Below are 72,089 nucleotides of genomic sequence, written 5' to 3'. Positions count from 1 at the left end.
CTAAGCCATGGAGCTTCAAACTTTCTTGCAATTTAATATACTTGTTTACCCGGCGTCTGATTCGCACAGGCGTTTCGGCGTTCTTTCATCAATGATCTGGAGAGGTCAGTATTACGCACTCGACAGGCTTTAGAAAATTCTAGTGTGGCAAAAGACTCTTTCAGGCCGCTTTCCATACATAATAGTTCGGCCTTGAACCGTCCTAAGAATTGGCGAATGGTTTCATCTTCCCTGAATGATAGCTGGAACAGTGAGTCAAGATCCACTTTCTTTCGTCTGTTATGCACGTATTGACTGGCAAACAGATCAGTAAGCTGTTCAAAGGTTTTGATAGAATCAGACTCAAGTGAGAAGAATCAATCAAGTGCGCCATCCTTGAGACTGGCTGGAAATAATCGACAGTGAAGGTGATCAAACTCGGGTGAACTGTAGAGCACCAGACTTTGAATGTAGCGAGCCACATGCTGACCGGGACACGTGCTGCCATCGTACATTGGGAAACGTGGCTGGATAAAATCTTGAGGAGAGGGTTTATTGAGGACCTCGGCACTGAACGGAGACGCGCGGTATGTCTTTAGCATTTTTTGAACAATCTGGGTCGTATCCTTTCTTACTACACTCTGACTGATCCTTTGCGATAATTTGTTAATCTGTTGATTAACTTCGTTGATGCCGTTCTCAGTGACGTTACCGACTGGTTGTTGTTGGTAAGCATCTACTTGTGCTCGTAAAGCAGCATTTTCTTGCCTGAGCAAGGAAATGCTCTCGTTTGTTAATCCCAGTTGGTTTTCAAGGTTTTGAACTTGAGCTTCGAGGCTTGCCATGCTTCGTGGGCTTGAGAATCGTTGGTTTTTGAATTGTGTGAGAGTGGTTTCTCAAGTAATCGACACCACAGACGGCGCTAATGTAAAGGTGGGTTTTGGTTTTTCTTTACATGCAATGGAAGAGAGGATGATGGGTTTGGGTTTTGGAGAGACCGAGTTCGCTAATGAGCGAGCTACCTACGTATCTTCTCTTGATTTTAAGGGGAGAGAAGAATCAGGTCTCACGTAGTTTAAGTAGGTGGTATTTATAGGCCTAAGGGAGTGTTGATCCTTGAGACACGTGTACCCTCTTGTACATATGTAGGGTGGAGATTATGAATGCGTGTTGGGTTAGTTTTAGTAGGAATTGTGTGTTGATTGGGAGTTGGTGCGGTAGTCCATATTTCCCGGTGATGGGATGTAAAAGTAAGATTTTGGTGATGATTACATCTGGTGGTGTGTGTTTTTATCTGAGGCGTTCTGTCTCCAGTCTTTTATTCGTCTTGAGATATCCTTGAACGAGCTTAAGCGTACCACCTACATGAAGGGAGCTGCTCACAGATCGGTCTTGGAGGTCGATGTCCTGAGTCCGCTTATGCTTCGCACGTGTGCAATATTCCTTAATGAGGATATTACTCCCCTACACTTGTGGCACATGCTAATTTCAACTTGACTTGCCTTCATTTGGCCTTGGAATTTTCTTGTATTCGTACTCGTTTATATTAACATTCTCCTGCAAGGCCTGTGGGGAACCAGGAGCAGTTTGTTAAGCACTTATTCTTCCATTTTGAATTTTTTGGGGAGGGGAGGAAGTAATACCTTGAGCTCCTCCTCCAACAAAATTTTCTTGTGCTTGTAAGCATTCACAGGCCATGTCCTTGATGATTGCTTTTGTAGTTTCTATTATCTCCCACTCTGTTCATCCTTCACTTTTGCCACATCTTTACTTGCACTACATAATTCCGGATATCAAAATATAGAGAAAGATGTGCAAGTGAGGAACCAAGAACCATGAAGGGACCATTGATAGTGAGAGTGGGATCCCAATCCCCAAATTATGAGATTTTCTCACCACGTTCAAGTTAAAATGACACACTATATAAATTAACTGAGATGGGGTGTTGAGGTTTTGCTCCTTGTATATAATGTGATATTATGGTTTGGCCTTCCTCTAACTTGTTTTGGGTTTGTCCCTTCTAAAAACAAGAACTCGTCAGTCGTCACGTATTTTTATAATGACTCGCATGCATCTCTGAAGGGCCAAAACCTAAAATAGTAACTTAGAGGAAGGATTAAAAACTGTGTTCAAAATAGCCTTTTTTAAGGGAAAAAGTTCCAAAACCAAACAACTCAAATGCAATAGCACTTCATAGTCGAAGAACTAGCTTGTATATATAAAATTTAAGGGTTGTCCACATATCTAACACACATTTGTTATAATACTAACTGTTTTATTTTTGGGTTATTTAGGGATTGGTCCTACTTATTTAGGGGTATTTAGGGATAGATCCTAAAATTATCGATTATTAGGCTTTAGTCCTACTTTTATCGATTGACCTTGAGTCAACTCAGTTGACTGTGGTCAACCCATTTTATAATAATATAATTTTTGTCTTTTATAAAAATGGCCAAACTACCCTTTCTTTCTTCTCAAACTTTTCTTCTTCTTCTTAATTGACCCATTAATTAATCAATGATTCTTGAACCCACCAGCAAACAAAGCAGCCAAAAGATTTTGAAAAGTGATTATCAAAGCTTTGCACTCTCGCGTTCGAGAAAGACGTTGATTGGAGTAGAGTGTATCCAAAACGAGAATCTAGTGCAAGCACAATAATGGAAATGGAATTCAAGGCATCAAAATGCTTATTTTTCTTTTGCCGGGCAGCTTGTTCTCTCCAGTTGTCAAGTGTTTTGGAGTGGTGCCTTCTACATTCGATGTCTATTTGTGATGCCATTGACAGCATGTTCAAAGAAGTTTCTATGGAGTGGTACATCATTTGTCGTCCCAAGATGCATAGCATAAGTTGGAAAAGACATATGTTGCCCGGTCTCAGAGGGAGGTCTTAATATCCGCGAATCGAGAATGGGACGGCATGGGCAGGTTAAAGCAATTATGGTTCATTGCCGGGACATTCTTCTCCTTGGACAAGATGGATCAAGAGTCGCTATCCGAAAGACAATTCGATATGGACTGCAGAAGTGAAACCGATGCATTTCGAAGCTTTGGAAAAGGATAAAAAAATCCAGAGATATTGCAGCTAAGCACATTCTCCACTTAATTGGGGATGGAAACCACACCAAACTATGGTCGGACCCGTGGCATCCGCTTGGTATCCTTCTCAATCATTTTGGAAATAGACCGAGAGAAAATATCAGCCCCAATGCATACGTTAGCTCTCTTATTTCAGGTCCCAATTGGTCTCCCCCTGTCGTTACTTCTAGAGATCTTATGGAGATTTTGACTCAAGAAGTCAATGAGAAAAGAATTTGATTCTCCAAGAGGTCAAGGACAAGTCCAAGAATGGAAGAAAGAAAGGGCCCTTCAAGCGTGACAAACAAATGTGTAAATGATATGGCCCAAAATGCCGATCAATGATTGCTTTCAAGCCGAGGCGAGGGACAACAACCCGGTGCCGGGGATGATGGTTTTGGGTGTTGAAGTTGGGTTGTTGTTTTTGTTCTCTTTTGGATTGTATTGCTAAAATTTGATTCGACTCATCATTATACCGCAAGTAGTCTTCTATGTCTTTGTTGTTGTCGCACTTCGATTTGGATTGGATTGGATTGATGTTTTCATTTTCATTTCACTCTTTGAATTTGATGTTTGAAGGTTTATCATTGATTAATTAATGGGTCAATTGAGAAAAGAAGAAAGAAAGGGTAGTTTGGCCATTTTCATAAAAAAAAACAAAAATTATATTATTATAAAATGGGTTGACTACGGTCAACTAAGTTGACTCAAGGTCAATCGATAAAAGTAGGACTAAAGCCCAATAATCAATAATTTTAGGACCTATTCCTAAATACCCCAAAATAAGTAGGACCAATCCCTAAATAACCCTTTATTTTTTTGTGTGTGCAAGTGTTTGTGTAAGCCCTTACTTATACATTGGTCTACAAAGTACAAGTGTATAAGAATTACACAGATAGGTTCTTCCAATGTTTTAAACTCATATTATAAGTGTGGTGTACTCTTTAGCCAATCTCTACACTATATGATAGTCGGGTCTTTAGGAAGCACCCTTATCAACCGAATAGTGTATTTTTAATCTCTCTATTTTAAGATTTTAGAACCACCTCCTTTAATTATTCTAATCAATTCCCTCCTTTTTAAACAATTTACAAAAAACTCCCTCACTTTAGGGAAATTAGAATTAGTTTCATATTATTTAAAATAATTTAGAAAACCTCCTTCAACCCTTCCAAATGTTTTTATATTATTTTTTAGATTAAAACTAGAATTCAAAAAATCATATTATCCAAGAGATGTTAGAGTGACAGGGTTTAAAGACTTTAAAAACACCGATGCCTATACGGTTTTTACTTATATATATATATATATATATATATATATATATATATATATATTATTTCGATGGTAGCGACTCACGATCGTAACTTCGGATGATCATCTTATACATAACTCAATATGGATACTCCTCAACGGCCAACAGACTCAATAAAGACAATGGATATATATATATATATATATATATATATATATAATTTTATATATATATATATATATATATATATATATATCTTATTCGATGGTCCCGAGATTAAAGATCATCTTATACATAGTCTCATGGCAAATTTTGTAAAGGGGAGCTAATGGTTTTAAAGACAATCTATTCATGATTGTTAAGACTAATGGTTTTAAAGATTATGATTTTTAAGTTAGGGAGTAAACATCACATGTAAACAATTTTTCATTACTCTATATTGTCTCTCGATTTTTAAGTTTTTTTTAACTTTCTTTTCGTTAGGATTTTTTTCTTTAAATAGTCTTTAGTCATTCCTGTAAATTAGTATTTCAGTTTTGGCCCTTCAAAACGGCCGAACACAAAATAAATAAAAAATATTAATTAGAGGAGGACCAAATCCCATTAAAAGACAGTAAATAGTAAATTTTTGTTTTCCCATCATTTGTAGAAAATAGATATTGATAAGTAAAAGTTTAGATTAGTATGACTAACCTTCCTTGCAAGAGATGGGCAAGGCCAACTGCTCCGAACACAATAAGCTAAATAAAAGGGAGTCCATATCTAAGAAACGGATATTTCCTGCCCCAGCTTCCAAACTGCCGAATCTTGAAAGTAGTAACTGCAACTAAATTCAGTTTCTCATAATGATGATTCATTCCCTTACAAAATAACCTGCATTGGGACAATTAAGTTGAATCTCATTCACAAAAACAAATTAATCTCCTTTTCTCTTTTTTTGTCTTTTTTTGTAAAGATCAGTAATCGAACCTTTAAGAGATAAGTATGAATGAGAAATGTCTTTTGTAATTTCTAAGAGAGAGAGAGAAATGCCTCGTTGGGCCCTTACCGATCTGGGCTTCAAGCCTTTCAAAGGTGACGTGGACCTGGCCTTCGATTTCAAACCTGACCTTTCGTAAATCGGTGTGGTGTGTACTCAAATCACTACTGTTTTTCATTTCATTCGGTTCTTGAAAGATTCACTATTTACACACATTTTTTACTAATATACTCAATGTTATCAAAGTCGTACGATTCTCGACTTGAATCGTACGACTCGAGTCGAGTCGTAATAAAAAGATCATAATCGTACCAGTAAATCGTTAATGACAGGAATCGTTACAAAATCGGGATTCGAATCGCAAAATCATAGGAATCGGAAATAATAACGATTCCTTCGATTAAAAAAAACAGCAACAGGTACAGATCAAGAACAGAAGAAAAAAGAAAAGAAAAAATAGAAAGAAATCAGAGAACTTACAGGTAAGTTTTCATACATTTTTTCTTATTCTACTACTTTTTCTTCTTCTTCTTCTACTTCTAATTCTTTTTCTTCTTCTTCTATTCTCCTTTCTTTTCTTTTCTTTTTTTCGATCTGAACTCTCCTCCTCAATCTTTTTTCTTTTGTTGAGGAAGTCACGAAGGATTTCTTTTGTTTCTTTAAGTTATATGGACCTGGTTAGGTCCAACCCAACCTAATAAGACCTGGGTCAGGTCCATATAATTTTAGCCCATAGTCTATTTTGAAAATTAGACCAATTTCAATGAAATTTCAGTTTTTTTCAGAAATTTCGACCATTATGTCTCCATTTTTTCAGAAATTTCAAAATTTCAAAAATTAGAGTATATTTATATATGTAAAAAATTTACAACCCCTATATATAGTATGGCTTGAATCTTACGATTTATGACTCGATACGATTTACGATTCGGTAAAAATGGAAAACGATTCCCGTTTCGATTCAGGAGTTGACAACATTGAGTATACTGCATTGCAGTGGGGGCGTGAGCGTAGTCAGTGGAGTCATACTGGTACAGTTGCTAAAGTGTGTGGAGTCAATAGAGGAGCAGTGCATTTCGTAATCATGTTTATGGAACATATGAACGTTCCCTTCAACTTCTAAAGGGACAAGCAGTGAAGTATAAGAGAGAAGTGGAAGTGGAAGTGGAACATACGTGCATAAGAATTGAAGCACCAATCTGAGGACTATTTCCAAGCTAGAATAGTGGAAGTTTCAATTTTGCAGCAAGTTCATCTGCCATAAGAATTAAATCATAACCAAGCACATAACAGAAACCAATAATAGGAAGTAACCAACACTCTAGACTTAATTGAAAAAATGTGGTAAAAACATATGTACATATAAGAGAACTAAACTACCTTGAAGATCATGGATAAAACATCTTGATGAAGTGTATTCGCAAACAAAATAAATAGAAATAAAGTTACAAAGATGAATACTACATACTGAGATTAAAACCAAAAATTAACATTTCAACGATCAGATTTTCAAAGAAGAACATCAAATGCTTGAAGAAGACAAGTATAACAAACAATTCTCCTCTTGCAATCGGCCTCTAAGACCAACACATTTGCCAATCTTGTGAAGTCTCTCCAAAACAATGTGAAAATAACAAAATTACACTGGAGATCAGCACCATCCATAGCTGTAGTGTTAACACAAGGAGATTATACCGGGGCCATTGACTCTATTGTTGTCATGAAAACACAACCTTTCATTACCTAATGCTCAAACCAAAGTTCCCTTGATATACTCTATAAGCATCTAAATAGTGGCTAACTTGCGAAAATAGTGTTTAGATCATCCTTTAAATCCCTTAATCGAGACACACTTTTCCACAAGCAATTTAATGGCTAATCTGTGAAGAACATCAGAACACGTCAGGGGCATACAGAAAATAGCAATCCAATATATTGACAGACAAACAAGCTATGTCAACTTGAGTCATCATGGGCATTTCATATTAACTCAAAAGTGAAATGCCAGTTCATTTTTGTTCAAGATTAATTTTAGCTACTAATTTGCTCTAAAGCAAGTTGACCAAAATGAAAGCTCAATTACACCGTGAATGAATTGGTCCCCATCCATGACCAACTTGCTCTAAAACAAGTTTACCAAAATGAAATCTGAATTACACCGTAATAGAATTAGTCCCCATCCATGACATTAGGAATTAACTAACAATGCATTAATGATGCTCAAGAATGGATTTGAAAGATTGCTACGCAAAATATGTGAGTCTATTCTAGATAAATCAAAATTCACATCAAATTAAAACACCCCCAAAGCTTAAAAAAAAAAAAAAGGTAAACTTACTTAGTCTATTTTGCCCTTAAAAGCCGAAATTGCTCTCAGAGACAAAATAATCGGCCACTCCTCTTATGATTTCTGCACATGACCATAACAACACCACTTGTTCTTTCACTACACAAACTTCATCATCATGAAAAAAAATCAAACACCCCAAGTTCTAAAACTATAAAAAAAAACATCAAGTATCACTAAAATAATTATACCCCATCAATGGATACTTCAATTCAAAGAACTCCAACTTATTAAATTAACTGAGTAATCAGTACACTGAATTGAAGAGTTTGTAAGAGGAATAAAATTTACACAAAATCTGCCTTCTTCTTCTTTGTGTTTTCTAGGTCTGTGTTGATGAATTTGGAGTGGGTTAGAGAGATGAGAGTGAGAGATTAGTCCATGATGAGAATGAGAGAGAGGAGTTGAGGGAGAAGTTGAGAGACAAATGAGGTATCGGCAGGATAGGCAGGAGAGATTTTGGAGGCGAAGAGAGGGAAAAACGAGAAAAGAGGGGAGGATGATATGAAGCAAGTGGTTTTTTGGGAGACTTTTGAAAACCAAGAAATTGGGCCGAATTCAAACCCATTTTCCTCGTCTAAACAACTCACGGACCCAATTTTTCTATTTTAATAACCCTCAAGCTCAAGGGCATATTGAGTTGGCCCAGTCCATTATAATTTTATTAAATACCCCTTTTACCCTTTTGTGTGTTAATATATAAATAGAAAATGTTTTCAAAATTAGAAATAAACAACGCGCTCTGGTTTCAATCGATTACTTTTTTGTCTCAATTGAAAATCGAGTGGGTTCCTCAACTGAAGGTTTTAATCCATAGTTTCTTCTTCTTGCCGTCTAAAAAGGTTCTTTTTCAAACTTTGTATTTATAACCTATATGTTTATAGTATTTTGAAATCTTCATTTGATTTTGTTTTGAAATCATCTATTGTTTATAACAATGATATTATGTGTTGTAATGATGTCTAAAAACGTTAGTTTTTATATCATGTTTTGTTTGTTTATATTTTAGATCAGATCTGTGATTTTGAGATATAATTTGTTTATAGCAATGATATAGTTTTTATATCATGTTTGTTTTGAAAATGCTATTTTATGTAATTTTCTTAATTGAACTTTAGGTTTTGATTTTAATTTTTGCTATGAACAATTATTGTTCATACGTATTTGTTGTTTGAACAATCATTGTTCATACACAAACAGCTATGAACAAAATGTTCATAGTAGTTGTAAATACATTTGATGATGAATCTTTTCTTAATTAAACTTTAGGTTTTGATTTTGCTTTTTGCTATGAACAATTATTGTTCATACGTATTTATTGTATGAATAATCATTATTCATACACAAACAGCTATGAACAATCAATATTCATAGTAGTTGTAAATACATTCGACGATGCATTTTTTTATTATGATTTTGTAGTTTATAGTGTGATTGGAGTTTTTTGTTACAATGATGGTAGTCTTTCCATTTGTATTAGGTTGGATTCTTCTATTAATGGTGTTGTACAAGAGTTACATGGGAAATGGCCTGATTTGGGATTAAAATGCTATAATTTGTGTTTCAACCGTAACGAGAAAGATAACCTGATTGAATCGATGGGGAGTTGCATTCTTTGGTGTGTTATTGTTTTGCAAAGAAGATTGCAATTGTTGAGATCAGAGTGGTTGTTTGTGTCACTTCGTTGATCCCTCTAGTGATTTTATTTCTGCAAGTTCTTCAAGTTCATCAAGTTCTTCAGTTGGTGGTAGTGGTGGTGTGGTTGTTGTTCATAAACCTTACAAGTCTGATTTTTGGGCAAGAAACGTTGATAGTGGTGTTAGGCAGCGATTTGCTTTAGGTGCGCCTGAGTTTCGCTATAAATTGATAGAGTATTCGATTGTCAGTGGTTACAAATATTAATTAATAAAGAATGACGAGTTTAGAGTGACCGCGATTTGTGAGAATAAGAAGGAGGAAAACTGTGAATGGTGTATACACTCTTGCGATACCTATGGAAGTTTTGAAATTAAGAAGATTAATCTCACAGACACTTGTGGTTTTGCATTTAAAGACTACAACCATCCTCCTCTCACTTCTTATCTTGTAATGACTCATATTTTGGATTTTGCTAGAGATAAACCATCTTTGTCATTGGGAGATATTACTTCTTTTTATAGTTATGAGTATGGGCTAAAGATTTCTAAACATATGAGTTATGCGAGTAAGAAGTTGGCATTGACAGAGTTGTATGGTGATGTTGCTTTATCCTATAATGACCTTTTGTGGTATACAAAGGAGTTGAAGCGAAGAGATCATGGAAATTGTGTTAATCTTCAGGTGAATGAAGAGAGTGGGAAGTTTGAAAGGGTGTTTGTTGCTTCTGAATCGAGTATTAATGGTTTTAAATACTGTCGAGCAATGGTGTATTTAGATGGAACTTTCTTGAGATCAGAGTATAAAGAGTGCTTGTTGGTTGCTACTGCCAAAAATAAAGATCAAGGTGCTCCTTTATTTTTACTTTCATGTTTTATTGTTGAACATGTATTAGTGTTCATACTCCAATAGGTATGAACAATCATTGTTCATGTTTGTTGTGGGTATGAACACTCATTGTTTATATCTGTTTTGGGTATGAACATGTATTGTTCATAACTTTTCAGTTATCTCATATTTGGTTATTTTTTGTGGTTTTGTAGGATTATTCCCTCTTGTTAACTTGGTGTTGTTGATATTGAAAATGAATCCAATTGGTTTTGGTTTCTCAATATGTTTAAGAAGGCTTTTGGGTATGAGAGAAGGTATACCTTTTTGAGTGATAGACATCATGGTTTGCTTGTGAACATTCCTCTTGTATTTCCTACTTCATATCATAGTTTCTGCTTGTGGCACATAGAGAACAACCTAGCTTCGAACAGCTTTGTTAAAGACATGTGGTGTTTCAAAAAATTTGGTGTGTTTATTGAAGAAATGTGCTTATGCTTCCACACATGAGGAGTTTCAGGAGCACATGGCTGAATTGTTAAATATATATGGAGATGCAGTATCTAATTTTCTATCTAGGGCACCTTATGATAATTGGGCTAATGCATACTTCTGTGGCGCCCGATATGGTGAGATGTGCTTTTCTTTGGCAGAGTGTTTCAATAGCTGGATAGACAAAGAGCGCCATCTTCCCATCACAGCAATGTTAGATGAAATTCGCATGAAGATGATGAAAATGGCATCGGACCAGAGGATGGAGTGCAAGAATTGGAAAACTATTCTTTATCCTAAAATGGAAGTTAAATTGGCTGAGAGGATCGAGGAGGCTCGTTCTGTGACTGTGGCAAGGTCAGATGAGCACGTGTTTCGTGTTTCAAGTTGTTACGGAGAAGTATGATTATCGGGTTGACTTACTTAGTAGATATTGCACTTGTAACAATTGGGGCATAGACGGGTTTCCTTGCCGGCATGCAATTGCAAGTATTTATTGCAAAAGGGATTCAATGTATTCATACATTGAAATTGCATTTCTCGCCACTTCGTTCAGCAACACGTACTCTCATGGCATCACTGCAATTAGCCGCAATGAGATCTGTTCGGATGTTTCTGATGAAGTAGAAATTCTTCCACCAGATGTGAAGAGGGCTCCGGGTAGACCACGAGTTAAGAGGATTGAGAGCATGGGTGTTATACGTTATACTGTCCACAAATGCAGAAAATGCCACAAAACCGACCGGCACAACCGAAAGACTTGTCGTGGGAAACCTTTTGACACTGCTGATGTGGAATCTAGAACAATGGATGAGTTGGCTAGTGCAAGAGATGAGTTGCCTAGTAGTAGTGGTGATATGGTATTAAAGTCTTGGCAATTTTTTGATGTGGGAAGCACTAGTGAGTAGGGGTGGGAATTTGGCCCTAACGACCCTAACCCGGCCCTGACCGACCAGACCCTAAGCCCTATAAAGCCCTTACAACTAAAGCCCTCACAGAGTTTAGGGCAGGGCCGACCCTGCCCTAATGCCTTCTAAGGCAAGGTCAGGGCTAAGGTTCTGAAATATAAGCCCGGCCCTAACTAAGCCCTAACCAAGCCCTAGTTATAATTTCACTATAAAATACACAACTAAAACTATCCAACTCCTTCTTACATATTTTCAATTAAAATAACACTGTCCTTTGTAATTTATCACTTATCGTATGGGTACTTCTAATAACTTGTCTTATATCATAAAAACTTGTAAACCTAATTGTTTCTATCTCACAACTCACGTACACCTCACAACTCCCTGTCTAACCTAGTCGCCAAGAACAATAATGAGCACTGGGCACTAGCCTGATGAAAAATAGGTTGACGTCAGTAAAAACTCATTCCATACTCTTATTTGTCTTTGTGTTCTTCAATGTTAAATGTAATTTTGGTGAGATTTGAGTACAAGAAATAACGGATTTATGTCAGTGAAAGCTCATTCCAAAATGTGTCTTGTGCATTTTAACTGTAATTTTGAAATATAAATATGAGTCTCTATGTACTTCAGTTTATTAGATTGTGGATATGCATTTTAAATTGTTGGACTTATCAAGAATTATTACTAGATTGGTTGTTATTCAAATTTCAAAGTGGTGGGACTTTGAGTTTGCAAATCTTTGAATTTTTTTGTAATATAAATGAGTTTTAAAACTGATGCAGTAAAAAGAAGAAAATATATAGGCCCGGCCCTAAACTGTTAAAGAGGGCTTAGGGTAGGGTCAGGGCTTGAAATTTAGACTTATGACCCGGCCCTATGGGGACTTTAGGGCCGGGCTGACCCGGCCCTAATAACTGAAAAGCTTTAAATATTTAGGGCCGGGCTAGCTCGACCCGGCCCATTGCCCACCCCTACTAGTGAGGCTGTTTGATGTTTTTGTATTAAATATTTTTTGATTGAATGATAGTTATTAATACAGTTTTGGAATCCATTTTTAAAGTCTCTTATGATTTCATTCATTTATTTAATTTTGATTGAATGATACCTATTTAGGGTATGAACAACCAATGTTCATACATGAATAACTATGAACAACCAATGTTCATACCTATTTAGGGTATGAACAATCAATGTTCATACATGAATAGGTATGAACAATCAATGTTCATACCTATTTAAGGTATGAACAATACATGAATAGGTATGAACAATCAATGTTCATTTATGGTATGAACAATTAATGTTGATATATCAATTCAAATTTCAATGTTCATTCATGGATATAACAATTGGTGGGTATGAACAATCAATGTTCATACATGGATAGGTATGAAGAATTAATGTTCATACCTATTTATGAATAATGAACTTTGATTTTTTTATACATGGTGGTAATGAACAATCAATGTTTATACCATTGTTTGGGAATGAAACAGTGAGAAACACAGTGATTGTTTGGGTATGAACAATAAGTGTTCATACCTATTTCATTGTTCATACCCACCAAATTTAGGGTATTACGTGTCACGTCCTAAATAAACGGTTTCGTGTCCACTTCAAATACGATTCCTTTTAAAACTAACTTCTCATTTTGCACACATTTCCAAAAAACAGCGAAAGCAAAAAGAAAACTACCACAAAAACAGTAAAACCCTAGATTCCTTTTTAAACCAAAATTGTCTCCAAAATCAAAATCAAAATATATCAAATGGACGAAAATTTGTGCAATACTGAAAATTGCAAGAACCCTAGGCATGAGAACGACATTTACTGTGAAGAACACAAATAAGAAATATCAAATGTTGTATAAAGTATTGTAAATGATATTGTTGAAGAGCAAGGTGGCCGGAGGAGGATAAAACAAAAGGAGTTGTTGAGAGTGAAGATGACGAGAAAACAGATACCGATGATGATGATGGAAATGCAGAAAAAGAAGAACAAGGAAAAGAAGAAGAATAAGAACAAGAAGAACAAGGGGAAGAATATGCAGAAGATGCAGAAGAATAAGAAGATTTAGAGGTTTTTTTTTTTAAATTATTGATTTTATTTTTTGCAAGAAAGTGGTATGAACAATGAGTGTTCATACATCTATTTTTGCATGTTAGGATTTGAATATGTTAGGACCGCGTAGAATAGGAAATAGGCATGAACTTATATTGTTCATACTCATATTAGACTATGACATATTCATGTAGTATGGCATGATAGTAAATATGTATGAATACTGATTTTTCATAACTTTGCTTTGCATGTTAGGATTTGAATGCTAGAAATCAAGAAGCATAACAACAAGAAGATGGAGGAGAAAATGATTTGGAGGTTCCATTAAAGGTACATTTACATTAGTGATTACTAATAACTCTGTATGAACAATAATTGTTCATAGTACACTAGGTATGAACATTAATTGTTCATAATCCACTTGGTATGAACATTGGTTGTTCACTATGAACACACTATGAACAATTATTGTTCATAGTCCCAGGGTATGAACATTGATTTCATACCTTTACAATAACAAAACTATGTATAATTTGTATGTCTGACCTTCAATTATTTGGGTCCTTAATCGAGGAAGGAAGAAAAGCAATATGGAGAAGAAGAAGAAGAAGAAAGTCGATAAGTCCCATGTGAGTAGAAGGTTATGTTTAAGATATGACACACCAAACAAAAAATTATGTTTGAGATCTGCATCCAAAAAAAGGAAACCGGAGTCAAGCAAAGACTACCGCCAATCTAAAAACTTAAGACAAAGAATACTAGTAAAAGGGAAGTTGGTGGAAGAGAAAACTAGTAAAGGAAAGGTTGTGGTGAAGAATACAAGGGAAGGGGGAGCTGGTGGAAAGAAAACTAGTAAAGGGAAGGTTATGGTCAAGAATACTAGGAAAAGGAAGGTGGTGGAAGAGAAGGAAGATGAGGAAGATGAGAAAGAGAATGTTAAAGGTAGCAAGAAGAGCTTTGTGTGTAGCTGCGAAAGTACCTTCTCACACATGATAAGTTTGGTACAAAAACTCAAAGAAGTTGGAATTCCAAAAAACATGTCGATGAAATGAAGAAGACACCATTCGGTTTATGTTTTATCGCTATACAACAATGGGATTGTTGAAGGAAACAAATTCAAGCCAAACAAAGAAATATTCTATCTCTTGGACAATTTCAAATCAAATACCGAGGAGGCATTTGAGATTGGTAAAAGAATGGTAAAGCTCATTGTAGAGGAGGTTAGTCTCATGTTTGGGCTGCCTATCCGAGATACTTTGGTACAGGTTAAATAGGACTGTTGGAGATGATGAAAAGAAACCCAAACTTCATTAAAAAGTACTTTGGTGATGCCAACACCGGTATTCAAGTCTCATGTTGAAGATGGCATAATGAGGACTTTGGCAACCAGCGATGAGCAATCTGCGGTGAAGATTTTGCAAGGTCGATGTCGCTTTTCATGTTGGTTACATGTTTCTTCAGCAATGCCAATTACAGAGCATCATGGCCATTAATCAAGGCTGTTGACAGCTTGGATACACTTAGAAGTTTGTCTTGGCCAACTGCCATACACAAGGAGTTAATTGATGCTGTCATTGAATACAAAGAAGAAGAAAAAACAGACGATCAATGGATGCACTATAATGTTTTTGATATATTTCTTTAACTCAATATCATTAATTTATGGTTGTTTGTCTATTTTTATAACAATTTGTGGGTATGAACAATAAATGTTCATAGCTATTGGTGGGTATTGACAAGCTTCTTTTTGTGTGTAGATGAGATGTGGATGATGTAGATAGATGATGGTCATTGAACAAAATAGAAGCGTATCAAAAACCTAATTATCCCTCAATAAGTAAAGGATGAGTAGGGTATCATTCCACTTTTAAGTGTATGTTTATATGAAGGATAGGAATGGAAAGGGGGTTTGAGGGATTAAAAACTATTATTATAGATATTGTAGATTCTAATGCTAAACTAAACTAAACTAAACTAAACTAAACTAAACTATTAAGAATTTATAAGAGAGGGAATTCAAGAGATTAGAATCCACCAATACTTTTGATTCAATGACCTTTTGCTTCATGGTTGTTCTCACAAGTAGACTACAATTAGGCAATTGAGCGAGTGTCGATGCCTTCTTGGACGAAACATCGTTAACGAGTAACTCTACTTAAGGTTGTTCCTATGTTCATGTTACTAGTATCTTCTTTCCTTTTATGTGAGCTTGGGCAGCTATTCAATGAATAACCACCTAAGGCAAACACAAGGAATACTTTCCTTACTCTAAAACACTACACAACAAGAAGAAAAGTAGAGAATAATAGTATAACATTCAGTTACAATAAATAAAACCCTATTCTAGCATTATATTCAATTGTAATAAATAAAAGCATGTCACTAGCAAATATTCAATTGCAATAAATAAAACCCTAAACTAGCATGATATTCGATTGCAATAAATAAAAACCTTAATCTATACTTCCATCCCCTGGTGTGGGCAATGGAACTAATAACTAAAAACATAAAGAACTAACCTGATTGAAGAACAACATGAACCAGAAGAATCATGAAACCCTAAGCACTAGCTTCATCTTCTCCCTTGAAGGAGAAGATTAGCCTTCCATAAAGAAGGAAGAACGAGAAGAAGAAGAGTTGAAGAACATAAGACTAGAAAGACTAATTTATTAAGACTCAGCTAGTTAAAACCGATCTTTTATTATTAATCTCTCTCTGCCTCAAGTTCTGGAGACAAGAGTATAAGTGAATTGGCCAATTACATGAGGCACTTAGGTTCTCTATTTATAGAGGTTACAATGAGCTCTAGAAGCATTCCAAACCGTCATTTGTTTCCTAATACAAATAGACTTCTTTTAGAGTCCAACTTCGTCTCCAAAACTGAGAAGGAATTGGCTACAGTGTCGATTCATGTGTCTGGACACACTATTCATACGTCTCAGACGCAAGCAATGCGTCTAGACGCTCGATCCATCGTCCGAGGACGTTAGCGATTTTGTCTCTTCTCGCTTCTATCCTTCTATCCTCTTTTTGTGGGCTTTGGTCTAAGCAACTAATCCTTTGGCCTTGGGCTTCCAAATAGGCTTTAAAATAGGTCCAAGTCGCATATTTAATAGCTCCAATTCCTTAGCCTTCTCCATGATTGTCCACGGGCTTCCCATGTGATCCTTAATGCTCCAAATTGCTCCGTTTTACCCCTTTTTCTCTAATATTCTACAAAACTCTCTCTTTGACCTGTAGAATCATAAAACATCACTTACAAACACTATTAGTCCACTAAGATGGCTAAACAAGAGGCATAATTGAGGGTTAAATAGCATTTTTTGAGCACTTATCGGTATGAACAATGAATGTTCATACATGGATACCTATTGGTGGGTATGAACAACCAATGTTCATAGCTAATCACTACACCAAAATGGCCATTTTGTAACAAGGCAAATTTTCCATGTGTAACACTTATATCCGTTACTAGCCTTCTAACGGATAAAAGCGTTAGGCATTACGGTATCCGTTACTGTACATCTATTTTCCCTTTTATTTATTTATTTTCTAAGGATTTTTTTATTTTCTAATTTTGGGTAACAATTGTATCCGTTAGAAAAGCCCGTAAGTGGAAATAAAATACACTTAAAAGAAATTAAATAAATCCTAAAATCCGGAAGGGTACATTTCTCTTCTCTCAAGCTCGTCTCCCTTCACTCTCCTCCTCTCAAGCATTGAAGTCTAGGGTTCCAAATCTAATTGTCAAAAAGGAAGGCTGACCCGGTTAAATTTGAAATTTCTCTCTTTCTTCTATGGTTTAGGGATGACGAATCGGACAAACCAAATCAAGGAGGATAGCTTGAAGGAGGAAGACAAATCAGGTATTGCCCCTTTTTCAGTTTGATTTCTCTCTCCTCTAATTTGTTTGCGCACAAAATTTTAATTATTTTTCTTTTTGGGTTTTTCAATTTGGGGCAGGTAAGTTAAACACAGAACTATTTCTAGTGTGCATCTCTCTTCCTGCGAATCTCAAAAGAAAAAGAAAAAAAATGGAAGCTTTCGTTGATTTCTTCGTTGATGAGAAGGTCGTTAGTGTAGAAAACATCTTCCTTGATTTCCTAAAGAAGTAAGTAACTTTCCATTTAAAGAGATTCAAAAATGATGGCTCTTATGTTGAGAAGATCGACAAGTATGTGGAGTTCCCACTAGAACTTGATTTGCAACCCTTTAGTGGAAACCAAGAGAACGATAATGTGAGTTCTGGAACTTTCTCACTTGGAAAATAAGAAATCAATTAAGACCTCAACAATATTTTATATCTAATTTCATACTTGGAACTTGGAACTTGGAACACACAATCTACATTTAGAAATGTGACCTACCTATATGCAAAGCTTTGAGTTAATATTGTATATTTTAAATAGTTTTATAAAGCCGGTCGATCCTTTGGACATAGATTTTTGTTACATTAGTGATGGCCTTCCTCCATTTTGGATTTGCAGTATTTACTCTGGTACTGTTGCGGGTGCTCGAGAGGCTTTCTTCAATGGTGTTCCTTCTTTGTCCATATCATATGATTGGTATGCCAAGATATTTTATTATTGAAGTACCTGCGCATGTTATGGAACTTGAGTAGTGTTTCAATCTGTCTATGTTAGTTTGCTTGTACTTACAAGCACCCTGATAAGAGCCCAAAACTGTAGTTTTAACCCCTTAATAATCATCTTGTTAGACCAATTATGTGAATAATAAGTAAGAGTTAATCTCGATTACGTGTTTTATGCATTTCGAGGGCTTCAAAGTCCATTATCTTGAGAAATGTGCCACTTTAGCGAGATAAAGGAGCAAAAGTCGTGAGAACTTCGAATGCCATATCTTTGGACTCAGACCTCGGATTGAGGCCTACCTTATGTCAAAACGACCGGCTCGGAAAGAGCTTTGCAATGGTCCAAGCCTTGACCCAATCAGAGGAGCAGAAGTGGACGAAAAGTCTATGGAAGCTAACTGCAGCTGAAGAGGCCTTTTTGGTTGAAAGAATGGGTTTGGGCACGATTCTCGGCCCAACTCATGGCTCCAAGCCCATGCACGAATTTTGGATCTGGATGTATAAAAACAAAAGCTTAGCTCTTTGTTAATGGTAGCTAGTTAGACCTAAATTAAGATATAGAATTATAGATCTAGTTTTATTAATTAAATTAAGTTTTAGTTCCATTTAAATTCTTGTTTTAGATTAAATCTCTGAATCATTGTTCTTGATAGATTAGATAAATAAAGTAGTATTTTTTATCAAGTTCGAATTTGTCATTTCCATTTTTAGATCTAAATTCAATTCTTGTCATTGTTTTATTCCAGCCATTAAATTAGATTCATTATTGCTAAATTAAGTAATTCTCAAATTCTCACATTATGTTTAGTTTAGATTCAATGGTAAATGTTAGATTGATGACTCAAGGCTAAACCTCCATTAGAGGGGTTGATGAAGCCTTGATGAAACCTTAGTTGTTTAGTATAGAAACGTTGTAGCATCTATTCCACTCTAGAAGGTCGCGTTTCGCCATGAGAATGGGTGGGCGACCTCACATGCTAGTTAGTACTTGGTAGAAATGCCATGAACACTAGGGATTAGACTCGGAATTCTTGCCGTAAGAACGTGAGAATTGAGATACAACATTCACAGCTAGGTTGTTAAGTTGGATTCGAGGTGGATTCAATTCCCTCTAATCTCTTTATCTAGAGTCAAACAATAGTATTTCCATAGCATTTGTAGTTAATTTCTAGTAATCATCTTAATTAAGTATAAGTAGTATAATATTTAGTAAAGCTCTCATTGACTTAAGAGCGACTAGTTAGACTAAGAAAACAATCCATGCTAGGGAACTAGGAGTGAAGCGAACCGTACTCCATTTAGTGCAATTCGCATTGAGAGTAGAAGCTTTGATAATAGACTTCGTAAAAAAGAATAGTTCTAGTTTACTTACGTTTTGGATTAAGTAGTTCATTTAAATGGAGGTAAACTACTCATTTTACATATTATTATCAAATGCGCTGCCATCTTAGTTGCACTTTAGCATTGTTTTCATAATATAATTAGTTATTTTTAAGTCCCATTTCACCCACCCACCCTTGTTTGATTCATTCATCTTTGTGGTTGCCGTTTCAGTTTTGGAAAAATTCAGCGAGAAACGCGCCTTTGGCCCAAAGAAGACCGCGACCAGCTATCTTCTTGGACTTTCGTTTATACACTTTGGCCCGGCAACAAAGAAGAGCGACCAGCTATCTTATTGGAGGTCGACTTTACCTTGGCCGGCGCGGTATAGAGATAAGCGGCCAGCGCCTCCTCTCGAAATTCGGGATTTCCCGGTTGATTTAAACTTGGAATTGTCAAGTTTTTTGGTGTTCTAATATCTTATTACCTGCGAACAGCGCATACACAAGGCGCTATTCATAAAGCGAAGCAAGGACGCTATCGGTATTCCTTTCTTCCATACCTCGCATTTTTCGGTTAGAGGTTTTATACTAGTATATCAGAATTGTTTGGAGTGTTGCATGTTAGTTAAGCTCAACTTAGTCTTGCATGAGATTAAAGTGCGGTGAAACAAAACAACAAACATAATCACACCACAACAAACAAGTCTATCTAGTACACCACCCACGACACCTCTAACTACTATCACACAAACCATACGACATAATGGGTGAAGAAAGAGACTCCTCTCTCCGACTTCTACAAAGCTTTTGGCGATAGCCCTAAGTCTTGCATCGTTCTAGCGAGACCCGATGGGGGATTTTGAATTCCCCAAACATATTTAATCTGTTACCCGTTTTTCCATGGTCTAGACCATGAAAAACCTTACCAACACATCGTGGGATTGAACAAGTCCTTACAACATTCCATCATCCTACGGTTGGTGCGGAGCAGATTAAACTAAGTGGTATTTCCTTTCACCCTAGCCGATAAAGGCGGCGTCTTGGTTAAGCTGCCCTTGGCCTAATTCGTGGACTTCGTGGGCTAAACTTGTTCAAATTTGTTTATGGAACATTTTACCCACCCCTAAAGACGGATGAAATGCTTTCCAAGATTCATTTCTTCCGGCGGAACCCTCATGAATCATTTTTCGAGGCATGGAATCGTTCACCGATCTCCTTATAGAGTGTCCACACCATAACCTAGCAAAGACCGTTAGTTAGTGCCTTTTCAAAGGACTTCAACATCACCATAAAGAAGTCCTTGACATAATGATGGGGGGTAGTTTCCTAAGTAAAGGAGCCACGGAGGCTTACAAATTTTTAGAGGACCAAACTAAAGCGAAATAATAATTGGGGGTAGTGATGATATCCCCATTTCGCTAGTTCTTCTTCAACGGTAAAGGCCGCGGTATATTTGAGAATAAAACCGATCCGAACTTAAAATTCTTGGAATCTCTAACTAAAAAGTAGAGGCTATTTACGTTCAACAAAAGCCTATCCCCGTCATGAATGTAAATTCCAACCCATGTACTTTCTGTTTTGAGTCAGAGCACCACGACAATTATTGTCCTCTAGCTTATGAACAACAACCACCGTAACGGGATAATGTTTACTCTATTAATAACTATCCTATTCCTAACGCCCTTGGAGGCGACATCCCAACTTCGGTTGGAGAAATAATCAACAAGTAACACCTCCGTGGTACAATAATCAAAGCGTTAGGCAAGCAAACAATTATAACCAAGCTTCACTTAGACAAGGACAAGGACAAAGTCAAAGGGAATTATAATAATTATAACACCCAAGCTTAACCTAGGCAAGGTCAAGCACAAGGTCAAAATAATTATAATAATTATAATACCAATAGAGGTATCGTTTGGTTAATAATAATAACTATCACAACCCACCCATAAATAATCAGCGAGAGATAGTTCGGTCGCACCCCGTGACTACTACACCTACACAACCGGATCGTGTCGGCCTTTATCTGAGGTTACCCAACAACTTTTCCAATCAATGACTAAATCAAAGCGAGCGAGATCTTACAATCAATAAATCGGGGCATACAACGGTTAGCCCAAGAGAAAGCCCAACCAAAAGGCGTGTTTCAGGTCAAGCTATACCAAACCCAAAACAACAAACACGACCTTTGAGGTAAGCGGTAATTCTAAATGCGGACACTACAATCGTAGGTGACCTAAATGCCATCACCACTCTCCGTTTGGAAGAGTGGTTGATAACAAAGTAATTGCTCTATAGTTACCCCATTACTCCCTACACGGATATCGAACTAGATACGAAATAGGCGAGGAGCCTACCCGCGGTAGAGGTACCGGTTAAACCACAACCAAAGAAACCAAAAGCCAAGGTTACGACAAGTAGAGCCATATGCGCGAAATATAGAAGCGAAACCACCGTTCCTCAAAAATTAGCCATGCTAACTAGGGATACAAACTTTGAGGAAATTAGGAGCGTTTTCAAGAATCTAACGATAAACCTCCCTTTTCACCGAAGCTATTAAAAAGCTTCCTAACCACGCTAAGTTTCTTAAAGAGTTGTGCACTACTTACTAGGCGTAAAGGCGAACATACCCAAAGGCGCCTTTTTAAGCGAGCGGTTCCCAACTTTATCGAAAATAATGGAATTGTTAAGTACAAGGACCCAGTCGATCCTCTTGTAAAATGCACCTTAGGAGATTCACACCACGACGACCGCTTTATTAGACACGGGCGAAGTGTTAACTTACTCCCGTATTACTTGTATAAACAAATAGGTCTACAGAAATGCAACCTACAAAATAGCGTTGCAATTAGCGGACAGGTCAATTAAGTATCATAAAGGTGTAGTGGAAAAGCGTGCTTGTTAAGGTTCAGGATTTCTACTATCCTGCTGATTTTGTTATCCTCGATACAGAAGTCGCTAATGACTCCGTACCGATCATCTTAGGACGCCCCTTCTTGGCAACTGCCAATGCACTTATAAATTGTCGCGATGGAAAGATGTCCTTATCTTTTGGCCATCTTTTACCGAGGTAAATGTTTTAAAATGATGAAAGCAGTTACGGATTAAATCTATAGATGGGGAGGTTAGCATGATCGAGAGTTTAGCTCAAGATTATTTTAACAACACGTTTCCTGAAAACAATATGTACAAATTCCTTTCTTTTGGAACTTCTGATTTTGTAAATGACTCCTACTTAGAGGAAGTCAACACCATCCTAGAGTCCACACCAATTGTAGACCGATTCGGTTGCTCCATACATCGATTATGAAGACTTGCTACTGGCCGGTATTCATTATGCAAAATGAGGACCCGGACGAAATATCTATTGATTTTCCACCCACCCGGTGCTTAAACCTCTTCCGGAATTAAAATATATACAACTTGATCCGGATGGTAGTCATCCGGTAATTATATCTTCTTTGTTATCTAAAGGCGAAGAGACATCTTTAATAAGGGTGATTAGGGAACATCGGTGCGATTGGTTGGTCCTTAGTTGACATTAAGGGCATCGACCTAATAATGCGCACTCATCGTATCCATTTGGAGGATAACGCGAAGACTTCTGAACCGAACCTCGCTTTTAAAACCCTGCCATGAAAGAGGTGGTTAGGGAAGAAGTCTTGCGATTACTTTCGATATGGTATTATATACCCAATCTCCGATAGCGAATGGGTAAGTCCCATTCATGTAGTTCCTAAGAAATCGGGAGTTACCATGGTGCGTAGCGGGAAGGGTGACTATGTTGTCACTCAAGGTCCTATGAAATGGAGAATGCGTATTGATTACAGGCGTTTAAATGCTATGACGAAAGGATCACTTTCCCTTACCATTTATAGATCGGATGCTAGAGCGTCTAGTCTGGTCATGCCTTTTATTGTTTTCTGGATGGCTACTCGGCTATTTTCAGATTATTATTGATATTGATGACCAAGAAAAGACAACTTTCACATGTCCCCGGAACATATGCCTATAAGCGAATGCCTTTTGGCTTTTGTAATGCCCCCGGTACCTTCGGTGGTGTATGCTTCATATATTTAGTGACATGGTGGCTTTATGGAAGTTTTCATGGATGATTTTTCTATCTATGGAGACTCCTTCCGCAATTTGTTTGTCTAACTTTGTCTCTAAGGTTTTGACGCGGTGTGAAGAAAAGAGCCTCGTTTTAAATTGGGAAAAGTGTCATTTCATGGTCAAAAAGGGCATAGTACTAGGTCATATATTGTATCTAGTGATGGCATCGAAGTAGATAAAGCCAAACTAGATAAGATAGCGACCCTACCTAAACCCCGGACTGTCCAGGTGAGATTAGAACCTTTCTAGGCCATGCGAGGGGTTTTATAGCGTTTCATCAAGGATTTTTCGAAAATAGCTAGGCCTTTAACTAACCTCCTTTTGAAAGATGCCATCTTTGATTTTAATTTTAAGCGTAAAAATGCTTTTGAAACCTTAAAAGCCAGCCTAACCACTTGCACCTATTATCTGACCTCTGATTGGTCTAAACCATTCGAACTCATGTGTGATGCTAGTGACTATGCGGTTGGTCTTTGTCTTAGGACAGAAACTAGATAATAAGTCCCTTTTGTTATTTATTATGCTAGTAAAACTTTAAAAGCGATGCTCAACGGAATTATACAACTACTGAAAAAGAATTCTTAATTTGTCATTTATGCTTTAGATAAATTTCGTCCTTATTTGGTTGGTTCTAAAACTTTGGTTTTACGGACCATGCATACTTCATAGGTACCTTCTTGCAAAGAAGGATGCTAAGCGAGATTAATCCGATGGATTCTTCTCCCGCAAGAGTTCACATTAGAAATAAAAGGACAAAGAGGGTCGAAAACGTAGTTGCCGACCACTTATCTAGACTTACAAATGGCGATAGTAGTGATTCCGAGTCCATACGACTCTTTTCCCCGATGAACATCTGTATGCTATTTTTTCATCACCATGGTATCGCGGACATCGTAAATTATTTAGCGGCTGATGTTATGCCTCATAATTGGTCAAGAAATGAGCGTAAGAAATTCTTGGCGAGTGAAAGTTATACTATTGGGATGAGCCCTACCTTTTTAAGTATTGTGCGGATCAGATTATTCGTCGTTGCATTCCCGGTGGGAATATAATGAAGTCCTATCGTTCTGCCATGACAAAAGTGTGGTGGCCACTTTAAGAATGAAAACAGCCGCTAAAGTTCTTCAATCAATGGATTTTATTGGCCTACCCTTTTTAAGGATGCCCAAGTGCATTGCAAGGCGTGTATTAGATTGCCAACAACTTAGGCCGAATCCGAAGCGTAATATGATGCCTTTAAATCCAATCTTGATAGTAGAAATTTTTCGATGTTTGGGGTATTGATTTCATGGGCCCTTTCCCTCGTTTCCCACGGTTATATTTATATCTGGTTGCCGTGGACTACGTGTCTAAATGGATAGAGGCCCTAGCTTGTCGTAGCAATGACCATAAGACCGTTGTATTTTTATTAAAGAATATATTTTCAGTCGGTTTGGCATTCCTAAAGCCATCATTAGTGATGGTGGAACACATTTTTGCAACATGAGTTGTGGCATCCCTAGTTAAAAAGTATGGAGTTACACATAAAATAGCAACTCCTTATCATCCACAAACTAAGCGGACAAGTAGAAGTTTCTAATAGGAAATCAAAAGATTTTAGAAACAACGATGAAATACGATAGGAAAAGACCGGTGAAGCGTCTATCGGATGCCTTATGGGCATATAGAACTGCTTTCAAAACTCCTATAGGTATGTCTCCCTTTAGACTTGTATTTGGGAAACCATGTCATTTGCGGATTGAATTAGAGCACCGTTGCTCGTGGGCTATAAAAAGCCTTAATTTTAATATTGAAAAGGCCAAATGAAGTTACAATTAAATGAGCTTGAAGAAATCGCTAAAATGATTCTTACGATCTCATGAGAAGGATTATAAAGCCAACATGAAAGCGTGTTCATGATAAGCATATCTTCGCATGAAAGAGTTTGTGGTCGGACAAAAGGTTTTGCTTTACAACTCGATCTACATATTTTCCGGGGAAACTAAAACCCGTTAGTGCGGTCCTTTTAAGTTATCGAAGTCACCCTTACGGGGCAATTACCTTGGTAAAATCGATGACAAGCGGTACCTTTCAAGTTAATGGTCAGCGGTTAAAACATTTTCCGCGAACTTTGTCCCCCGATGTGGAGGAAGTCCTTTTACGAGGACCACTGTCTATGAGGATCGACCTTGTCATTTTGGTGTACTTACTTTCATTTCCATATCTTGATAAGTACACCATTCAGGGTAACGGGCCCTCTCCTTATGGAGTGTGTGGTCATGAAATCGCGGATCCTAAGTCCACAGTTCACATAATTCACGTTTTCCACTTTACATGTTTTTTCGATTTTTGAGTCATGTTCCTCTATGGAGTGAATTATGTATTTATTGTTTTTCGTGTTTCTTATAGTAAACAAATAAAAATAAATTAAAATTCATAAAATCATAGACATAGCAATCCAACAAGTCTTGGGAATCGACTTTAAGCGACCAGACGTTGTAAACAAATTTTGTGGTTAAAAATTTGTTTGAAGGGAAATCATCTTTCCATCCGGATTGCTCGAACTTTTCTAGTTGTGTTTGTGTAGGTCCATTAGTATAGTTCATTTGGGTTGGCGTTATCAAATTTAGTGTTCATTCGTCGCATAACTTACGTCATGCACGCACTCTACGAGGCGTTTTCCACTCTCTTATTCGTCACCCCGGTTGGAATCGAGTGTTTTATGGATCATTGGATTGGAAATTCTCTCCGATCATTTCCATATCTCATTTGCAAGAATCGGACCGATAACGGCGGGAAATCTAGTTTGAAATTGCGCTTAAAATCGACAAAAGTCGAAAAATACGAATGGGCTTGGGCCTGGGCCTTTATACACCGGCGGCCAGCGCTAATCAATCATAGCGAGCGACCAGCGCTCAAACTCTGTAAGTCCAAAATCCAAAGCGCGACTCACGCTCTATCTGGAAGCGTTACCCCTTTCCAAAACCAGATCGCGATCTTCTTCTTCTCCAGCCGCTTGACACAAAGTATAAATCCAAACCCTAGCAACCTAAAAATAAAAAAAAATAATAATAATAAATAATAGAATATATCCAAATAGAAACACCACCCACGCCCATAATAGAAACTCAACACCAATCTTCCACAATCTCCAACCGATCCCACCATCGAAACCACCGACCAATTCGAGTTTCGAACCTGCCGCCGAACCTACCATAACCACCACTGTTGGTTTGGTTAGTTTTCATCAAACTCGCATCCACCCCCATCTACAAACCCCAAATCAGTAAATAACTTCAATGGCGCAACGACGTAGAATTCTGCCGGAAAATGCGTTTGTTTTGAGCCGATTTTAGCGCCATTTTATGCGGGGAGATGTTAAAGAGACATTGGCAATTTGTGGTATTAAACGATGAGGATTTCTATCACTATGAATTGGTAGAACAGTTTTATAAGAAACGAGAAGTGGAGTGGAAATAGGATTTTCATTAGGATAGCAGAACGGAAGGAAGTTACGAGGACGGTTGTTGTCGAGCTATTAGGAATCACCCCGTAACCAACCTAGATCGACCATTCAGAATCCAAGAATCTGCGGTTCTGTTTTTGATGAAAGATACGGTCATAGAGGGTGAATACAATACGATATCTCATTGCGCTCCGGGCGACCACGAGAACCAATCGGCCGCCGCCGGTGGATTGGTAGAACGCCTCGGGGAAAGACAAAGTCGCGACATCGGACTCGATTAATGCGCGTTCTGCGGAATTTGCAAGCGAAGGAGTATAATTTCTGCATCCTTGATTTAATTTTGAATGTGATTAGAGGTGGGAAAGAGCCTAGCGCTCTTCCGGTATTGATCACTCAAGATTATGCTCTCATTTAGAGCCGCCGCTAGATCTCGCTCCTATTAAGATCAAATTGCCTTCTAATGCAAGTATTTATAAAGAATGCATTCAAAGACTTGGCCGTTATTGTCTGCCAGAGAAGGAAGTTGAGTCGGATAATGAAGGGGAAGATATGACATGGTTGGTTGAGGATAATTTTGATACCGCTTTGGTAGCGGATTATGATCGTTAGGGGTTATCGATGAATTTCTCGGAGACACCCTTGAAGAGCATATATAAAGATATGGCATTCGCCGTTGGATTTTGGACCCACGATACTCGATGGATAAAGCGGGGAACTTAATCAAATTAGATGACCATTTATTTGATGATAATGCCATGTAATATTAATGAAATTACATGGAAGGCATTACAACTTCTTCATCGAGTTTGAGAGGAACTACGCTCGTCGAGAATATCATCGTCTGACTCTTGGGATTTCAAGATCGTCCGGCATGATGTTGAGCGGAGATCTTGGAAAATCATTCTCAATCCTTGCAAAATCAGCTCTCTAATGGAAAATCAAGCGGTACTCTCGCGGCCGAGGGACATTAGGATGCAGCTCGTAACAAATAGTAGACCTAAGCGGTTTGGTTCCAAAATATGCATCTCAAGATCGATATAAGAATCCATGATATTACTAAGTCAATAAGTATATAATCATCTGAAATGTTATTCGTTTTTCGCCTTTACTATGTATTTTTTGTCTTATCTTTTTTGTCTTCTTTTCAGATGCAATGCTTAATAGGATTGTCATCATTTCCATTATGACTAATATAATTTTAACGTAATATTTCTGAGGGTCTATTTTCTTACATATTCATTTTTCCATCCAGGTTAGCGTGATCGCTACCCATTTCTTTACTTCATCCACCATGGCATCTTCATCAAACATTGTGATCTTCATCATCCATGGTACCTCTTAAACTTATTCTGGAAGAATCCCTTTCGATCACATGATGGATTCAATGCTATGTACGTCTCTTCCATAATTACATCACAAACATTGGGTGGTCTTCCTAATTCTTTAACCTTAACCAAACTTATTCTCGAGTTTGGCATACTTTATGCTAATATGGAAGACACACCAAAGATTCAAACCTATCATGGTTTCTGCTTAGGCCAGTTCACAATCGAGTTGGTGACACACCTCATATCTTTTCTGAACAACAACTTGCCTATCTTTTGGACTTCCATACCCCGAACCTGCTGCATCTTGGCGGTACATCTATCATAATTTTACCGTTCCTTGGCAATGTTTGCTTTTAGCGACTCTTTATGGCGATGGTCATGAGATCAACGAAGAGACGCATGGCCGTATGCCATGTATAACATCACCATTCCATTGGCCATGATTTAATGGACTTAAATAGGAGGCTACCAATGTTATTTCAGACTCTTAAACATTATGGGAGATTAGGCATTTTTCTCTGCCAATGAGAACGCTGCGTTAGATCGATTGCGACTAGCTCGGGGTCATGCATTATTTAACATTTTAGTTCAGTAATTTCATCCTCCCGGCACGAGCTTGAGCTCGCACTTTTCGGGATCGGTATATATTTTACGGTCACCGCTTGCGAATCATGGAAGCCACATTTCCTACGGTTCGCGACCACTTTTCATGACTGGGTCAAAGGTAGATTCATGTGCCAAAGAAACGTAATCATTCGGCTTCATTGGTTTTCAGTCAATGGAAGCCGTCCTTCGATAACTGGGCATGTTCGATGGTACTGAGATCTAAAAAGATGAAGACCAATTTGAGGGAATCGAGGAGACAAAGAATGGGCGTGGCGGACTCATTATCTATTGCTAATGCTAAGGAAACGCATTTTCAAAGGGGCCTTGGACGCTTCGCGTCTGTTGGACGGTAAACTCGAAGTTTGCCATTATCACATATATCTAGCTAAACTTATGTTTGGTGTGCTATTGTTTTTCATGTTTGGTGATGCTATGGTTCATTATTTAAATTATGCATGTTTAGTGTGCTATTGAACATTTTCGCTCTTTCCGAGATAATATATTATGATCTCCAACCTCTCGTTCTCAAATCCTTTAATTTTGCTCAACGGTTCGTGTGCATTTTATCTCTTTTAATTCATCATCCTTGAGGACTAAAGCATCATTCCGCTTTGGGGTGCTTTTAAACCCTGGCAAAAATTAGGCATCTCAGTGAGTCTATATATAGTTTTTTATTTTCATATTAATAATTGTATTTAGTGACAAAGTTTTGTTTCTTTCAACGATTGAAAATTGTCTAGAAATCTCACATTAGTATCCTAATTAGGATTTGTTTTTAAGAAACTTTAGATAATCATTGTGCAATAGTTTATACATCTTTTCATGAATATTCATGTAATTGAATATCATCGACAGGTACATAGCAAGAAATTTTTGGACCAACGGTTAGTTACTCAAACTATAAATCCTGTGAGAATCTAACCAAAACCTTGACATGAGTGATTTGTGTGTGATGACGCAGGAGTAGTTTTTCGATTAGAAATCGGTTTACTATACTTGATCACCACCCGAATCCTAAGCGAAAGAATTTAGGCCTTCTTTGGATCGACATAGCTAAAATTCTTACCTATTACAAATTTTACGCTAGTCACCTTAATGAACCGTTTCATCAAACCTTTCCGCTTTCACCAAAAATTTCTTACCCATTTATTAAAACCAAATAAAAGAACCTACTGAAGTGGATTGAAAATGAGAAATAGATTTAAAATGTGGAAAAGAATAAAGAGAAAGACTTTGTAAAAAAAAGATATAATAATAAATCCATTAGAGGCTTAAGAACAAGGTTATAAAGCTCGGTTAGAAGAATGAAAGAAAACAAGGATTTCTAGTGTAAATATATGAAGTCCCTATTCTCTCATACTGTGGAGATTTTGATTATCCATTTCCATTTTCTTGTACACTAACCACCTAATCCCCACAATAATAAAGAAAGAAGCTCCAATTAGGAGTAGGGTAGGCGTGATAATAAGTAGTAGACGTGATTGATCGACACCGGCTCCCGACCGGCCATTGAGATGTGAGGAACGCGTGTGCCCACTACACACCGGAGTTAACAAAACCACGAGTGGTAAAATTTTGAGTGGAATTGTGTTTTGACACATACCTGTGAGAACCCATTTAGGTACGCTCTCCAAGGGATCCAGAAACAACCCTGCTAGTATATTTCAATGAAAAGTTCACTGCATGAATAATCATATGTAGATGTTTTAATTATTGAATACATATTAACTTGAGTTTTCAAAGAAATCAATCCTCGCCTCGCTAAGGAGATGTATGGATATCCGAGATTAATTTAGGAAACGAAGTTTACGTCATTCGAGTCGTTAGTAGTATAAATGAAGTTTGTGAGTATCTTTTCTGGAAAACTCTCAATGAGGCTATAACTCGTCCACTAGGGAATTCCTAGTGGTTTAAGGCCTTGTTGCATATGGTTAATGCAACCGCACTCGCTAAACGAGAATTAGTTTAGGACTACACATTCTTGGCCACTTATCTATTTTAATGTCTCTTCTTTGCTTGAGGTGAAGCAAAGTCTCAAGCTTGGGGTAGTGTGATAAGCACCTAAAAGTGTATTATGAAACCCCATTGAGATATAAATTTGGTTAATTATGTGTTTAATAATCATGAAATAAATATGTTTTCATACTTTTGCAGGTATTTGCATTAAACATGGAAATATTGGTTAAACCTGCAATAAAGAACACGAGGAGGCAATATATATATGAATTCTCCCAACCGCGACGAAGCATCAAACTTCCAAAGCTCCTACCTCTCAAACCAGGGACTCGAATCGCAAGAGAGAGCTTTCGGACAATTAGGGCGATGAACTCTCTCGATAAGGAGGAAAGTTGTAAACCGCCCCAAAATCTGGGACCATCTTTCGATTTGCATATGGACCCACTATCTTGGGGCCACAAGATTGGATGAGTCATCAATCATGGAGCATGTCAAGACAAAAATAACAAATTATTAGTGCAAAGTTGACACCTTGCATGTAATAAATTAGATTAGGTGTTAATAGTGAAAAAAAGGCAAGGTGTCACTTTGTTTTAATGTGGTGGATAAAAATGAATTAATGTGGTTTGATGATTCACGTGGGAGAAAATGAGATTTCTCTCAAATGGAGAAGAAATTAGACAAGGGTGGGGGACACTCCATTTACTCCCTTGACTTATTTTCCTTACATGACATTATTTTAGTTCCTTAGTGAAAAAAAATCATAAGTTTAGTTTTTAGTTTTTATTAGAAAGCTTGTAATAGTTTTAATGGAGGAAACACTTGTTTTCTTCTAGAAAATAAATAGAAGTGAGTTTGATTGTTTGATTCTCTCTCTCTCTCTCTCTCTTTTTGTTTTTTTAGTTTATAAATCCTTGTCCCAAGGATCATGAGCTAACTTCCCTTTTTGGGGAGTTAATCCAACTCATGTGAGGGTAAATCAATTTTGTTGGTTTGGTAGGTTGTTAGGAATAACAACTAGCTCTACACCCTATCCCAAAATGATAGTTGGTGTAGTGTCTAGTTAGGAATCAAAGCAAATGAGCTTAGAGATAAGTCATTGTTTAGTTCAACTTGCTAGCATGTGTGAGCTCTTAAGTGGAGTCATACATGCTAGGGATCAAATCTTTTCTTCCATTAGGGGCTTGTCTATGAGTTTAGGAAGGATCAAATAACCTTTTTTCAAATCAACAACTAATGATAGTTTCACATGAGGAGGATTAACTCTCCACCTTTTCTTTCAAATCTCTATTTTGGTATTAAGTGCATGTTTTCAAACTTTAATGTCTTTCTTAATGTTTGTGTATGAAGGAAAACCTAACATTAATATTATAACCTTACTCATTAGTTCCCTTTATTGTAACATCCAATTTGTAGTTGTTCTAAACTTTAGGTTAGTTCGAATCCTTATTCCAACTCTACCTAAACGAAGATCGTGAAGTAAGGAACTTTGAAAGTGCTTTTGCATAAATTTTTAGAGTTCAAACCTCTAAGTAGTGTTAAAGAAGCATATATCACCCACATCTTTAGAACTCTCCACGCCTCAGGATTTGGTAATGAGATATTATGGCTTGTGATGTCATGTGATAGATGGGTATGCATTGAATGTGCCATGAATGACCCTGGTATTCATTGAATGTGTCATGAATGACCCAATAGTTTGACCGCCCTAGAGGAACTAAGGATTCGTGATTGCGCTTGGTCGTATTCCTTGAATGTACGGAATGTAGGTTTGGGTATTCCTTGAATGTGCTCTGGAATGACTCGGGGCATTCATCGAATGTGCCATGAATGGTCCGTTAGTGTTATGATGGGTATTCCTTGAATGTATGGAATAACCCAAGGTATTCATTGATGTGCCATGAATGACCGAGATTATATGGCCAAAGAGGCTATGATTATGTGTATGGAAATCCTAGAGATGGTGTGATATAGTGATACTCGGTGGGAGAGAGGCACGTGTATGTGTGATTTGGCAAATGTGTGGAGTGCAAATCGCGGGAGTAGAAACTAAAGGTTGGGTTGAGCTATTTATAAATGAGTCAACAAGATAATTAATAAGCAAAGTGAAATATTGATTTTACGTATGAGTGAGTTATTGCCTATGAATATTTATGTATTATGATGTATATGCTTTCTTACAAAGAAATATAGAGGTAGTTTGTGTGAGGTTATGGATGTGAAGTGTGACTGGGAATAATATTATTGAATGTTTGTGATTTTTTCTGTGATTGTGGAATGACTCTAAAATGATATGTTATTATGAAAGCATTAATGACTTGTAATAGTCTGAGATATATAGTTATGTACTTGGAAACTTTATGACGTAATGATGTCATGTGAATGACTAACCTTGATATAGGTGGTATGATAAGTAGTATTCTTCGAATATGCGGGACGAACTATGTTGTATTAATTAGACTTCAATGTCTTAAATGAGGTTTGATTATGAATGAAAATTTGACTTGCTGAGATAAATCTTTTTATAGTGCTGTCTAACTATATTTTTGCAGGAGGGTAGGATCTGTTAATCTTTTATGAGGGACGTAAATATCCCACCCGAGACGCCGTGGTTGGCTTTAAAGGTAAGGTGTATCAAACCAATATTTAATTAAGTTATCGATGTGTATCTAATAAGTGGTATTTTGTTGTGAGTTATCTTCTTGAAATGTATATTGGGATTGAATCTTACTTGGGAAGAAAACTACACCATTTGGAAAACGGAACTAGATTGTCTTCCAAGTTGAAATTGTTGGTAATGTTATATTTATTAATTTGAAAGATTATTATATATATTTTGTTGTTAGTCTACTCATACAAGCAAATTCAATTTGCTGACCCATATTTGTTTTATTTTGTAACGTAAGTGTGTTCTTGGGAACATAGATGGTGGAATGCAGCGGATGAAGACGCTTGATTGGGATACGCTCTTAGAGTCTTATTGGTATAAGTTTTATGAAGTATAAAGTCTTGATTTGAAACAGATGTAATAGAGTGGTTTAGTAAATTTTTGAATTTGTATATTAAGAGTTGTTCGTTTGGTTTTAATTTGATCTCATATTTTAACATTGTGGTTGTTAATTGGTTATTAAGGTTTTGTTTTATCCTGGATTTTCAGAAGATGGAATAGGGTGTGGATAATTTCCTATTTTTAATTTTCTAGAAATTTAGGGTGTGACAGATAATAAAATCAAATTGCATGGATCCATGATATTTTGACATTATAATTCGACTGCATGTGGTAATTATAGTTGGCAAGGTTTCAAGAATATTTCTTAGCATAACGGACTTATGGAGCCAAAGATTATGTAGCTGAAAATTGGTACATACGGCGCAGGCATTGAATTTACTATAGTGGACAGTGGACTAGTGTTTCTGCACATGGGGTGAAGCCCAATTTTAAAAGCACGAGTAGAATTGACTTCGTGTCAATGATTTTGTTTTCAAGAAAACAGAATATACTAGGTACAGAAACAGAATACAAACAACCGGAGGTAAACGGCAAGATGACCACGCCATGGTAAGCAACAAGAAACAAATTATGTGTTCTGAAACCCACAAAATTTGATTTAAACAGTTGTTTGGAAAGAATACGCGACCTGGCACAGTGGCACACCTTGTGAGTTGCATTCGCTAAGCGCACACACGGGAGCGTTGCCTGCTAGGTTCCTATTTTACCTGGGAGTCTACAACAAAAGATATCTTCCATACACATACTTGGGGAAAGAGTGAGATTTGTGAATAAGTCAGTGCTCATGTTAGTGTAGATTCACATCGATGGGTAGGTACAGGGTATCTGAATTCATATGCAGTGTTCTTTTCCCATAAAAACAATCTCCAATTTGGTAACTCATGGATAGTCTGAGACACTCTGTATGATATTTAATCTTGATCATTTTGAAATTTCAACTTGAAAGAAACCTAACATGAAATCACACTAGTGGTAAATTATATCGCCTGTTATCGACAACAAGAAAGGGACCACACACCGTCTGCACCAAACCCGTCCTTAATTCCAGGAGAAGCTTGTTGTTAGAACATACAAGTACCACCAAAGAGTTGTAATTGCACAATATACTGTTCATATATACGATTACCTAACAACCCGCTAAAACGACATCGAAATGGGACCCTTTGCACTCCTTTGCACTTTAACACTTTTGTTTCTTCAAATAACCCAACAAAATGGCATCATTGGTCGTTAGTGAAGACATCGTACTGAAAACCAAAAGGTGATTAATAACTTGTAGACAAATCTCAAAAAGGGACAAAATTAAGATATATACATGTGAATGACATTAAGGAGATAAAAATGAAACCATCTATATTATCTCAGTTAGTCATCTCCAATGGAGTATATAGTATATACAACTCCACATATGTGTCACATAGGTGCCACTAGGATTTTATAACTTTTCTTACACACTAATAATTTACACACTCAAAATGGTATCCAATGCAATAATGAAGTTTAAAAGTTTGTAAAATTAAAAAATTGAGAAAAAAACGACAGTCAAAGTCCGTCACAAATGGTTTAACTAAAAAATAATCACTTTGAGTCCGTAATTTACTAAAACTTACCCAACCCATAAATGACAGTTTTTGCCCGTCGCAAACGCTATAATTCTCAAAAAAAATAAAACAGACGTGAGTGAGTTTATGTGACGTCCGAATTCCTTTTTAGTTGGGACGTTACTTCAAGTGACGCCCAAGATATTTATTAACTAATAGCGGGATAGAGAATTCCCCCACTCTCTATTAACTATTAGCTTATCACCTGGGATTTAAACCCCCTATTGGAAACATATTTTTGATATTTAGAGTGTAAATTTTACATTTTAAACAATTTACACCTTTCATTGGAGATGTCCTTAGTCAATTTTCTTTTTTTGCTTACAATTAATGCATATAAAGAAAAATCAGGCCACAGCTTAATTTTGACTATACCAGATATTTGACAATTTGATTGATCAAAAAATGAAAAGCTAATATTCGCAAACATATTAAACTCGAACCATTTTAAGCTAGTAAGTTACATTCACCTGGAATCAAATGTACCAAAATTTAAAAGTTGAGAATAATAATTGATAAAAATTTTTTTGGCCAAAAAAAACGGAAATGGAAAATTGCAGAATTGGAGCAGTAGTAATACATACAAATTACACAATTTTATTTCCCTCTAACTCCTATGGTTTATAGATGATAAGAAAACAAGGCAATACAGCTCTTGAATCAAATACAAAAAGTTCACCATTATCACCACTAACTGAGTCAAACCCAACTCGGCCTTCCAAAAACGACTCAACACCGAGTCGTTTACACACTCTACCCGCAATAACTCGACAAACCAACATTGCTCTTCTTCCTTTCCCACCACCAAAACTTTCATGTGCCCTACCACTTCCAGAATAAGTACAAATCGTCCGATTCTTACCCGAAAACTCACAGAGTCCACTCATATCATAAATCGCTCCTGCTGTGGGTCCTACACAGTAGAATCTCATAACCTCATTACCATCAGCAAGACATCTACCACCATCACCCGAACCTACCCGACACTTGACAACATGTCTGTATTCTTCAAAACGAGTAACGGTCCTTGGCGGGTTATTCACCTTTAAAACCATCTCGATCCGACCCGAAAAAGAGTTCACTGGTGACCAGCTTGTGTGAAAAATTATCCGGACAACATTATGAGAAGGGTTTTCTTCAGGAAGTTCAGTTAAGGTAGGGAAAAATGGGTCACTACTTCTTTTATTGGTCCGGACTCGAGGTACCGAGTCTGAATCTGGGGTGTTGGATTTCGAATGGTATCTCGAGGTGGATTTCGTGGAAGAAGCAGGTGATGGGGTTTGAGATTTTCTTGGGTTCTTCTTCTTTTTGTTCTTGTTTGTTTCAATAACGTCTTTGAGATTTTGAACACTTTTATACAACTTGCAGAAGGGAGAAGATGGGTTGAGTGTTTTGCGTTTGGAGTGTAAACGTCTTCAAGTGCATTGGACTTACACTGTAAAGACTTAACCCAACTAGTCGACATTAACAACGACGAGCCAAAAGAGCTTGAGAAGGTGAGGTTTGAGGGTTTCTTTTTGCTTTCAAAGACAAGTTTGAGTACTTGTCTGTTTTTTTTCTTTGTTTCTATTTTCTCTCTCATTCATTCAAAGGAGATATAAATGGAATGGAGACAGTTGCGTCGTTGATTTAGGGAAAAGAAGAGTTATAGTGTACGACAAGGTTTGAGATAAAATATGTAAACGGGGTTGAATTTGGGACACGTGGTATAGGTTTGGTGGTCAGAGGCAAAGGGGATAATTTTTTGTTAGATAATTATTATTTTCGTTAAATTTGGAATGATTACATTTCTAGTGGTTTTCATCATAAGGATTAAGGATCTTCCAAAATATAATTATCTTTTTTTGAAAAAAATATAAAGCATCAAAACATTATAATAATGAAATATTGTCATTGACTTGTTTTGTGTCTTTTATCGATGATCAAGCTTTTACAATTTGCGAAAGTTTCAACTTTGAGATTGTGCATCATCAACGCGTTGCTATATTTTTTTTGTAATGGACACGGCTTTTAATGATCAAAATTCATAAAAACAAGTCAAGCACTAAAGCATTTGGACAAAAATTGAGGTTTTTATTTCGGATGGAAATAGTTGTCACATTCTAATTTTCTTTTTTATTTTTTGGGCCCAACAGTAGAAAAGGCCAACGATACAAAATTGAGTCATTTTGATTTTTTATTAAAAAAAATAAGAAAATGTTGGACAGCAAAACTTGTCCCGTGCGACTCATTTCTATTTTTCTCAATATTTTAGTTTGGAATTTGACAATTGTTAGAATAAAAACTGTGTTTTGGTAGCGCGTTGGGAGTCAAAATTGCCAAATTCATTTCCATCTGTCACATTAGAAATGAGATTTGGCAATGTGTTGATGATGCTCTAATGGTCTTGTCGCATAGACGGCCTAGTTTGTGATTCCAAACGGAATCTCATAATTCCATCGAATATTTCAATTTTTGGAGAAACGGTAATAATGATGTAAGGGTCGAATAATGCAAATTTCAAATTTTGGAATTTTGGTTTGAAGTGATTGAAATTTTGACAATTTCATTCAAAATCCCAAACTATGATCTTACATAATATGTTCTATTGGTGTTTTTATTCCACCATTTGACGAATCGATTGTACGGACCTAATATTTTTAAGATGTTAATAAAAATGTACACGCATTACTATATGATGTTATTTTAAGTCAAGGTCTTCATGGAAAAAGAAAAAAAAAAGAATATCGTAAGTGGAATAGTGAAAATGTAGATTAAAATTTACAGCCGATGCTATTCAGCTCATAGTTTACGATTTTGGAATTACTTGAATTCTAAAACTGGAATTCCAACTAGAAATTCGACGCAATCCAACTAAATTCCAGAATTAATATTTTTTTTCCGACCATATATTGTCATTTCGATACCATTTGTATTTTTTCAAAAACCAAAATATTTAGCAACATTATGAAATTCCGTTTGAAACTATGATTCATTCGAAACTATGATTCAATGGTTGCAATTTCTTAGATGACCAAAGAAAATGTATTTGTGTGGTGGAAGTATTAAAAACCACATAAAAACTTGTAAGAACGCTCAAGTTGTTCTTACAATACTTTGAGAATTCACCGTAAAAAAACCCATGCTTTGAGAATTTGCATGTGAGAATTTGCATGTTCTTCCACATTGAAATCACTTATTTTATATATAATGCATAGACTACAGTATGTATGATAGTAACACCCATGTTATTTGGATCATGGCATAAATGGACATGCATTGTCACACTCCCGCCCGAACCAAATGTCGGAATTCTAATAGATATTTCGGTTTAAAAAAAAACATAAAAAACAACATAGGATTGAAATATTGATGATTTCGAAATTAATTGAAATCAAAATATACATGGGTCAAAATATTGTAAATTTTGATTTTTTAGATTTTTAAAATTCCGATAATTCTAAAATCCCGAACTATAGTCACACTCGAAAACTTTGCAGAATGACATAAGTTTTGTTCTAGTTAGATGGACTGTTAATTAATTCAAATTGTAGAAATTGTAGATTGAATTTCTTATCAATTATTTTTTCTGCCATTGCTAATTTGCTATTACCATTTTCTACTTAATATATTATTATTCTTATTATTTTTCAGACAAGTTAACTTTTCCAATTACTTCTTAGTATATATATTCACTTAAAGTTCTTGATATAGATTTAATTCTAACATACAATTCAACTTAATTGGGAGCATGGGACATTGAGATCCTACAAGGCCTACCACATATAAAAAGTTGATATTTGGTAGTAAGCTAGCATGCAATGCAGCCTGGTTCCCAGGGATCGAGATTCTTCAGGCGTGGGGGCAAAGTCTGGCAACTTCCTTAGAACACAGAGAAATGCGAGTTTGATTTCTTTAGAATTCAAATTCTGTTAATTAGCTCAATATTTTGGAGACTTTTTACGGTTAAGTGCAGGTTGTGTTTAGCATTTGGCATAAAAAAGATTTAACTTTATTGCTTAAACATAGATCAGGTTGTCTTCTTCTGATGGTTTTGTCTCCTTGAACATTTGTTTGGGATAAAAAAAGAGTGCGAGATGCTCACTTTCATAATTAGAAGTCTCACTACAACTAGGGAAAAGTAAAAGAAAAACTGTCGTTTTCTAAAATTTCAAATTCAGTGCTCTTTTGACAGGTTCCATTCTCCTTCTATTCTATTCTCATTGCTCCCACAGGTTCAAACTCCATGTATTGCCACCCAAAGTAGCTCCTGTGCCGACTTATTCTTGGAAGATGAGTCACTAATTAAGGTACTAATAAAGTAATTAAGGTTTTCTTAGCCACGGACTTGTTTACAAATGAGGGACATATTTTTCAATGGATCTTTAATTGACTATTACTAATCTACTGTTATATGAGTAAGTAGGCCATCGTCTTGGTTTAGTAACCTACGATTTTCTCTCTTAAATGTCATCCAACCATGCCCATTTAATGCTTGAAAATGTCACTTAGGAAAACATTTTCCCCATATATATATGCTTTGGAATTTAATCTCGTGCAGGATACAGCCTTCCGTTCCTTCAAGGTGGGCCCAAGAAATCTAAGTATCCCAAAAAAAGATCGACAATCCAGGTATCCAACAAGTTGAAATCATGACTTCTTGACCGCTTTTAATATCACAAATTGACTACTAAAATCTTCGAGTCTGGTTGGTGTATTCCTTACTTTGAAAGAGTTCTCAAGTTTGAGTCTCTTATCTTGTGTGGGATGATCATATGGAGTTCCTTTCAGGGGTAAGGGTGGAATTTGAGCTGAGGCCTCGGAATTCGGTTTGGGCTTGGCGCTCGGTTCTAGTTCGCTCGTTTAACTATATGAGCTGAGCTCAAGCTTAAATTAAAGCTTGTGTAACAAATGAGCTTGATGAAGCTCGGCTCGTTTAGCTCAAATAGCACATTTATAGTGTAACTAGTTTTCGAACCCGTCCTACGAACGGGTGCCGTTATATTAAATTATTCTAAAAAATATTAACAATTATACATAGCTATGAGATATATATGATAATTATATTAATCACTCATTCAAATTTCTTGCACTACTCTCAATAAAAAAGAAAACGCCAAACCTTGATAAAACTTATTGACTTCTTTTAGTTGTTAGGTTTAACAATTGAAGTTTGATTGAAGTTTTATGAGAATGCTCAATGTGGCGAAGATGATATTGAAACTACTTGAATAGTAAGACACTCTCAATCATAATAAAATAATTATGATAAACATTATTTAAAATGCAAAATTATACTTGTTGAGACATTATATTCCCCCTACAAATAATACAATTATGTTTCGAGGTTAGTTCAATGCATTTGCATCAAGTTTTCGATTTTCTGTTAATTATTCATTGAGGTTAGTTCAATGTAGTTATTGCATCTAGTTTCTAATTTCCCATAAATTATTCTTTGAGGTTAGTTCAATGCAGTTGCATCAAATTTTCGATTTCTCGTTAATTATTCTTTAAGGTTAATTGGTGCATTTGCATTAAGTTTATGATTTCGTTAGTTATTCATTAAGGTTAATTTAGTGCGGTTGCATCCGGTTTTTCGATGTTTTTTAATTAGTTTTGATATTACTTTCATTGCATTTCCATCTAGGTTCCAATTTCTCATTAATTACTCTTTCAGATTAGTTCAATACATCTGCATCCAGTTTCTGATTTCTAGTTAATTATTTTTAGAGGTTAGTTCGATGTTCAATGCATTTGCATCTAGTTTCAAATTTTGGGTTATTTATGCTTTGAAGTTAGTTCGACCAGTTACATCCGATTTCTGATTTCTAGTTAACTATTCTTTGAGATTATTTCAACGCATTTGTATCAAGTTTCTGATTTCCCGTTAAATATTCCTCAAGATATTGCATCCATTTCGATTTACCGTTAGTTAATATTTGATTTTAGTTTTATACAATTGCATCCAGTTTCGATTTTTCATTAATTATTCTTTGAGGTTAGCTCAATGTAGTTGCATCAATTTTTCGATTTCTAGTTAATTGTTCTTTGAGGTTAGTTCAATATCAAGTTTCCGATTTCCCATTAATTATTTTTTGAGGTTAGTTCAATGTAGTTGCATTAAATTTATACTTTCTTGTTAATTATTCATTGAGATTAGTTCAATGCAGTTACATCTATTTTTTTCGATATTTCTTTTAATTAGTCTTTGAGATTAGTTCATTGCATTTGCATTTGAGGTTTCAATATAGACTTCCGTTAATAACTCTTTGAGGTTAGTTCAATATAGATGCATCAAAAACTATATATATATATATATATTATATATATATATATATGCATCAACCAAATGCATTCAATATATATTTTTTGATTATTTATGCTTTGAGGTTAGTTCGATGCAATTACATCCGGTTTCTAATTTTTTGTTAACTATTCTTTGAGGTTATTTCAATGCATTTGCATCTAGTTTTACGATTTCCGCTAATTATTCTATGAGGTTAGTTCCTTGATTTATTCGATTTTTTATTTTATATTAATTATTTTTTAGATTAGTTCAATGCATTTGCATCCAGTGTTCGATTTCCCGTTAATTATTATTTGAAGTTTGTTTGATGTATTTGCATACCGTTTCCAATTTCCGATTAAATATTTTTTAAGGATTTGCATCCAGTTTCTAATTTATCGTTAGTTATTTTCTGACGTTAGTTTAATGCAGTTACATCCAGTTTCTGATTTTTAGTTAATTACTTTTTGAGTATGGTTTATTGTATTTACATTAAGTTTCCAATTTCCTTTTAATTACTCTTTGAGCTCAGTTCAATGTATTTGAATCTAGTTTCTGATTTTCTTTTAATTATCCAATGTGGTGTGTAATATTAACTTCAAACAGGACATAAAAATAAATTATGTTTGATTTACTATGTGGGATCATCAAAAATTATCTAGTTCCCGATTTCCAGTTAATTATTATTTAAATTATATATGACTCACTATGTGGGATCTTCAAAGATTATCTACGAACGTGTGATGTTATATTAATTATTCTGAAAAATATTTGCAACTATATATGCAGAACTATTATATATGAATATTATATTGATCACTCATCCAAATTTCTTATAACGTGAAAACCCCACTATCCATTAAAAAAAAAATAACTCACCCTTGATAAAACCCTTCAACTTCATTTTGTTGTTTAATAATAGAAGTTTGATTAAAGTTTTGTGAGATTGCATAATAAAGCGAAGTTCATATTGAAGCTACTTGAATAGCAAGGCGTTCCCAATCATACGAAAAGAGATAAGATAAATACTATTTTAAATGCAAAACTATACTTATCGAGACATTCCTACAACATATAACACAACTATGTTTTGATGTTAGTTTAATGCTTCCTCCAATTGGTGATCAAATTAAGGTCAACATAGATGGGGATTCTAGAGGGAACCCAGATCCAGCTAGGTTGGGTGGATCCTTTAGAAATGTTTATGGTGATTTTGTCTTACTCTTGAGCAAAGGGTATCGGAATTGCGGACAACAACTATCTGGTAGAAGTACATGGTTATATTGGAGAGTGTGGAGCTTGCCCTTTCAAAAAGGATGAAGCAATCTCTTGGTGGAATCATATTTGGCGGAAATCCACGACTTTTAACTCATGGGGCATCCCTTGGCAACTCCTATGTAGATGGAAAATTTGCACGAAGGTGCAAAGTTTGAAAGTGTAGCACAATTTGGAGAGAGGCTAACCTAGTCTTGACCCGGTGACAAAATTTGGATCTTTCTTAGTTGAGAATGAGGCTTTTGTATCAAATGGCAGACCCCCATGGTTATATGAATGGGAGGTTCCATATGGTTGCTATTTTAGAATATCTTGAACCTACATCGTATAGCATGTAGGTTTCACCACTCCTGTACAATTCTTTTATTTCGTTTCTTTCCTTAATTCAATTTACACTTACTGAGAAAAAAAAAGGTTAGTTTAATGCATTTGCATCCAGTTTCTGATTTTCAATTCCATTATTTATTTTTTGATGATAGTTCAATACAGTTGCATTTAGTTTTCGATTTTGCGTTATTTATTTTTTGAGGTTAGTTCAATGCATTTGCATCAAATTTCCTATTAATTATTCTTTGAGGTCAGTTCAATGCATTTGCATCTAATTTCCGATTTTCCGTTAATTATTCTTTGAGATTATTTTAATACATTTGCATCCAATTTTTGATTTCTCGTTTATTATTCGATAAGGTTGCATTTGCATTTAGTTTCTGATTTTCTATCACTTATTGTTTGAGGTTAGTTCAATGAATTTGCATCCAGTTTTTTGATTTTTTCGTTAATAATTTCTTGAGGTTAGTTCAATGCATTTGCATCCAGTTTATTTTTGAGATTAGTTCAACGGTTGCATCCGGTTTTCGATTTCCATTAATTATTATTTAAAATTAGTTCTACGCATTTTCATCTTGTTCCCAATTTATAGTTAATTTTTCTTTGATGTTAGTTCAATGCAGTTGCATCAAGTTTTTGATTTCCCATTAATTTAATCATTGAGGGTTAGTTCAATGCATTTCCAACCAGTTTTCGATTTCTCGACAATTTTTTTTTTTTTATGTTAATTCGATATATTTGCATCAAAGTTTTGATTTTTCGTTAATTATTCTTTGAGGTTAGTTTAATACAGTTGTATTCATAGTCCGATTTCTCATTAATTACTTTTTAAGACTAGTTTAATGTTTGCATTTGCATAAAGTTTCCGATTTTCGTTAAATATTATTTGAGGTTAGTTCGATGCATTTGCATCGGGTTTTCATTTCTCATTAATTGTTCTTTGAGCTTAGTTTCATGTAGTATTATATATATTTTAAAATATTTGTCATTATTGGTTTGCCGTTATTTTTATTTTTATTTTTTATATATGTGAGCTTGCATTAATTATGTTTTAATATATAATATAATGAATAACATTGCATCAAATAATATAGCTATAATAAATTTTAATACATAGCTATAAGAGTAGAAAGCTATATTATTTAGGAAAAGTTGGAGACTTTGTGAAACTCTATATGGGATTGGTTCTTTATTTATGTCCTACTTTTTCGTAATTAGTAAATAGTAATAAAGTTTGGAAAAAACTGGAGTCTCTGTGAGTGTTCCAAAAAATAGATTGGTGAGGGGTATAGCTATAACTAGATTTTGGACCCGGGCATACGCCCGGGATCTATTAAATATTTTGTTTGCTAAAAAGGCTTTACAAAATGTCTCACACAAATTTTCGAATAAGAATATATTTTTATTGATAATAAACCGAAATACGTTAATGAGCAGCGATTATGATGCATAAGTACTTGGAAACTAAGAGATCAAATTGAGATTGCCTCTTCACTTTGTGGTTTAAGATATTAATCCATAATTTTCAAATATAATTATCTTAAACTCGATTTAGCTTGTATAATAGTTTTCTTAGATTTATGGTGATTTAGAGGCAAATTTTCGAATCAGAATATATTTTTATTGAAAATAAACCGAAATCGTTAATGAGCAGCGATTATGGTGTATAAGTACTTGGAAACTAAGGGATCAAATTGAGATAGCCTCTTCACTTTGTTGTTTAGGATATTAATCTGTAATTTTCAAATGGAATTATCTTAAACGATCTAGCTTGTATAATAGTTTTATTATATTTATGATGATTCATGTAAATCATCACCTTTCAAAGATATACTAATGTGTACAAATCACTAAAACAGATTGATTGTTTCCATATCCTCAAATAATACACTACTCCCACTTGAAAAATTTATCACATGAGCGTGTCCTACAAACGGGTGTCGTTATATTAAATTATTTAAAAAATATTAGCAACTATGCATAGCTATGAGATATGAAAATTATATTAATTACTCATTTAAATTTCTTGCACCACTCTCTATAAAAGGAATCATCAAACCTTGATAAAACTTATTTTTTTATTGTTAGGTTTAACAATAGAAGTTTGATTGAAGTTTTGTGAGAATGTCCAATGTGGCGAAGATAATATTGAAGCTACTTGAATAGCAAGGCATTCCCAATCATAATAAAAGAATTATGATAAACACTACTTAAAATGCAAAACTATATTTGTGGAGACATTTATTCCCCCTACATATAATACAAATATGTTTTAGGGTTATTAGTTCAATGCATTTGCATCAAGTTTCTGATTTTCCATTAATTATTCTTTGAGGTTAGTTTAATGTAGTACGTTGCATCCAGTTTCCAAATTCTCATTAATTATTCATTGAGGTTAGTTCAATGCAGTTGCATCAAGTTTCTAATTTCTCGTTCATTATTATTTGAGGTTAGTTCAGTGCAATTGCATCCACTTAATGATTTCCCGTTAGTTATTCATTAAGATTAATTCAATACAGTTACATCAAGTTTTTCATGTTTCATTAATTAGTATTTGAGATTAGTTCATTACATTTGCATCCGGTTCCAATCTCCGTTAATTACTCTTTGAGGTTAGTTCAATACATCTGCATTCAATTTTTAATTTCAAATTAATTGTTTTTTCTAGGTTAGTTCGATAGTTTACAATTTCTATACAAATTGCATATATGTAAGAGTCTATTTTTATAAACTCACTTTTTGTTTTGGGTTCCTAATTACTTGTAATTACTCATGTGAGAAGGCTAAAAAAGCGGACATTTATGCTTTGAGGTCAGTGTGATCTGATTACATCCGACTTCGATTTTCAGTTAACTATTTTTTGAGATTATTTCAATGTATTTGCATCAAATTTCTGATTTCCCGTTAGTTAATCTCTGATTTTAGTTTAATGCAGTTGCATCCAGTTTTTGGTTTTCCATTAATTATTCTTTGAGGTTAGTTCAATGTAATTGCATCCAATTTTTGATTTTATGTTAATTGTTTTTTGAGGTTAGTTCAATGTATTTGCATCAAGCTTTCGATTTTTCATTAATTATTTTTTAAGGTTAGTTCAATGCAATTACATCAAATTTATAATTTCCCGTTAATTATTCATTTAGGTTAGTTCAGTGTAGTTTCATCTACTTTTCAATGTTTGGCTAATTAGTCTCTTTGAGATTAGTTCATTGCATATGATCCAGTTTCTGATTTCTCGTTAATAACTCTTTAAGATTAGTTCAATACATGCATCTTGTTTCGATTATTTATGCTTTGAGGTTAATTAGATTTGCAACTATATATGATTTTTTATTTCCCGTTAATTATTCTTTGAGATTATTTCAATGCATTTATATTTAATTTCTGATTTTCCACCAATTATTCTATGAGGTTAGTTCAATGCAGTTGTATCGTTTTTTTTTTTATTTTATGTCAATTATTTTTTGAGTTTAGTTCAATGCATTTGCACCCAGTTTTTGGTTTCCCATTAATTATTATCTGAGGTTTGTTTGATGTATTTGCATATTGTTTCCTATTTCTCGTTAAATATTTTTCAAAGATTTGCATCCAATTTCTAATTTCGTGTTAGTTATTATCTGACATTAGTTTAATGCAATTGCACCCGGTCAATTTTCAATTTATAGTTAATTACTTTTTGAGTTTAGTTTATTGCATTTGCATAAAGTTTCCGATTTCCCGTTAAATACTCTTTAAGCTCAGTTATGTATTTGAATCCAATTTTCAATTTCCTTTTAATTATCCATTGTGGTGTGTAATACAACGCGTCATCGATCTATCGTAGTGTCCTTGCAAACATGACATAAAAAGTAAATTATGCTTGATTTACTATATGTGGGATCATCGAAGATTATCCAGGTTCGATTTCCATTAATTATTTTTTAAATTATGCATGACTCACTATGTGGAATCTTCAAAGATTATCTCTGAGCGGTGTTGTTATATTACTTATTCTGAAAAAATATTTGCAAATATGCATAACTATTATATATTAATATTATATTAATCACTCAACCAAATTTCTTATAACGTGAAAACCTCACTCTCCATTAGAAAAAAAGAACTTACCTTTGATAAAACCATTCAACTTCATTTTGTTGTTTAATAATAGAAGTTTGATTGAAGTTTTGTGAGATTGCCTAATAATGTGAAGTTCATATATATATTGAAGCTACTTGAATAGCAATGAGTTCCCAATCATACGTAAAGAGATAAGATAAACATCATTTTAAATGCAAAACTATATTTATCGAGATATACCCACAACATATAACCCAACTATGTTTTGAGATTAGTTTAATTCATTTGCATCCAGTTTCTGATTTTTCGTTATTTATATTTTGAGGTTAGTTCAATGCGGTTGCATCCAATTTCAATTCCGTTATTTTTTTAGATCGGTTCAATGTAGTTGTATCCAGGTTTCGATTTTCGTTAATTATTCTTTTCGATTAGTTTAATACATTTGCATCCAATTTCCAATTTCCTGTTAATTGTTCTTTGAGGTCAGTTCAATGCATTTGCATCCAGTTTCTGATTTCCTGTTAATTATTATGTGAGATTAGTTTAATGTATTTGCATCCAGTTTCCGATTTCTCGTTTATTATTTGATAAAGTTGCATTTGCATCTAGTTTCCGATTTCCCATTAATTATTGTTTGAGATTAGTTCAATGAATTTGCATCCAATTTTCGATTTCCCGTTAATTATTTCTTGAGGTTAGTTTAATACATTTGCATCAATTTTATTTTGTGAGATTAGTTCAGTACAATTGCATCCGGTTTTCAATTTCTCGTTAATTATTTTTTAAGATTAGTTCCACGCATTTGCATCGTGTTTCCAATTTATAATTAATTTTTCTTTGAGGTTAGTTCAATGAATTTGCGTCCAGTTTCCGATTTCCCGTTAATTATTTCTTGAGGTTAGTTCAATACATTTGCATCCATTTTATTTTTGAGATTAGTTCAAAGTGCGGTTGCATCCGGTTTTCGATCTCCCGTTAATTATTTTTTAAGATTAGTTCCACGCATTTGCATCGTGTTTCAAATTTATAATTAATTTTTCTTTGAGGTTAGCTCAATGCATTTGCATCCAGTTTCTGATTTTCCGACAATTATTTTTTTATGTTAGTTTGGTGTATTTGCATCCAAGTTTAGATTTTCCATTAATTATTATTTGAGGTTAGTTTAATGCAATTGTATCCATATTCTAATTTTCTATTAATTACTTTTTAAGATTAGTTTAATGCTTGCATTTGCATCCAGTTTTTGATTTCCCGTTAACTATTATTTGAGGTTAGTTCGATGTATTTGCATCCAGTTTTCGGTTCCCTATTAATTGTTTTTTTACGTTAGTTTCATTTAGTATTATATATTTTTTAAAATATTTGTCATTATTACTTTGCCGTTATTTTTTTTTTTTTCATTTTCTATTATATATTTTTGCGAGGTTATTTTTTGTATAATTGTTTTAACTATGTTTTGAGGCATTATTAAGGATATATTGAAATAAGTTGGTGTTTTATTATAGACACTAAAATTGTATGATTTGTAATAGGGAATTAGTTTATACAAATCACCTATTTTTAGCAATTTTTTTTTTTATTTGATCAAATATATAAGAATTGGAACACTAAAAGTGTTTGATTCGTAATAGGAAATTACCTTTTACAAATCACCTATTTTTTAATAATTTTTTTTATTTGATAAAATATATAAGAATTGGAAATACAATCAAACTCTCTAAATATAAGAATTAGAAATACACTCAAACTCTCAAAAGAGGTTCAATGTACGTGGGATTGTAGGCTATTAGAAAATATTATCTTTCATATTATAGTGACACATGGGAGAAAAAACTATTTCTCATATTAGAGTGCCACATAGGAGAGAGAAAATCCTTCATTAGAGGTCCACATAGGAGAGAGAAAATCCTTTTAGTATATAGATAATAGATATATATATCTAAGGATTTTTGTTTTTTTTTTTTTTTTTTTTTTTTTTTTTGTAGTTAGTATTAGAGTTTACAAAAAATTTGAGACTCTGTAAAGCCTTGAAAAATAGAGACAAGAGGGTATAGCTATAATATATATCTAAGGAAAACACCGAGTGGCTCGGGCTCGACTTGGGCTTGGCTCGTTTAAACTCGGCTCAAGCTCGCTCATTTATTATATGAGCCGAGCTCGAGCTCAATTTAAAACTCATGTAATTAGCGAGCTGAGCTTAAGCACGATAAAGCTCGACTTGTTTAGCTCGAATTCCACCCTTAGTCCAGGGTGCCTAGTCCAAGCCTATATCTTGGTTACGTTAAGAACTTGAGTCGTGCATTGCGGGGTTTAATAACAAACCCCAGTGACACAATATATTTAATTTGTTCGGCTTTAAGATGTTAACATGCGATTGTTTATCAGGTTATTGCTCCAACGGATTATTCAACTAAATGTTAGACCTGTGATTGACTCGAGTTCCAATCTTTCAACACCCTCGTTATGCTCTCTACTATACCTAAAAAAAACAAGAACTGCAACATGTGCCACTGAGATTGAGCCCATTTTGTTTCTTATTGGACGGACGCCCTGGCCCAAATTGTTCTCTAATAAGTGTTGTGTGAACTATTCAGGATTCAGGAGGTTTGTGTTACGCCAATGACAAACTTTGGTCTTATTATGCTGGGTGCATGGCTTTCCATTCTCTCAAAACTCAAAAGCGGAGAGAGTGGCGGTGGGTTTTCCCCTTATTTCTATATAACTCTCTCTATATAGAGAGTATTATTAAGGAATAGAGAGTGCATTCCAAGCGAGTTGAAATGACATGGTTTGTAAAAACTCAAATGGCGTAACTTGAAGTGGCGTGGAATGCAAAATACAATTTCATACCGCGCCATTTGAAATGGCATAGGATGGTTTTTTTTTTTTGGTTTTTATTCTATGTTGGTTGAAGTGGCATGAAAAAAAGTGGGTTTCAAACCACGCTAGTTCAAGTGGCGTAGGATTGTTCAAACCATTGCTCACCCAAACCTACTCTCTATCCGTATAACACTGTTATTTTGAGGGATAGAGATAGAGAGTGGCAGACCATTGGACTCAGCCTTACACGCTCAAACAGTATCTATTAGGGGCGACTTCGGATCGGATTAACCTCCTTTTGAATTTTTCCGAATTTTTTTTGGAGCCTAATATGTTAGCCAAATCCGATCCAATTTTTTATCGGATTCGAAATATATTTCCAATTTCGAAACTTTTATAAATTTCAGAATAATTCAGAAATTTCGGAATACTTGGTAAATTTTCAAAAATCTCTTTACTTTCAATTATTTTTAGAATATCATAAGTCAATGTTTATTGTAGGGAGAGAAAACCATGTCCACAACACCAATGTACCAACAACAATACACATTTGTTTACTGAGAAAACCCATTTTCATTCAAACAAGTGATCCAAGAAAAATGATAAAAGAACTTGCAGCCACCAATAGCAAGCATTGCATTTTGTTGAGGTTTGGGTATTTGTAATATTTCAATCTTTTTTCGTATGTGGAAATTGAAGCGTGAAGTGTCTGCATGCAGTGGCGGAGCCATGAATTTATTCCAGGGTGAGCCGATTAGCACTACAAATTTACAAATTTTCAACGCAACTCAATTAGAGAGTACACGTATTTTTCTTGCTTTTTTCTTTAGTTTAATATTTGTTAGTCTCTCGCTTTTTTTAAATGCAAACAAACAATTGCTAGTTTATTTTGTCAATTTTTAAAAATCAAATCATATTATAGTTTAGGTAACGATTTTTTTTTTTAATTTGAAAAAACGATCATATATAACTCACGCCTATTGTAATTCATAGGAGTAAACAAGATTATGAATTGCAAAGGTTAGTTCATTAATTTGTTTGTTTTGTTAATTGATAATTTCTGTAGTTAAGGTGCATCTAATTGTCTATATTTTCTATTTTATTTTTTATCATTTTTGTTTTTCTTTTGCCAGGCTATAGACCATATTTTGAACAAACTTACAGAACTACACCATCCATCTTCACTTGAAGCGCAAGTGTGTGCAATCATAATCTATGTGCACTTGTGTTTTCAAAGCTAACTAATAAATTTAAGTACAAAATTAGTTTTAGACCCTTAGCAAATCTAACTAGAGAGTAGAGACACTTACTCTATTTTCTTTTTTATAGGCAAAATTGACAATACAAAGAATAATGATATGCTCAAGCCCTTAGGGAATGAGAAAATTTCCAGTTATACCAAGAGTCGAGTGGAAAGGGTGTGGTTATTCAATTTCTTATATTGTCATTTATTGTCATATGTTGTCCAACCATTGGTTACTTATTCAAGAGTGTGTGAGTATTGACTAATTTCTTTTTGTACCAAAACTCAGGGTGAGCCAGGGTGTACCCTGGACCCCCCCTGGCTCCGCCACTGTCTGCATGAATAATGGATTATGGTCTTGGACTCTAAGTAGCTTTACATGACTTTCTATCTATTAGAATTTGGTTTTTGGACTGGTCTAGAAGTCATTGTATGACTCAATGACATTTTTTTTCATATCATTGTTGTTATGGAAGACGGAGGAATGACAGTGGAGTGGTCCAATTCAAGTGGGGAAGTAGCAGCTAGGTTATGTTTTTGTTTTGTTTTTGGAAGTTAAAAACTAGAAAATGAATGAACGGTCGAGATCTAATAAAGTGGATAGTGAGAGAAATACATATTTTCGGAATAAATTGGCAATAATATCGGATCGGCTATATATCGAAACTTTCGGATCGGATCGGTTTTTAGAGTTATATCCGAATCCGATCCAATTTTTTTTCGGAATTTTCGGAAATCGGAAAATTGGCCCATGAAAACTACACCCAGAGCCAGACCAATTTCGGGTCGGATTTCGGAAAAATGGGAAATTCGGAAAAAAGAGACACCCAAGTATATATCAACCATTTTCGCCCAAACAGTTGAGTGTAAGGTGCAGTATAGGTTTTGCGACCATACCGGCATTGAGTCGGGTTCGAATACAAACCAGGCCCAAAGCAGAGTCAGCGGTAAGTTCAAGTTTGAGCCCAATACGACATAACTTGTTACTCAAGCTTAACTCTTCCCGCTCTTTTTTTTTTTCTAATCTTGAAGTAATTGCTCATTTGCTTACCGGGGCGTAAATTGATTACCACAGAGAAATAGAATTCAAGGTGATTCTCTAATTTTTCGCGTTTATTCACTATTTTTTTCCTTGATGTTGTTTGTTGGTGAATAAATTGCTTTAATTTGGGGTTTTAATAGTCAAGATTGGTATTGGACTTTTGATTGAATTGACTCAAGGGTTCCAGTTTTTGACAGCCGGGTAATTTTTTGTCATTGTTTCTTTTGCTTTTTAATTGTGTTTTTCGTAATTGCTTGCAATTAAGTAAGTATACTTGACTTGACTTGCTTATATTTTGTGTGTTTGAACTGTTGCAGGTCCTAAACTTTGAGTTTGAGAGTAAGTGTTCTGGATCTATTCGGAATCTTGATGTGTATGCATGTTTGGTGTGTGGTATTTCCAAGGAAAACGTAGGGGTACTCCTGCATACAAACATAGTCAGTACCACCATGTTTTCATAAACCTTCAAACCGAAAAGATTTATTGCCTCCCTGAAGGATATGAGATTGCTGATCCATCATTAGACGACATCCGGCATGTTCTAAACTCGAGGTGAAGCGCTTGTTTTTCTTTGTGAAATAACTACTTATATAAACTTTATTACTTATGGACATTGTTGCTGATTCTTTGGTTTGGTGTTTACAGGTTTAATAAGGAGCAGGTTTTACAACTTGACGAAAATAAGCAATGGTCAAGAGCACTGGATGGATCGGATTATCTTCCAGGAATGGTTGGCTGATCTTTGTTATTTTCTCTACTACGTTACCTTGATATGTAAAAAATGGGTGGATGATTCTGATACGGTGTTCAATTAAGGTTTTTTTAATTCCTTGTTTCAGGTGACCCTTAACATCAAGGAGACTGGTGCAAATGTCATAATTTAATCTCTAATGCGAGTTAAACCTCTAAGGAACTTTTTTTCCTCATTCCGGAGAACTATCAGAACTGCAAATCACCTCATGTTCATCGATTTGGGGAACTCACCCGAAGGATTTGGCACGCAGGGAACTTTAACGGACAGGTATTTCTTTATGATCTCTATGCTTTAGGCTTTGCCATATATGTTTGAAATGTGAAATTGATCTTTGTGAAACTTGTTTGCAGGTTAGCCCACATGAATTTCTGCAGGCAGTCGCGGTAGCTAGTCAGAATAAGTTCGTCATACGTACACAGTCAGATCCAGTTGAGTTCATGTCCTGGCTTCTCAAAAAACTCCATGCAGATCTTATAAGTGCAAACAAAAGCACAAGCATCATACATACATGCTTTCAGGTAGAAATATAGCTGTTTTTTTTCGTCCTTGCTTTAGTTCTTTCTATCTGACATTATTTTGCTCTTTTTTATTATTTTGTATCCTGAAAATACTAAGTATCACAGGGAGAGTTAGAAGTTGTGACGGAAATTCATAACAATTCTTCCACTGAGAAGCTAGAAAATGGTTATGATCCAACAAAGGGGTCTGTTCAAGATTATGGAATTGAAAGTAGCAATGGTGCCTTGGAAACTTATAGAATGCCGTTCCTGATGCTTGAACTTGATTTGTTGATTTGCCACAGACACCACTTTTCAGGGATGCAATGGGAAAAAATATAATACCACAGGTACCATATATTTTGTGTATTGTTATCGCAGCTGAAAATTTTCATATCTGTGTTTCTTCTTGTAACTTGACCGAGTAAACAATGTTGTTGAATAGCAGTCATTTTTTTGGTAGTTGCAATTTATACTCATAAACCTTTAAATCCCTCTTTCCCAGCTAAATGTGGGATTTGATCCCAAAACCTTGCGCCACTGGAGTACTGGACAGTAGGCCACGATAGTACTGGACACCTCTAAAAAGGACAATGGAAGTAGCACTTCAATATCTTGGGATTGTTAATAACTATTTCTGTTCAACGACTCTTTTACTATATCTAATTATCACATTGAACCTTTGTGTTCAATCTTCAAATGACATGGGCTTTTCCATACAAAGAACCATTGTTTTCAAAGGCATTTAAGGCTTATGCCTTCTGGTTTGGCCCAGGGTAATGCTGTTGAAAATTTTCAGACTCAGGGCTTATATTGAAAATTGAAGTTTTGATGCACAACTGAACAAGTTAACTTAAGTTAGAGGTTTTTGATATCCTTAGTAGGGGATGGGACTGTAAATAGTGTTCGTGGGGAACTAAGCATTGTAGTGAAAGATGTCAAATTAGTTCAAGCATCAAGCTGTATAATATTTTTGTATGTCTCATTGTCTGTTAATTTTGGGGAATAAAAACAAAGCGAAACACAAGAAAAAGAAAAGAAAACACGCATGCCCAAAACTATACCTTTTCCGTTTCATCCATGGGCTAACACTTCCAAGACGCTTGGCTAGTGGATTCAGAAGCACTGAGTTTCTATCTTATTTTTTTTACCTAATAGTGCTAGTTTGTTAGATAGGAAATTAGAAACCTTTGATTCCAAAAAAAAAAAAATAGAATATTAGGTGATATTTGTGTATGTGGTATACCTTTTAATGTTGTAAGATACTTTTTCTATTGGGTGCTCTAATTTTAAGACACTGGTTGTTTTGGTGCACTCTAACAATATTTTGCATGCTACTGCATTTTTTTTTTAAAATTATTTATTTTAATCTTTGCAAATTTAAGCTGAAATACCTGATGTACTCTTGATTTCTGATTTTTCTTTCTTTGCTATTTAGGTTCCGCTTTTTAATATACTGAAGAAATTCGATGGCGAATCTGTTACAGAAGTTGTGAGGCCTTCCATAGCAAGAATGAGGTATCGTGTCACCAGATTGCCACAATACCTGATTCACCACGCATGCGTTGGTTTACAAAGAACAATTTCTTTATTGAAAAAACACTACAATTGGTGAGTATTTACCCTTCTGATTGTTGGATTTTTCATTTTTAATAGGTTGAGCTTATTTACCCCTGCCTCACGGCTAAAGCCTTCACAGAGTTTAGGGGCGGGGCCGACCTAACCCTAAGGCCTTCTCTAGGAGGGCTAGGGCTAAGGTTTTCAAACATAGGCCGACCCTAATTCAGCCCTAACCAAGCCCCTAGTTATAGTTTTACATTTTCACTATAAATACACGCACTATAATTGTCTAACTCTTTGTTAAATATTTTAAATTAAAATAACATTGTCCTTTTGTAATTTATCACTTACACTTACAGGTACTTCCAATAACTTGTCTTATATAACAAAAAATTTGTCAACCTATATAGCGACCATGAAGAACAATGAGCACTAAATTTAATAAAAAATAAGACTTTATTCTTTTGATTATCAAATCAAAGTCTAGAACTTATTATTCTTAATTCATTTTCCCACTTACTTCTTATAAATTATATTTTTATTCACATCGGGCCAAGTCTAGAACTAAAGGTTTTCCGCCCACACCATTAAAGCGAAATCTGAGCGGACATTTGAATACGTAAAACCAAAAATACAACCTTTGTCCGAAAAATGACATTTGTAAAACGAAGAAAATATATAGGCCCGACTAAAAAAACCCTAAAACCCAAACCCTAAAGCCTTTAAAGAGGGCTTAGGGTAGGGTCGAGGCTTGAGATTTAGACTTGTGACGGCCCGACCCGACTCTATATCGATTTTAGGTAGGGCTAACCCGACCTTAATATCTAAAGGGCTTTTTAAATGTTTTAGGGCAGGCTAGCGACCGACCCATTGCCCACCCTATTATCCACAAACAAAGCGGCCTTCTCATTGGTTCAAACCATTTTCGAGCACATAAACAGTTTTTTCACGCACCAACTCCACCAATCAGCATTTGCTGTCTTGTAAACAGCAAATAGTGTAGCCTGTCCACAAATTTATTCTGGTAAAGCAACGAGTTAAATGAACTTGCACTTCATCTAACAAATTTTGTTGGTTAGAACAAATCCAATGGGGTGCCATATTGACTGCAAAAGGGTCATATAACACCCCAAACGCCAAAATGTCATTTCAATGGGGTTGTTAAAAGAGTCATAAATTTGGTTGGTGTGATAAACCCACCCAAATTTGTGGCATTGTCTAGCAGTTGCCATAATAAATTTCGAGAGACGGATGGCAAAAATCGTGTTGTCTGTCAAAAAACAATTCAACTTAAGTTTGTAACTAATAGACGAACGACATAAATTGTGTACTCCATATCCCTTTAGCACCTCCATTGAAACCTCTGAAATTTAGTTGGGCAGCCAAAAATGTTAAAAATCTTGCGTGGCGTGATATAGCAGCCCTCCATTGGATTTGCTATTAAATAGAAACTTGCTCTTAAATAGAAAATCTCACCGTCTACTGATTACGAGCAGAGCCTAAACATACTGAAGCTGGACTGGGTCCGAGTAAGATATTAGCGTAAGTAGTAATTTATCTGGGCCGAAACCCTATTAATCATCATGATTTCAAGGTCATAAGGCCATTTTAGGCCCCCACTCTTTGCTACAAATTTAACCGTTTTCCAACCCAACTCAAAAAATCCCCCGACCAAAACTCATGGAAGAAAAAGAAGCAACCAAAAAAAACCACACCACCACCAACAAGACTCTAATCACCCGATTAATCGACCTAGACACCACGTGGTCACTCCACATCCATCAGATATGCCAACCCATACCTCGATCTCTACTAAAACTCCTCGAGATCTCCGGAGACGGCCGGTTCTGGTTTCCAATCCCCATAGCTCTTTTCTTATCTTCTCTCTCCTCAAAGTCTCACCATCTCCGCTCTCTCCTCATTGGTCTTCTAATCGGATCTTTCCTCGATATTCTCATTGTTGGGTCAATCAAATTTCTAATCAAACGGCCTAGACCCGTTTACAATAAAGGAATGCATCTTACGGTTGCACTAGATCATTGGTCTTTCCCTAGTGGTCATTCTTCTAGAGTTTGTTTTATTTCTTCCTTTTGTATCTTTCTTCTGAATCAATTGTTCAGTCTTTGGTTCATTTTGGGCTTAAAGGAAGTAATTGGATTGGTTCTGATGGTATATTGATTGTCAGGAATTTTGTGTATTTAGTTGGTTTGTGGTCTGTTGCGACGTCCATGTCTAGAGTTTTGTTAGGGAGGCATTTTGTTTTTGATGTTATTGCTGGTGCTTGTTTGGGTCTTGTTCAAGCTCAACTAGTGTTTCGTTTTTATATGTATTGTGTTGTATGAAGATGTAATTGTGTGTTTTTTATTCATGAAATTTTTATTATTGTTAAATGTAAATGAATCAGAGTGCATGGATTACGATATTATCTATGTTGGGTATTGAGGTTTAAGAGCATATACACATTACCTCAGTGTTCCTGTCATTTCATACTGTGCACAGTTGCCAGAATAGTGCGGCATAACAACAACTTGGAGAGTCAAAAACTGTGCACATCAATAGATAACTGCCATTAGAATTTAGAAAAGGTAGCAAACAATGTGTTGTTGAGCAACTAGGGGACGCTTGAGAAAGTGTTTATTTGCAGTTTCTATACATGCACCTTCCAGTGGAGTCTGTTTTTCTGGGAATTGCTAGTAGTATTAATATGCAGAATGCACACACACAGGTAATCCTTGTACAGATTCTAGCGTTTTGAGGCTCCTACTGAATGAACATAGGAACCTTGTTTACGCCAGTTTGCTGACTCAAGCCTTTCACAGTTTCACTACAATGTACATTTTTATACAGTAAGGAAACAATGATATATGATCCTGTAGGCTAAGAGTGGTAGCTGATATTTTCACCGTCAAAACCCTGCCGAAAACGTAGTATGAAGAGCATTGCTTAGAAACGCCATTACTCATTTACTCTGGTGGTTGACAAAGCGGCAGTAAATGTTTTCCATTTTGTACGACCACTCATGGCGGACATTTGGGTAGAGAGCATATATTATACATATGTTGTCTAATGGAAGGTACGCTGCTACCCTTAATTCAGGTGACAATTCCGTGTCTGCTTTGTAGAGAAAAGAATTTAGATGTTTATTCTTCTCATTAAAGGAGGTATAAGTGCGACAATTACAAGCCTAATAAAGGAAACCCACCTGCAAACTCGACTGTCCTGGAGAGGCGAGGTTGGAGTGTAGAAGTTGAAAACGAGGCTTGTGTAATCTTTTAGTGAAAATTTCAGCTAGTTGATAAGAGGAAAGAACGAAGTGGACTTGAGTCCCAGTAATGAGACATTCTCGAATGAAGTCATAGTCCAACTCAATGTGCTTGGTTCGGTTATGAAACACTGGGTTGGCAGCCATGTAAGTAGCACTTATGTTGTCACAAAAAAGAGTGATAGATCCCGAAACAAACAATTGGAGCTCCTGCAGTAGGTGAGAGACCCAAGTAGTTTCAGCACACACATGAGCAAGAAATCGATACTTAGTCTCAACACTAGAACGCGAGACGGTATGTTGCTTCTTTGTAGTCTAGGAAACCAGGGTGGAACCCAAAAAGACACAAAATCCAATGGTGGAGTGATGAAAATCAGGACACCTGCCCAATCAGCATCAGAATAAGCACGAACTGCCAGAAGAGTAGGAGAACGACGAATCAGTAAGCCACACTCTAAAGAACTCTTAAGGTATCGGAGAATACGATTGGCCGCAATCAAGTGAAGAGTATGTGGAGCACTCATAAACTGGACAACGTGATGAACTGCATATACAATATCAGGGTGAGTAAAAGCCAAATATTGAAGAGAATCAACAAGTTGACGATACTCAGTCGCATCAGGTAAGGGATCTCCGCTCGAGACAGAGAGCTGAGACTTGGCACACACAAGGATGCCATAAGGTTTACATTCCGTCATAGAATAACGCCGAAGTAGACCAACGATGTACTTGGTCTATGACAGATGGAGACCAGTGGGAGTGGAGGTGATATCAATACCTAAGAAGTATGAGAGAGCTAAGGTCCTTAATCTCAAATTAAGCTCCAAGAATAGAGATAAAAGAGGATAGCAGAGATAGAACATTTTCAGTCGAGAATAATGTCATCAACATATAGTAACAAAACCATTATCTCACGATGAAGCGGCGAAAAACAAACATAAATGGATGCTGCGGCTTTGAAGAAAACCATAATGAAGAAGAAATGTGCTGAGACGTTGAAATCAAGCTCGAGTGGCCTGCTTAAGACCATAAATAGCTTTATGAAGTCGGCATACATGATCAGGACGAGCAGGATCAACAAAGTCAGGGGTGACTCATATATACTGTATCATCAAGAAGCCATGGAGAAAGACATTCTTGACATCCAACTGTCATAAGGACCAACTATAAGATACAACAAGGCTTTAGACTGTCCGAATAGTAGTGGGTTACATTTCACCACTGGACTGAATGTCTCGCCATAGTTAATGCCAGCTTGTTGATGAAAGCCTTTAGCCACTAAACAAGCCTTAGATTGCTCAATAGATCCATCTGATTTCAACTTTAGTTTGAATACCCATTTGTTTGGAACAATATATATGTTGATCTCTGGGGGGAAGGACAAGAGTTCATGTCTTGTTCTTCAGAAGAGCGATCATCTGTCATCGCCTTACGCCATTCAGGAAACCGAACAGCCTGTGAATAACAAGTGGGTTCCACAGTGGAGGAGGTAAGTTGGGCAGCTAAAACATGAGGAAAAGGGTACCGAATGGTACCATTAGTGCGAACTTTAGGTCTGTGAATGTCACCCCCTGTGACGAGTGAACATAATATGTCCCATGGAGGGACCCAGACCCTGGATCAGAAGAGTACCCATCTGTAGTGGCGATGAATAGTTGAGAAGAGCTTGAATTAGAAGAATTACCAGGCTCAGAAGATACTGGCGGTGGTGCAGTCACTGTAGGAAGATCATGAGCAAGTATTGGCCCTGTTGGGCAATCACTGTAACAGCAGAATCAATCGCTGTATTGGGACCAATAGCAGGAGTGCTTAAAGGTACCTATTGAGAAGATTATCCAATGGTAGGATTAAGTACTGGAACTATAACCCAATCTGTAGGAGCAATAAAAGAACCCAAAGGCGAAGACGACTGAAAAGGAAAAGTCTGCTCATCAAAGCGGACATGCCGAGATATGTATACTCTGCCAGTATAGCGGTCAAAACACTTGTACCCCTTGTGCTGCATGCTATAACCTAAAAGACACAGTATTTCTTGGCAAAAGTTTGTTAGTCATATAAGTTCATAAGTGTGGATAACATGCACAACTGAAAAACACGTAACTCAGGGTAAAAGGAGACTTCCCATAGAGGCGAGAATAAGGTGATGACCACTGAAGAATAGAAGACGGGAGGCGGTTAATGAGATAGACAGCAACGGAAACAACATCAACCCAATGAGTCAAAGGAACATGGCTAGTAAATAAGAGAGTACAAGCCATGTCAGCGATGTTTTCTTTCTGCCAAACCATTTTGTTCTAATGTGTGCGGACAGGAAAACGATGGTGAATGCCAAAGGAGGAGTAGAGTTGCTTGATGAAGTTACCATTATCAAATTCCCTCCTCCATCACTCTGGAAATTTTGAAGTGTAGAGGAAAACTGAGTTTTGATATGGGCATGCAAAGGAAAATTTTAAAATGACTAAACACCTCGATTTATGTTTCAAAAATACAACCAGGTAAAGCGTGTAAAGTCATCAGTGAATAAAATATAGTACTTGTAGCCAGAATGTGAGACGGTAAGAGATTGCCAAACGTTAGAGTGGATAAGAGTAAAAGGTGAAACAATACTTATATCGTTAGAAATTTTAAACTAGAGGTGTGTGGCTTTACCCATGGCTTAACATTTACAAAATGATTGTTTATACTAGAACTCAGATGACAATAATTTATTCGACCCTAAAAAGACATAACTTTGTTAGATGGATGTCCTAACCTACTATGCCACAATGATGAAGATTGGTGAGACGCATGTAAAGCTTGGAATCAAGCGCTGAAGCGAAGGTAATTTGTAGAGACCATCTTTACATTGGCCTTGAAAGAGGAGACAACCATTAGTTTTATCAAAACATAGAAGTGGTGGGAATCAAATGCACACAATGCATTATTATTATGACAAAACTGAGCAATAGATAATAAGTTTTTGCGCATATAAGGGAAAACATAAACATTGTTAAGACGAAACTGAGAGGAGCCAATAGGAAGTGTCATGTTACCTGTATAAGTAATAGAGAGCTGGTCACCATTGCCAAGATGTACAGAGTCATGTATGGTGTACGCTGGTGAAGATAGTTCGGATTGCCAATCATATGAGTATAGGCACCCGTACATCCGAGTAGTAATAATCATGATCATAGGACTGTTGTGGAGTATATCCAGACCGATTACTAGAAGAATAAGCCTGCTGGGGAACATACTGAGCAATCTGTTGACCATAAGAGATGGAGTGTAGAGATCCCGAGGCCCGAGATATAGCAAAGTGAGGCAACAAGAGACAAGTGGGGAGCAAGGTTCCCAATGCCATGACACAGCTGGCAATTTCTAATAGCAGAAGGCACCCCAAGAAGTCCGCCATAATGCTGAGGCATAGACATAATTAATTAATCTCCGTATGATATATATATCATTGTATCAAAAGGAAAATCAGATATTGTCGGCCTCTAGATGAAAGGAGAACAGTAGAAACTGGCGGCTTTTAACCAAAGAAAAGAAACTGGCGGCTTCTTTGCTGCTAGTGGCGAACTTGAAAGTAAAGTGAGATAATGATGACTTGTGAATCCAGAACAAATAAAACAGGTGATGCCAAAAGCACCCACGTGAGCACTAGACCCTTGTTGTTACAACAGAAAATGCTCTTAAATTTTCTTTCACCAAAGTACCAAACCAAGAACTGTTCAGCGGTTGAAAAAGAATAATGATTGAACCAAAAGTGAGAAGACAGCCCAACAGTTGTTTAATACTTTAATGTTCAGCGAGAGTCGTTGCCTAGTGTAGAGAAAGAAAGAATCAAGCAGGGAGATACAAAGGCCAACAGAAAATGAGAAAGAACTAACCAGCAGACTGAGGGGCTAGGGTTTGAATAGTACCGAACTTTAGTGATACCTCGTAAGACAATTACAAGCCTAATACAAGATCTATAGTAATACGGAAACACTATTCATGGTTTCACATGCTTAACTCTTTAAGAAGTTTGAAAAGTTCAAGAAAATTCTAAAACAAAATGAAATTGTAGCCTTAGTTGTTCTTCTTCACTGAATCACAATGATTGATTTGATTGTCATGCTGGTTTGGTTTTCCTCTGCGGATTAGACTCATTTGACTTGAACACATTTTGCTAATTTGAAACTCAGAGTATATACGTAAACTAAATCTTTTTTGTAAATATACTCTACTCGTGGAATAAAGAAGTTATCTGCCATAGCCGGTGTAAACTGAGATTGTGGATTCGATTTCTTAGTAAAGCATTTAGCTCAATCAAGGGCTGCAGAGTGCAGACATTCTATTTAGAACTTATTTACATGAAAAGAGAATTGGAAACATAGGAGTACTTGAAAAGTCTACTTAATAATATGTGACAACAACAACCCGACCAAGTTTCTTTTTTCAAATTATACTCAACTGCACATGTCACAACGACACTTATTATTGAGGACACAACAGTCATGATACACTTCAGAAAACTAACCCTTACAAAAGAAAGGAAAACTAGGTACGGCTAGTTACCAACACACAGGAATAAAAAGACTAACAAACGAGTTCTTTTGTTGTTCTTTAAACAATCATGTAAGAGGAGGACAAATGAAGCCAGGTGGAGGGGTCTTCCCACAAGTAATAAGAGCTTGAAGAGCAAGGGGAATGAAGATATTAAGGTTGAGAAGCTTAAGCCTTAGTGTGGTGCAAAGACAGACAGCTGCTTCAAGTTCTAACAATCCTCCAAGAACTGGACAGCAAACGTTCTCAACTGGATCCCCTAAACCAATGTGAATCAATCCTCCAAGAACATCAACACAAGCTCCTAACTTAAGAGCGTTTATAGGGCAAGTCGGGTAAGTTGTTGGAGGGCTGACAAATGGCGGTGAACCACCACCACCGCCAGGTGGGCCGGTATATGGTGGATAGGTAGGGGAAGGTGGTGGGAGTATAACTGGAGGAGGAACAACAACCGGTGGTGGAAACACTATTGGAGGGTTTACAACCGGTGGAGGAAACACTATTGGAGGGTTTACAACCGGTGGAGGAAATATTACTGGAGGACCAATGACTGGTGGCCTTGGTGGTTTGTGATGTGGTGGAGATACTTTGGGGTGGCCACCAGGTGGATGACTGGTTCTTGGTGGGCTAGTTCTTGGAGGGGTAGTTTTTGGTGGTCCGGTTCTTGGTGGGCTTGGCCGGTACTGCGGTGGCGGTTTGCAGTAGCCACACGAATATATCGGCGGCAACACCATTGACAAGCAAATCATAAATATGATGAAGGTCGCCGACACCCGCAAACCCATCGTGCCGAACTATCGAATGACTATGGACTTGTTTTGATAACCATGATATGTTAGGAACTGCTATTTATACAGAATGTGAAGATTAGCCCGTGACTATACTCAATGTATCATTTGAATGACAATACTAAAAAATGAAAAACTACAACATGGCATTTTGGATATACTCCCACGCTTAGCTGCAAGAGTTTCTTCTCAGAGCAATTGGAGAGTTTGGAATGTAGTCAGAATGGAGTTATCCCAATACCAATCCGTGAACTCACTGAATCCGTGACCTGTTTTCATATCTAGATTCTCAGTTTCACAGATTGCCATGGTCCTCTCTTTGGTTCTTTCCCTACAAGTGATTTGGTTTTTGACTGTTTGTGGGGTTCATATCATTCAGTTTGCGGGTACATGGATAGATTAGTATTGCATATTTGCATAGTTGTGTGGTTTTATTCAGAATTCACAGAAAAGTCAGTAATGCCTCTCATTTTATCCACGTTGGTCACTGTTTAAATGATTCTTTGCTAAATAACGGAGAAAGAGCATCATATTATCCGGGTTGTCCATGCGAACTCCTTTTTTTAGTTTGAAATCTATTGGGGACAATATCTTTTCAGATATATATTATAGCTATACCCTCTTGTCTCTATTTTTCAAGTCTTCACAGAGTCTCTGACATTTACAAAACACTAAAACAAATTATAGAAAAATAGGAGACAACCTAAATTGCTAAAAATAGTCTCTCAAAAAAGTGAAACACTTTGCCGGGAAAATAAGCTCTTACTAAAATATATCTTCTTTTTTTCAGTCGAACAAATAAGTAAAGAAAAAATATATAACCCGGAAGCAGCAGGCAGATGATGATTGGTGAATGCCACTTTAAGCTTATGTTTGCACTGAAGGTTAAAGAGAAGTCTTCACTACCCTAAAGTTTGATATTGGAAACTCAGTTGAGGATTGCCATATATGGACATTGCCGACACACTCACCTATCTATACTTGGCCAACTCCAAAACCATCATCCATAGGCACATATCATTTTCTTGGACCAACATTTTGGTGCAAAATTGTCTAATTTTGTTCTTTCTAAATCAACTCCTTACGGAGAAAGGCATGTAGATGCACAAGTCGTAGGTACTTTTGGATTTATTGCGCCAGAATGCATAGCTACATGGAGATATATAGAGAAGAGTGATCTTTTCGGCGAATTTATTCTACCAAATGCAAGCAAGCACTCTTTTAAAGTTTGAGGTGCCCTCATCTTTAACTACTTTGGCCTCTGTATTCTCGCACTCTGATCCTTCAAAGTTTCCAGAACTCTTTAAGCCAACATTTGCAGGTCGGCAACTTTGCAGTACCAAATACTCCTACAACCTGCAGCAAGGTAACCAACAAATCAATTTTATGGGTAGCCTCAAGACATGATGGAAACCATCCTCTATGAAAGGAAATGCTTAAGCTCATGAATTGTATTAATACATGGATCTAATTGCAGACAAACAAAACAAAATCCTTCCCACATAGTCTAATAAGAATGGAGAAAAGCAGTCAACATGTGTTTTTTTTAACCTAAATTCAACTAATTCAATCAAGGACTTTGGTGAGGTGCGGGAAAAGAGACAACATGCACACATTTTGTTGGAAATGTGAATGAATTTGTGTCCTCATGGGTTTGAACCCATGACCTTTTGTATCTACTACACTCTAATGTGGGGGGCTTTAGTCCCACATTGGTTACTAAACTTAAGACTCTTAAGTTTATATTGGTTGTGTCCTTATGGAGGGATAGTGTAGAGAGATATAAGGAGGTGCTCGCGTGCACACAAGGCCTCCTGGGTTTGGGGGCTCTCGGGAGGTGGGAGCTCCAGAAAACCTTAGTGCACGTCGCGCGCAGGGGGGGGTGCAAATCCACCCAATTGGGCTTCGCGTGGGTGCGAGTACTGGGCTTGTTTTTTGGTCTTCTTTCCAAAACCGTAACAGTTACAAAATCTTTAATCTTTCCTTGATTCGAGTCAAACCATAAATCAGGCAATAACTTGAGTTGCGTTTTTCAGATCTATAAAACAAAGGTCTCTCCTGTTTATCAAAAAACGAAAAAGACAAACATTATTTTCCTCTGATTAAAAACTGGTCTGGAGTATGCTGAGAGTTCCTGCAAAGCTGGTCATTGGCGGGTGACACGCTCATCCACTGTTGTATCCTGGGAGACGTACGCTTGAGGCTGGCAGCAACCACACCGGCGGCGTTTTTCGTCTTAAGGAAATTGTGCCGAGCACAATCCTCAGTGATAAGTTTTACTTGCATTCTTATTACTGTTTTTGATTACTAGACATAACAATCTTAAGACGAAAAATTTTTAGATTGTCTAGTATTGTGCTCGCTTGTTGTTTATACTGCTAAAATGGAAAAACCTAGTGGTAAGTCTGTCAAACCTGAGATTTTTGATGGCAAAAATTTTAAGCGCTGGCAGATGAAAATGAGATTTTATCCGACTACTCTAAACGGGTTGAATGGATTTCGATTGAGAAACCCGTTTACAATGAAAATGAAGATGAACCGGTCGATTACGGTGGTGTGGAGAGATGGGAAAAGAAAGATTATTTATGTAGAAATTATATACTTGATTGTCTTTCCCTTGATTTGTATGATGTTTATCTTTGCGGTGTACGACCGCTGAGTAATTGTGGAGTTTACTTGATAAGAAGTATGCTCTCTTGAAGATGCAGGTTCTAAGAAGTTTCTTGTAGGAAAGTTTAAGAATTCAAGATGGAAGATGGGAAATCTGTTGTTTCTCAAGTGGAGGAGCCGCAAATAATTATTCATGAGATTTTGCGGGGAAGGTTATAAAATCTGCAAAGGCTTCCGGGTTGCTTCCATCATTGAGAAACTCCCTTCCTCGTGGAAGGAGTACAAAAAATGATCTCAAACATAAGAAAAAGAAAGAGATGACACTAGAAGATCCGATCCCAACCTTCGGATCGAGGAGGATAACAGAAGGCTGAAATCAATGTGGAGACTTGAGAAATGAAGGCTAAGGCTAACTGGTTGAAGGTAACGCCGCTAGTTCTTCTAAGTCTAAATCAACTAAATTCCTCAGTAAAAAGAAACCATATGCGAACAAGAATAAAACCCCAACCTCACTTTAAAAAGAAACCTTACAATCCTCAAATTCATTGCTATGTGTGCGGATCTCGAGGTCATATAGCCCCGGACCAGACGTAAATTCAAAAAGGTCCGAATGATGGGAAGAAAGACAAGGCACAAGCAAATGTAGTTCGGGATGGTAACTTTTCTCATTGTGTGGTTCTTGAGGTTAACTTGGTGAGTAACATGGTGACCGTGGTGGGTAGACACCGGGCTACCAAACACATCCGGTGGCACTAAAAGTGCATTTCGCCCTTCACTCCTCCTCGGGAGAAGGAGAAAGTCTGTTCATGGGTAACTCATCCGCTTCTAGAGTTGAAGGAAAAGGGACTCATTAATTTGAAGTTCACTGAAATGTTCTTAATTTGAAGGATGTTCTTTATGTTCCCCGATATTAGGAAAAATCTGGTTTCTGGTTCCCTTTTAAGTAAGAAGGGGTTCAAACTTGTCTTTGAGTCAGACAAATTTGTTCTGACTAAGGGGGGAACCTTTGTGGGTAAAGGTTATTTAGATGAAGGCTTGTTTAAGCTCAATGTAACTGATTTTGAATTTAATAAAGCATCTACTTCTTCTTATATGGTTGAGTCTTTTGATCTGTGGCATAGTAGACTTGGACACGTTAATAATGTTTCAATTAAAAAACTGATGCATCTAGGTAACATATCCAAGAATACTATTTCTGAAAATAAGAGATGTGAAGTATGTGTAGAATCTAAATATGCTAGGAAACCTTTCAAAAAGGTAGAAAGAAACACTGAGTTGTTGGCATTGATTCACACTGACTTATGTGATCTTAAAGGTTACATGACTAGAGGAGGTAATAAATATTTTGTTACATTCATTGATGATGCTTCACGTTTCTGTCATGTTTATCTTCTTAAGAGTAAGGATGATAGCTTAGCTAAATTTATTTCCTTTAAAACTGAAGTTGAGAACCGGTTAGACAAGAAAATAAAAATAGTTAGGTCCGATAGAGAGGAGGTGAATATTACGGTCCTTTCAATAAATTTTGTGAAAATAATGGTATTGTACATGAGACCACTGCCCTTATGCTCCCCCAATTCAATGGGATAGCAGAGAAAAAAATAGGACTCTCAAAGATATGATCAATTCAATGATCAATAGCTCTCGGGGCTTCTATGAACCTATGGGGGAGGCTTTGCTAACGGCTGTTATATTCTGAATAAGATACCTTTTAAAGACATGGATAAAACTCCATATGAGATGTGGAAAAATAGGACACCGACTTATAGATTCTTTAAAGTGTGGGGGTGTTTGGCTAAGGTATCTATACCAACACCCAAGAGGACTAAACTTGGCCCTAAAACTGTAGATTGTGTCTTTATTGGGTATGCAATGAGGGAATAGCAAAGGCCCTCTGGGTTTTAGTTTTCAAATCTAAAAATAAATTTGTTGATGATAATACCATTATTGAGTCTAGGGATGCTGTCTTTTTTGAGGATAAATTCCCATTTATTGAGAGATCGGGAGGGACTCCGAGTTCTTCTACACTTGCTCCTAGAGTTCGAGAAGATTCTTCTGCTGAAGATGAAATTGAACTCAGGAGGAGCAAAAAGACCTAGGACTAACACCTCTTTTTGGACCTGATTTCCTTACTTTCTTAGTAGAGGGAGGATCCTCGGACCTATTCAGAGGCCATGTCATCTTCCTCGATGCGATTTTTTGGGAGAGGCCATTCTAAGTGAATATGAGTCCATTATAACCAATAACACTTGGGAGCTGGTTGAGTTGCCCCCGGTAGTAAAACTATTGGAAATAAATGGTTATTTAGAAAGAAACTTAAAGGCGATGGATCCATTGATAAATATAAAGCGAGATTAGTAGCAAAAGGCTATAAACAGAGAGAAGGGTTTGATTTCTTTGATACCTACTCTCTGTGGACGAGGATTACATCTATCGAGAATGTTAATAGCCTTTTCTACTCGTAATCTCGTAATTCACCAAATGGACGTTAAAAGCGGCATTTCTAAATGGGGAATTACAAGAGGAGATATATATGGATCAACCCGAGGAAGGGTTTGTTTTAGAAGGCCTTGAGAGAAAAGTTTGTAGGCTAAAGAAATCTCTTTACGGTCTCAAACAAGCTCCTAAACAGTGGCATGAGAAATTTGATAGTGTGCTAATCTCTAATGGTTTTAATATTAATGAGGCAGATAAATGCATTTATTGTAAATTTGAGAAACAATCTGGTGTAATTATCTGTTTATATGTGGATGACATGTTGATCATTGGAACCAGTTTAGAGACCGTCAATAAGACTAAATCTTTTTTGAGTAAGCATTTTGACATGAAAGATTTGGGTATTGCTGATGTCATTCTTGGCATTAAGATTGTGTATAATTCTGATGGAATTACTTTGTCTCAATCTCATTATGTAGAGAAAATGCTTAAAAGATTTAATCAATTTGACTGTGTACCTGCCAGAACACCATATGATCCTAGTATACATTTGACAAAAAATACTGGATTAGGTGTATCTCCTTTAGAGTTTTCTAGGGTTATAGGCAGTCTCATGTATCTTATGAACTGCACTAGACCCGACATAGCTTACGCCGTAAGCAAACTTAGTAGATACACCATAAATCCCAGCAATGGGCATTGGGATGCTCTTATCAGAGTATTGAGATATTTGAAATATACTTCAAATTATGGTGTTCATTATGGCAGATATCCAGCCGCGGTCTTTGAGGGTACTGATGATGCCAATTGGATTGCTGATTCTCAGGAATCTAAATCCACTAGTGGCTATGTGTTCACTATGGCAGGGGGTGCAGTGTCTTGGAAATCATCTAAGCAAACTTGCATTGCCCGTTCCACTATGGAATCTGAGTTTATAGCTTTAGACAAAGCTAGTGAGGAAGCAGAATGGATCAGGAATTTTTTGATGGATATCCCGCTTTGGCCTAAACCTGTTCCACCTGTCTCTATTCATTGTGATAGCCAAGCTGCTATCTTGAGGGCCAAAAATACTTCCTATAATGGGAAATCTCGACATATTTGTCGAAGACATAACACTATGCGACAGTTGTTAAGAGATGGGATCATAGCTATTGACTTTGTGAGGTCAAAAGAAAATTTAGCTGATCCTTTAATTAAAGGCCTGGCTAGAGAGCTGGTTTTTAGTACATCGAGGGGGATGGGGCTAAAGTCTATTAAAGACTAATTGCCTATTTAATTAAATCACCGATAACTGACACCCAACCTTCGTGAATGGAGATCCCAGGATCAAGGTTCAATGGGGAAACAAGTTATCTGCGTGATTTGTGGGGGTACTACACCTAGAGTGAAAACTCTGTACCCATCCCTATGATGTAGTAGTACCTTCTGTATCATTTAAAGGATGAGTGAATACTCTTAATGCTTTCTATAGCTGGTTTTTCCAGTGGGGTGTAAAGATACAGTACACTCCTGATAGAGGCACCTATATGAGTGAGGAAGTAAAGCCGCTTCCTATGAGAACTTATAGGCTTGTTCTCTAGAGCACTCATGAAACCTGGGAAGCTCATGGCTATACGAGCATAACTGAGGGAACTCTATGATGATTTTTGAAGTTATGTGTGTTTTACTATTGACTTGGCTTACATATATGTTGAACAGTTCAAGACTAAGGTCACCGGGTCAACTAGTAATCCCGACGGACAAACACCAAGCGAAGGTTCAAGTCGTATGACACCTTCACCCATTCATAACTTCTTCATACTCCAGACATTCTTGTTTTGTTTTTCTTTTCTTCTGTTTCTTAATAATTCCATTCATGTGGGGGATTGTTGGAAATGTGAATGAATTTGTGTCCTCATGAGTTTGAACCCATGACCTTTTGTATCTACTACACTCTAATGTGGGGGGCTTTAGTCCCACATTGGTTACTAAACTTAAGACTCTTAAGTTTATATTGGTTAATGTCCTTATGGAGGGATAGTGTAGAGATATAGGAGGAGGTGCTCAGCACACAAGGCCTCCCCGGGTTTGGGGGCTCTCGGGAGGTGGGAGCTCCAGAAAACCTTAGTGCGCGTGTGCCCACACACGTCGCGCGTAGGGGGGGGGGTGCAAATCCACCCAATTGGGCTTCGCGTGGGTGCGAGTACTGGGCTTGTTTTTTGGTCTTCTTTCAAAATCTTTAATCTTTCCTTGATTCGAGTCAAACCATAAATCAGGCAATAACTTGAGTTGCGTTTTTCAGATCTATAAAACAAAGGTCTCTCCTGTTTATCAAAAAACGAAAAAGACAAACATTATTTTCCTCTGATTAAAAACTGGTCTGGAGTATGCTGAGAGTTCCTGCAAAGCTGGTCATTGGCGGGTGACACGCTCATCCACTGTTGTATCCTGGGAGACGTACGCTTGAGGCTGGCAGCAACCACACCGGCGGCGTTTTTCGTCTTAAGGAAATTGTGCCGAGCACAATCCTCAGTGATAAGTTTTACTTGCATTCTTATTACTGTTTTTTATTACTAGACATAACACATTTTAGTGGGGATAGACACCTCATTTCTGCACATTTTCTTGACAGCAGACCACCTGCTCCACAGCCACACTATTTATTCTATTTTAGAAATACACTATGACTCATAGTAATTAGAACCAGTCTGTGGATACAGGACTTAAATGGAGAAACTATTTATTTATAGTTAAGTGTTAACAAACACTTTGCTCCACCCTAGCTGTTCGGTCAGTGATACTTAACATTGTATATCAAATGGACACAATTCTAGCATAGTGTAGGCACATACCTAAGAACACACAACGCTTTTGCCACATGTCCTCATAAAAGTTATACGTATATGAACAATAACACCTAAAGTTTGAATTCGTGGGACTTTAGTTAATTAGTTATAAGACAATCCATCATTATCTCCTCTATGATCAATAGTTCAATAATCTGCCCATGCATATTTTCCTTCAGTGTGCAGTGCATGCTGAACTTAATAATGTGCAACAATCAGAGTGTGATCTTTATTTTTTGATTGTGGAGTCAGAACATTTGAAGAAAGC

General features: G+C 36.2%; 4 protein-coding genes and 1 pseudogene across 4 annotated transcripts; 3 read left to right on the top strand and 2 right to left on the bottom strand.

The window, feature by feature from the left end:
- Window positions 1-9,723: 9,723 nt before the first annotated feature.
- LOC147513033 (uncharacterized) lies at window positions 9,724-10,996 on the top strand. The gene is made up of 3 exons (XM_086598847.1): window positions 9,724-10,117; window positions 10,314-10,415; window positions 10,533-10,996. Exons 1-3 carry the CDS (start codon window positions 9,724-9,726, stop codon window positions 10,994-10,996), a joined length of 960 nt encoding a protein of 319 aa, XP_086454973.1.
- Window positions 10,997-36,033: 25,037 nt separating this feature from the next.
- LOC147513032 (uncharacterized) lies at window positions 36,034-51,456 on the bottom strand. Its single transcript, XM_086598846.1, has 2 exons — window positions 51,440-51,456; window positions 36,034-36,947 (listed from the first exon to the last, which is right to left on the bottom strand). Exons 1-2 carry the CDS (start codon window positions 51,454-51,456, stop codon window positions 36,149-36,151), a joined length of 816 nt encoding a protein of 271 aa, XP_086454972.1. The 3' UTR covers window positions 36,034-36,148.
- An 865-nt stretch (window positions 51,457-52,321) lies between these two features.
- On the top strand, window positions 52,322-55,595 carry LOC147513031 (uncharacterized; annotated as a pseudogene).
- Window positions 55,596-56,984: 1,389 nt separating this feature from the next.
- LPPBETA (Phosphatidic acid phosphatase (PAP2) family protein) lies at window positions 56,985-57,763 on the top strand. The gene is given in 2 exon segments (XM_086596018.1): window positions 56,985-57,459; window positions 57,462-57,763. Coding segments are annotated over 2 exon segments (660 nt in total). The 5' UTR covers window positions 56,985-57,053; the 3' UTR covers window positions 57,716-57,763.
- Window positions 57,764-63,023: 5,260 nt separating this feature from the next.
- LOC147513029 (Bifunctional inhibitor/lipid-transfer protein/seed storage 2S albumin superfamily protein) lies at window positions 63,024-63,995 on the bottom strand. Its single transcript, XM_086596017.1, has one exon. It carries the CDS (start codon window positions 63,945-63,947, stop codon window positions 63,231-63,233), a length of 717 nt encoding a protein of 238 aa, XP_086452143.1. The 5' UTR covers window positions 63,948-63,995; the 3' UTR covers window positions 63,024-63,230.
- Window positions 63,996-72,089: the final 8,094 nt, after the last annotated feature.

The sequence above is a fragment of the Coptis chinensis genome, chromosome 3 (assembly GCF_015680905.1).
Source record: "Coptis chinensis isolate HL-2020 chromosome 3, ASM1568090v1, whole genome shotgun sequence".
NCBI classification, from domain to species: Eukaryota; Viridiplantae; Streptophyta; class Magnoliopsida; order Ranunculales; family Ranunculaceae; genus Coptis; species Coptis chinensis.
The sequence above is the reverse complement of the archived record's forward strand: the minus strand, read 5'-3'. Positions and strand labels throughout refer to the sequence as shown.

Coding starts and splice junctions, on each gene's coding strand:
- LOC147513033 (XM_086598847.1), top strand. CDS start 9,724: ATGACTCATATTTTGGATTTTGCTAGAGATAAACCATCTTTGTCATTG. Junction 10,118..10,313: donor TGCCAAAAATAAAGATCAAG/GTGCTCCTTTAT, acceptor GTGGTTTTGTAG/GATTATTCCCTCTTGTTAAC. Junction 10,416..10,532: donor GCTTTTGGGTATGAGAGAAG/GTATACCTTTTT, acceptor AGCTTCGAACAG/CTTTGTTAAAGACATGTGGT.
- LOC147513029 (XM_086596017.1), bottom strand. CDS start 63,947: ATGGGTTTGCGGGTGTCGGCGACCTTCATCATATTTATGATTTGCTTG.